At 41.6% G+C, this 72,089-nt stretch overlaps 1 protein-coding gene across 1 annotated transcript; it reads left to right on the forward strand.

Annotated features, from left to right (window-relative positions):
• The first annotated feature begins 22,161 nt into the window (after positions 1–22,161).
• On the forward strand, positions 22,162–35,680 carry slitrk6 (SLIT and NTRK-like family, member 6). Its single transcript, XM_058623297.1, has 2 exons — positions 22,162–22,627; positions 31,717–35,680. The coding sequence occupies exon 2, from the start codon at positions 31,732–31,734 to the stop codon at positions 34,255–34,257; it is 2,526 nt and encodes an 841-aa protein (XP_058479280.1). The 5' UTR covers positions 22,162–22,627; positions 31,717–31,731; the 3' UTR covers positions 34,258–35,680.
• The last annotated feature ends 36,409 nt before the right edge of the window (positions 35,681–72,089 follow it).

A 72,089-nucleotide genomic window follows, 5' to 3' on the forward strand; every position in this document is an offset into this window, starting at 1 on the left:
AAATAAAAAGTGACACTGGTTAAAAAATATACGTTTGTTTTTAGGAAATGCAGTATTAGGTCAATAAAAAGATCGGCAGTGGCACGACATAAGTAATTGACCAAGGGAGGTTTTAACCTAATCTAGTACCTACAGTGAAAACAACATGAGATCTGTCTGATTGGGATCAGCAGGTAATGGGTCGATCAAATTGAATGACTATTAATCAAAGCAGCAGGTCGCAATGCAGAAGAGCGTTTCCCTGGTTGTGAAAGTGCAATAAAACTGTCTAATCAGTCACAGTCAAGGTTCTACTGCGTAGGGACATTGCAACTGGGAAGCAGTGCAGATATTTGGGTCTGGGGGCCTCGGGAATGGCTGATCATGGCTGATCATGACAGCATGAAACAGTCTGAAACCCCCTAACAAGACCCAACACCATTAGCTTCTTGCCAAAAGTGAATTCCTTCTTTTAATAATTGATTAAATTGAGAAACGTGAAAGTTAAGTTGAATGTATTAGTAATACGATGAAGGATTTAATAACTTGGAGCCGCAGTCAAAATGGGTTGCTTGTCAATTCAGTGTGAGACTTCTTCCCAAACTATTAATGCATGAACAGCAGATATATTAGGCTGTCACTTTCAATTTGTGCTTTGATGTTATGTGTTTTGGTGGTGGTCGGGTGTCCCCTGAAGTCACTTTAAACCATAGACTTAAACGAACATAGACTCAGAATGAAGACGTAGAACAAAAGCAGCAGTTTGCCACCAGCGGACAACTCTAGTTGTGTTTCCATTCGATTTATCCACAAAATAAAAGCGATATTTCTAATCTCAATTGTCGCTATGATTGCTTTCAACAGAGGATGAAGGCAGCGGGTGGACTTCTCTGAAGTGAACTGGTCATGTGATCCAGTTTTGTATTGTGATATTTAGGTTTTGCACATTTCTAAGGGTAATAGAAACCCAACTAATATTGGTTGCAAAATTAGCCCTGTTTCAATGGAAGTTTATTGGAAAATTAGCCTTATTTTAGTCAATTTTGTAAATAATTTCCCCATTTAGTGGACAATGGATGATAGTATGGCAATAGAATAATAGCAACCTGTCCTCCAACTGAAACATACATATAGGTCGTTTTTTTCAACCCCTGAAAACGTACATATAGGTCGTTTTCTGAAAACGTGACTGTGGGTCGTTTTTTTTTTAAACCCTTGAATGCGACGTAAAGGTAGTATTTTCCAACTCGAATATGCACAGATGTTATACTGAGGGTAGGGTTAGGGCAAAAGACAGGGTTAGGTAGTAAAAATAAAAAAAATATTAAAAAGGTGGTATAGTTAGGGACCGAACCATTGTCGACCGTGCTCCGGCGCAGCGCTCTCGCTATTGAGCCGACTGCCGGTGCCGACATCGGCGAAGCCACTAGATACGGCGTCTAAGGCGGAAGTGGTTGCTGTTATGTATACAACCGCTATGGGCGCATGTTTTGAAAACGTAAACATAGGTCGTAATTCCTGCATACGACCTATATGTACGTTTTATTGGAGGACAGTCTCAATAATAGCGTTGTCTAAGAGGCTCCCATTTGCAGGTGATGTCTAACTAACATGGTGCTAGCACGAATATTTGACCAACTGCAATTGAGATATGCATTTTTATATACAGTGCTTGAAACATGCATAATACACTCATCGAATTGTGCATCTGTGTGCATCTGTACATGCTGTGTGTCCCAATGAGAGTTCTGAACAGATGTGCGTTACAGGCTGGATCGCACAAGAAAACAAATGGTTCGTGTGACATGTGTTGGAAATCAAAAGTGATTCAAACTTATCAGCGGCCCCACAGAGGGAGCCAGACATGTGATATAATGACACACGTCCCCCGACAGTCTCTCCAGGATGACGTCCATTGTGTAATGCTGCTTGTTAGCATGAGAAGTGACACGGAAGGCGTCGTGTGAAAAATGAACGAGGGAAAATCCTCACTTGTTTTCATATTTCCACAAAGCTAGTGTGGAATGACAGTCAGTCAAGGATGATAGTCCGTCCCAATCTGTTGTGGAGTTTTATTTCATGATAAAGCACAAATGGTTTGTTGATAAAATCACCAAACATGACAGACGATGCATCAGACAAATCAAGGCACTGACACAGAAACTCTCAGAAATCGTGGTTCATGTATGTCCTCGCCCTGTATATTATAATTTATTTTTTATTAAGTATTCATCATGTCCACGGTGCACTGCTAATAAATCCTGGACTGTCTGTCCTTCTAGTTTGCTGATTTGTGATACACACCAGACTTGTCCACTGGTTGAGAAATATTTAATGTCCTCCTCAGGACACCAAGGCATGGGTGGAAAGTTGAAACCCATATGAAGACAAGGAGATATAAATAACCTTGTTCGTCAAAGGGAGTGATTACAATTTCACTCGTTAAACCCTCACCCCAAGGGGTCTTAATCAAGAGGATGAAATACCCTTGCACCTTTTGGTGATTTATAGTTCCTCTCCTCCTCACAATCGATTGAGATCCTGCAGTTTTGTGCTTCTGATTGAACAACAACTTGTCTTTCTTAACTTTACCTTCCACTATTGATACAGCATCTATTTGCCCCCCATGGCTTTAACAAAATAATCACCAATTTTTTTTTTTTTTTCAGTTTGCTTTTCCAAAAAGTTTGATCTCATCATGTTTGAGGGTAGCCTGCAACCCAGTTGTAGTAGATGTGTAATATAATGACGCAAATGTATAACCACAAGAAACGACGGAAATATAATGAAGACTTACAGCCAAATCTAACCATCCATTCTTCCATCCATCCATTTTTTTACCGCTTTATCTTCCACAGGAGGGTCGCGGGGGGGGGGGGGCTGTACCAATCTCAGCTGACATAGGGCGATAGGCAGGTACACTCTGGACAACCATTCACTCTCACACCTACGGTCAATTTAGAGTGTCCAATTTATCTAATCCCCACAGTGCATGTTTTTGTACTGTGGAAGGAAACCGAAGAAAACCCACGCACACATGGGGAGAACATGCAAACTCCTTGCAGAGAGGCCCCTCGTTCCAACCGGGGCTTGGTCTTCTTAGTAGGTGATTCCTGCCATGATCACTTCTCACACCCGGCTTTTTGCGGCATACGCCAGGCTGCTCTCAATGACAGTGGCGTAAATACTGTGGTGCAGGAGGAGGACTGCATGAGTGGTTTGTAGGCAGAAAATGGGACACTCGCATAAACCCTAGAGAGATCAGGCCATTGTTTCTCCCTCTAAAACATACAGAATTCAGCTTCCTGTGGATGAGCAGACACACACGCAAGAGAGAGGAAGGGAGAGAGAAAGAGAGAGGGAGAATAACATTAACCAGCCTTAAGAAAAGGGATATTTTTCTTGCAAGCTTGTAATGCCCTCTTGCTGTCAGTCCGTACACTGCTTTTCATTCTCCTGACTGTGCTTGTGAGCACAAGGCATTTTATCATGTACATATTTTAAAGCATGAAGATGTCGTAGGTAATGGCGCTGGATGCTTCCTATCTCCCCATCATCTAAAAAAAATCCAGGTTATTTTTGTGCTGCTTCTGTGTGAATTCATGATGCATTTTCAGATGTATTGAATCTATTTCAACACAATTTTATCCAGGAAGTCTTTTTTGACATAAGCCTATGTCAAAGAATGCTTTAACCCAATATAAAACTAGCACCCTGAATTCAACAATTGAGCTTTGTTACCAGCCACGGTGGGTTTCCATCAGCATCAGAGTTTCCATTATCCAACATCTGAATGTGAGTTGGAACATGTCATTGATAAATATAAGGTAAATGCAATTGATTGCAATGGAAATAGATCTAGATCTGATTTTAATTAGTCTGATAGTCGGGTTTTTGTGTTGTCAATCGTGGCTGGTACTCGTGTTGGCGAAGATTGTGCTTTTTTTGCAGCAACAATATCAAAGACTGTATGTAAGTGGCAGTTAAACAGGCAGGTTTCCGTGTTAGAACAGACCCACAAATGGAGAGATAATGAGCTGTAGAGGCTCTTGCAGTGCTTTCAGGAATATATGACACATAAAAGGGAGGATTCCTTGATGCTACCACTGTACTGTATATGACCAGTGATTTAAAAATAACTTTTGCTGCCCAAACACATGTTTCTTCAGGCTGAGGGTTTTAATGAGCCGCCCAAGACGAGGAGCAACTGATAAAAGTTTGTTTTTTTCTTCTATCACCAAAGCATAGGATCATTTACTCCATATTGCAGGGAGGGGTGAAGATGATTTATTTTTATTTTTTTTTAATTTTCATGTTCCTCCTGGGTTTTTCTGAAACATATTGAGACTCCTGCCCCAAGTAATGGCTTTCTGTGACTGTAGAGGCAGCTTCTGGGCACAATTAACATTCTCTGCTATGTCTGCAGAAGGCACTGTAGAAAATACAAGTGTCAATAGCTGTGTCAAAATGACCACAGGGATGTTCAGGGATGTATAACGTTGTTCAGCTTCGATTCATGATGTTTTAAAAGGAAATAATCTTCTGGTGTATGCTCTCCTTCACTCTTGTTTTAAAACAGAAGATCTCCACACAAAGCCCCCTTACCAAAACCTTGTTCTATGATCCCGCACAGCTGTTGGCTTCAATAATATTTTACTGTATAATTTCCTACATAAATGACCTGCGGCGCTCCAGGTGTCATTAGAAACATACTTTTGTGGTATGTGTTTTACTGCCACTGTTAATTTTATTGGGGCCGTTAAGTTAAGTGGAGGTGTATGCTGCCAGCAATCATGCTGCTTGAATCAGCGCTTTATTAGCTGCCCCCCCCCCCCCCCCCCCCCCACACACACACACACACACACACACACACACAAACTCCCAAAAAAGAAGGGAAAGAAGATGGAGTTTGGGTTGCTGCACTCCCCGAGGCCTAAGAACGCCGCCTGTGCCGATCGAGACTTTAAAATGATAAATCTAGCGGTGGAATTGAAATGCGGCATTTGTAGCGTGTATCGATGTTTCACACTAAACTCCCTTCACTGACTCCATTTTAAACGGGCAATGAGTGAGATTTATACTGCCACATAAAACAAAATGACCACACCACATCATCTGTGGAGTTATTGATCAGTCCTGTGACCCAAAAATACTTGGGCAGGTGTTTCAAAATTGTCTGGCTTTCAAATTTCTCCTGTCCAACAAACTGTTGGCAATTTAAACAGCTTCACATTGGAGGACAGTGACAGGACTGTGGTTAATCTGATCACTTGTCGAGCAAAAAGTTGGAGAAAAGAGCCGAACTCTGTGTAAAAGGACAGAGGTTCTATAGTATTGTAGCAATCCTGTTATTGTTTTGTCATGAAGTTGCCCATAGAAGTTTTTCACAATTCCTCAGGTTGCTAATGAACGGCCACCAGTTTAAATTATGTAATCGGTGTGTAAGTAGTATTATATATATATATATATATATATATAGTTAAGTAGTATTTTTCACATATCTGTACTGTACTGCATTATTTATATTTCTGACAACTTTTACTTTTACTCCACTACATTTCCTACATAAAATGTGTACTTTTACTCCGATGCATTTCCCTTTACCATCTTCGTTAGTCGTTACTACAAAATAAAAGTTGTTAGCCACAGATTTTGGCTCCAAGTGGACTTAAAACACACCAGCGGCTCGCTGTTTAAAGTATCCGACACCAAGGCTCTGGTCTCCGGGTTTCTGGTCTCCTGTTGTACACTCCGGACACCGGGTTTCAGCTATCAGCTGAGCGGCCAACCTGTGAGCTAGCGTTGAATAAAACACAGTGTGTCTAGAAGCTCCACAGACTCCAAAAGTTGTTTGCCTGTACCTATTATGCTTTTATTGTTAAGAAGCCACAATAAATGTCATATTTAAAATTGTAATTGCTCAATTTGTTTAAATACATAATAATACTAATACTTAAGTACATTTTATATCAGAAAATTACTTTTAATACTTAAGTACAGTAACTATCAGGTACTTTAAGACTCAAATAATATTCTAAAAGGTGTTTTCTACCAAAGTAATTTTCTGCTAAGATACTTGTACTTTTGCTCAAGTATCGCTTTCAAGTACTGTATACAAGACTGTGCACTATTGCAAGACCTCCGGTTCATTTAAATTGTCTGTCCCAGACGGGACGTCGTAATATACACACAATGCATCACCTGCGCCTGCCGCTATTTCTGCTAAAAGATGTCACTTTTTTCTAATGTACAGGAGAAAACTCCAAACTTAACACGTTTTTTTTGTTGTTTTTTTTTTTATGGAAGTTTTACCTCACGTGTGAAATGATTCACAATTTAACCACGCTGTTGTTTTCTGTGTGGCAGAGCGACCAAAACTGGGTCACAGTTCACTCTTTTCATCAGGAGTCATTGGAGGCACCTGTGAGGGGTTATCTCAGCTGTGAGCTGATTGGAATCAGCAGGGCTATAAAGAGAGGAGGTTTGTGGTCGGTCAGCGCTGTGGGTCGGGTGCCACAGCAGGGACAACACCATGGGTTACTGTTTGTTTTTTTGTAAATATGTTTTAATGATTTTGACATCTTCTTATTTCAGGTCTTAATTTTCATTTGTCTTCATTTCTGGTAGATTTAGTGGGTGGAAATAATAAAAAAAAATCCGCTGCCAACTTTTAGAAAACTAAGACCGGTTTCTTTTTTTACTCTTTTTTTTTTGTTCAAATGTGTATTTCTTTTTTTTCTTTTTTAATTCAAACTATGATAAACTTCCCTCTTCAATGATCCAACATTTATCATGACAACTACCAATTTAATATAGTATTAAAAATGGTTCTAACTTGAATACACTGGAGTGTTTTTTTGTTTTGTTTTTTTGCTTATTTTTCCTTTTAAGCATTTAAAGACCTTTCCCATCCCTCTATGACACTGATTGTTTTAAACATGCCTTACTGATTTGCCATGTTTAAATAGATAACACAAAAAGGCAATCAATCAATGAGAGCAGCATGGAGGCACTTAACAGCAGAACGGATGTGTCTAATGCAATGTTGTTGTTGTTTTGCTAATCATATATTCCAATTAACTGTTCTATAAATGTTTTCTACTCCGTTTGGTTTGATGTTTAGCTGCCTCTCAACACTGATGCACCCACAGTCCCTCTACGAGTCCTCCGTCTTCTAGAGTCCCTTTTTTAGATGAAGGTGACATGCAACATTTAACCCCTCCCTCTTGATTTAAGGATTAAACACGGCGATCCCTCGCCAGTGGCACTTTTTCATGGAGCAACTCTGGCCCTGAGCACTTGAAATTGCCAAGCATTAACCCATGCCCCTGGCACATGATCAATAAGGCTTTGGAGACACGCACACGCCCTGCGGCCACACGCGCACGCACAACCAGGGAACCATTCCTTTCATCACTGAAACTATTAACACCATGCCAATATCGATCAGTCACCCTCGGCTCTCCTCCTCCACCCCCTCGCCCATCAACGGTATGCGTGCATGTGAGGGGGTGCAGGATGCATTTATGCACGTGTGTGTGTGTGTGTGAGCAAAAATGCACACTCACTAAATGTCTGCACACCATGCATCTCATTTGTGTGTATACTTTTGTGCCTCGCTTGACAGCTAACATCATTTCCTTTTTTGAATAGAAAAATAAAAAAAAATGTGCCGCAGTTGAAAGAAAAATGTCCCCGCATCTGAATAGTTGACCTTTCGCAGGGAGGAGGGGGCTCCCGCAGTGCTCTGATGGCAAGAATTCAACTGCAGGTTCACAGCGTATGCGCTCAGCGACTATCTCCTCCCCAGCAGTGTCATTAATAACGGGAGACAATCTGCCTCACTGAGACGTGGGGAATGTAGTCATCTGTAGCACAGTGGTGTGACCAGATAAATGCTGCTAATTGATATGGACAGCAGGAGCGCCTTGGTGTGTGGGATTAGAAGGTGGAAGGGTGGAGAGAGTCTGATGTTCTTTCGGGCTGTGATGAGACCAATAAAATGTGGAGTAAATTCATTTATTTTTTTCTACTTTTCCTTTACTCTTATACTTCCATTTACTTCAGTCTGAACAGACTGCGTTCAGATTTGCAGGAGACATATGTGTGTGTGTTTTTTTGTTTAACCACCCCTGTCCAATGATTGATGTATCCATTCAGCATGTACAGTCTTGCTCTCCACAGGGATGAATAAACCACAGACGAGCAGCAATCTGCAGGGAGTACACACACACACGCACGCAGCTCAAGAGTTTAGAGTGGAAGTGAAGTACACACATGCGCTGAGAAATGCGTACATACTACATACAATACCAAGAGTACAGGCAAAATACTCCTTTTTAAATTCTTCCCCCATGACCAGTCGCTCACTCTGTTGCATATGTCACAGATAGCACTCATGTGTGAGTGTGTGTGTGTGTGTGTGATATTTTGAAGAGCCCACTCAGCTCTCCTCTCCTCTCCCTGTGACTTAGTACAGCCCCATGTTCACTCATCCATCGTGCTTTGTGAAAACACATATGAAAGACAACCATGACCGCTGCGATGCAAGTTGTCAGTCCGGCACGCTTAATGAACAAATAGAGGCAGTTTATTCATGATAGAGTGTGAGTTATGGAGCTGAGGGTGACCTCCTTTTTTGTTGTAGTGTAAAGACAAAAACAGTAGTGGGGGGGGGGGGGAAACAAACATGGTGGCAAACGCTGTGTGAATGCAGCCTGTCCATCTCTTTCGGTCTCAATGACGGAGCTAATTGTGAGCCCTTTTACTCACAGACGGGCCATTTGTGGGATATTCACCTTGGCAAGGCTATTTATATATGAACAAGCACCAGAGAATTGGCTACTTCACAGGGCAATGCAGCATGATTGACTTGCATGGATGCTTTGCAGTTGAGTGTTGTTGAAAACCACCAGTGCCCTCTTGTGTCTGAAAGCAATCCCGCATGCTTCTTGGGGAATATAAACATATTTATTTGTGGCGACACTCAACAGAGGAGAGTAAATTAGACGAGTAAATTAGGTGAGCCTTTTGAAGCAAATCTATAAAATCTATAAAATCGCAATATTGGATAGATGCATTGAAATCCCTAGATGCACTGAAGTGGTCTCTCGAACCGAGGGAATCATTCTGCAAATCTGCAGTGAGGACTCTTCAGACTGTGTGTGGCATTATTGCAGAGTGGGCTTTCACAGGAGGTGGAGAGAGTTCAAGCTGTGTTAAAAGGCACATTATGGACCAAATGCTCACAGTGATTCAGCGAGGCAAAAGTCCACTGCATGCTCAAAAATTCATGGGCTCAAACCAGAATCTCTTTTCGTAAGTCATCCATTTATTCTATTAAATAACTTCACATAATCACATCTTCTGTCACCTTTTTTTTTTTTTTTTAAGCTTCGACATCTTTGTTTACTCACAGCTTTCCTTTAATGCAGAGTGATAATGGTGTCGGTGTCACACCGTGTTGCTGTTTCCTGTTCACGCTGTGAAAACACATTTTAATGTCTGTGGCGTCATGTTAAGGAAACGCAAAATAAGATTCCACTGAATCTCATAAGTCATAAGAGACAAAAGCTTTATTCCGGATTGGCTCAAACAAATTAGTTCCGGGGCTTATAGAATTTTAGTGTTATGACCAAAGCTGTTCATAATAAAGTCGTGTTATTGCTTTGACAGATGGTGATTTTTAACAAAAAGGTTTAAAAAAAATTGCAGTGTACAGTCACAACAATATGCTAATTAGAACTCAACGGCTGCAGACTAAAGTTACAGGATGTAGCTGAGAGTTTTCTTTATTTTATTTTCTATTTTATTGTCTTTTCAATGGAAATTTAAGCAATGGTCTTCTTTACTGTCACATCGCTATGCCACAGTTGCCACATTAGCTCAAGGAAAATGTCTGAAACCAATGGCAGGGCTGTATATTGCATCACCTCCTTCTTTGTGTGCGCGCGGCACAAAGAAAACAGGGACATACTCATAAATAAAGTGTGCTGCAGTGCTACGAGACGTCACTCACACACACACACACACACACACTGATTATATGTATAGCCTCGACTTCATCGCTAACTTGCATCCATAATGTCTTTGAAAGTCTTTCAAAGTAAATATGTACTGAAAGTTTTTGTGTGTGGCGAAATTAGTGACGGTATCAAGATCGATGTCATGAAATAACTGAGTGTGGCATTAATTCCTCCATAGAAGCTGTTCGATTTTAAAAAAACGCAAGAACTCCACCCCTTCCCTGCCAATTAACTCGCCTCGCCCTGTTCTGTGCCGGCGCCATCCGGAGTCGAACTGCATCTGGTATTAACGTTGACAGTCACGGACTTCATCGCAGCATAATTAGCTTTGAGGTGGTGGCTGAGAGTAAACAGATAAACTAGTGCAAAGATACAGAGCAGCCATAAAGAGCTCCTCCTGCACTGATCCTGACAGTGGAGGAGGAAAAGCTGGCGACTCCAACGCGCTCCACAAACACAGGTTGTACATTATGTTTTGCTTGCTGGGTAATTAGATTGCTGTGTGTGTGTGGGGGTAACTGTGGGTAGCCTGTTTCACGTGTGTGTTTGTGCATGTATTAAGGTCTTTGCTCTGTGTGTACCTGTGTGAGTGTATTGTTCTTTTTTTTTTTGGACAAATCACCTTCGTTATGAATGTGTCTCATTACAGTAATGAGACGATTTCATTATCACTTAAACGACCTTGTCCCTGATGCTAAACAAGGCTGGCTGTTACCAAACCCAGCAAGATACTTCAGTCGAATCACAGCGGGGGGGATCAGGCAGCCGGGCGGGTCGACACCTGTAATGTGAAAGGAGACGTCTAAGTGAAGTGCATGACAGGATGTACATGTAAATATGGGCATGTCTGCTTGTGGGGTTAACATCATTAATATTAACTGGCCATAGAAAGATGCAAGTAATGTCACCTTTATGCCACAGCTTGATATTCCCAACTGTGGATAATACATATTCAATGAGTCCATTCTACAAATGGTCTTAAGTCTCTTGGTCACATGGCATGGAAAGCGACTAAAAATACACAAATCAAAACTACTAAAATTGAGGTTAAAGAAGTCGGTGGGTCACATGACATAGAACCTATTCAAAGAAGAGCTATGAAGAAAGTGATGGATTGATGCTTTGGATGTCTGAATTTAGGTTCTGTGCACTGGCCTGGGTGCATGCCAGTTCTAGGTGCGTCCCCTCCATGAACATAGTGCAGATAAGTAATTGGAAATGATAATAAATGAAGAGGCACAAATAAGGTGAGTTGGTTGAAGTTAGGGTGAGAGAGGGGTCGGAATGGCGGGGTTTTGGGTAAGGAAGAGGCTCATAGAGGTCAAGGTCAGACATAGGAACCTTAGGTTGAAGAAGGGGAAGGTGAATGGGGGGTGGGATTAAAGGAGTTAAGGGAAATCATGTCAGCTGAGATTGGCACAGCACCCCCCCGCGACCCACTGGTGGAGGATAAAGCGGTAGATGATGGATGGATTATACAGATGGTCCTGATGGTCATAAAGGAGCACTAATTTGAATCATTGCACTTCTTTGTAATATGACAAAACGCTCACTCAGGCTAACTTCATCAGCGAACTGCACTACACATATATAGTAACCAGATTACTGTTGAGGGAATTTAAACAATTGTGTCTTTTTTTTTCTCAATGTGTCACAAACAAAATGCACTTTTTTGAATTTCAAATCCTGGAAAAGCATGAAACGGTCAACTTTTAACTATCAATGCAAAGAATATACGTCACATGAGATGAACACCTTCTCTCTCCTGAGCTCCAAATGGCTGCTACGATCTCCTCTCATCCTTGCTAAGCACTCAATCTGTTTGTTGAGCAACCTTTAGTAGAGCTTATCTCCTGCTTGTGAAGCACCCTGCACCCCACAAACTAATCCCTGCAGCCAAACACGTCTGCCCTTATCCTCACTCTACCTAAAATCTCATTTGCTGTTGGCTTTCAGTCTGATTGTTTTCACGGCATTTTTTGTGCTAATGGGGCGATGCATATATTATTAACTTGTTCATGTACAGCTGTTGGGTCACTAAGCGATGGGTCTCAGTGTGTGTGTGTGTGAGAGAGAGAGGTGATCCAATCATTTCCTGAAACGCAGACTGTGTGTGGAACAATCACTGATCTGTAATGTTTATTCATATAAGTAAAAATGGTATCGGTAAAAATGTTTTGTTTTCCCATTCTCTCTAGACCTTTTTCTCCCTTGTGTGTGTGTGTGTGTGTGAAATCGCTAAACACAGGACGTGTTCTAGTGATATCTAGTTTCTTTTCACGCTGACTATACTTTTCATTGACAGGAGAAACACTGTCAAATAATATCCAAACACAAGACAATCCTTTTTTTTCACTAATCAGCACCCTTAAGTGAATTTATTTTTAGTTTGCAACACAATATTAGCCCTGACATTTTCTAATGGTTTCCAATATTTCATGGTGCAACAGCGCGAGTTGATGCAGGAGTGTCACTTTCGCTCGACTCTCTCTTTCACACACACACACACACACAATGTTGGCGTGTGTTTTTGAATATAGGGCATGTGATCAAAGGACATGCATCCAGGACGTGTGAACAGTAGCACTTAGTGCCATCCTCATATGATTGGTATTCTATGAACAGATGTAACACCTTTTTTCTGGAAGAGACCTCTGAGTTTTACCGGCATGGTCAGGCAGCGACCAATGACCGTGCAACTCTCAGGGTGCATTTTAGAGGATTTCCACACCGGTGTCAGAATCAACGCTTAGTGGGCCATGGCCCGGAATTAGCATAGAGCAGGTTAGCGATGTGAGTGTGCATGCCGACCCCAAGGGTTCCTGGTCACAGTCTGTAGATAATTGCCAGTGGAGGGCAACCTGCAGCTGAGGCCCAGTGTGTGTGTGTGTGTGAAGTTCAGGGCCACTGCTTTTGTCCAATGATCCAATCCTCTACATCATGTTCTGCTTAGACTAATGCACAAATATTTAAATGAGTCTCATAACAAGTAACCCTGTATATGTTCCACATGTGTACAGATTCACATCAGTGTACAGCTCACTCTTTTCACTGCATTGCAATAATGAGGCCGGCCCACGCCATCCATTTAAAATATCAAATCTTTTCACGATATAAAGATTGTAAGATAAATGGTTAAGTAGCTTTAATTGTGTGATAAAGATAATAGATAGCCTTGTCACTGTATGCTCAAATCAAGCATAGAACCTAGCAATAAAGGCAACACTAAAAATTACCAGAGATATAAATATATGTGGGCTATAGATCATTGATCTCAAAATAAGTTAAGTAGAAAATATAGATCCCCGTGTTTCAGCTGCTGCATATCAAACCGTGCATGTTTTGGGACACTTCCATCACTGGATCCTGTATCCATCGGCCATTTTTTTTTGCACTGACTGAAATGAGCTGTAATTTCTAGGGCTCTTTGGTCCAACACATCCTCATGTATCATTAATACATCATATAGGCCATAAAATAACATTTTAATGGTGTTGGTGCGACTCAGTGGCATTGATCTATTTGTATGTGCAGTGTTTCCATTGTCTTCCCTTGCAAACTACATGTGTTGTTATGCTGTTGCAGTGCATTTGCAGTGGTGGACTCAGTGTCAGGTCACGTGCCTAAGGATGATTTAAAGTGTAGTTGTGTCGGATCACCAGCAGAGGGCCACAAAAACTAACAGTTAACAATATGCAGCACATGACTGCAGTGGTTTGATGACATTGAATGTGTAGTGTGAGAGTTTAAATCTCTTGATCAGATCGAGTTCTCCCGTCACCATTGCAGGCTCATTTGTGTTGATTAAGTGATTAAGTATCACTTGATACCATGTTAAAATAAAGTGGGAATCCATCTGCATGAAAACTCTGTGTAAAGGACACTGTCAAAATGGCCACCAAGTGGAATAGTATAGTTTTAAATATCTGTTAAATCAAGGCAAGCGTGGAGTAGAGGAGAAATGGTGAGAATAACGGAACACATGGACAGTGACAGACCCTGTGAATGACATGCAACACAAACCAGAGAGGAATAGACCGAGGAGCCATGTCCTTTCTGATTCCTCTCGAAGCAACTTTATCAGTGGAAACGAGCTGCCTCGCGTCATCAGAATTTACGTCATGTGTGCTCACAGGTCAGGATCTTGACATCATTTACAGTGTTACCCGAAAGTGGCCCTTACCCCCACGGTCAATACAAGTGAAATATACCGAGCACAAGAGCAGAGGTGGCTCCCAGCCTGACGACAGCAGCCCCATTTGCTTTGTTTGAAAACACAAAAGCGGAGTGAGGATTTAATTAAAACGACGTCCCAGGTGAACAGTAAACACAGCATAGTCATCTGTGGGGAGGGTGTGGTGTCCAATACGGTGGTCTCACCCGACGATGACTGGCTCGGTGTCAAATTAACATCTCTGAGGAGCAGACAGGTGTTTCAGGATTTGTAATATTCCACCTACTGTGTATGACTCATGGCCGCACAGGTGAAAGACACATGATGCTGAGGGGAAGGGCACTTTATGACAAATGGCACTAGATTGCTAATAAGATTTTGGCTTAATAATAGATCAATAGGTTTCCAGCAGCATGAGTAATGCATGTGCAAGAAGGGTTGGCTGAGCTCCAACTCAAGGACAAGGAGATAATACTCAAGGATGCACGGAAGTGATCAGTCCACACCAAAAAAAAAAAACATTTGAGTCATTTCCCTTTGCTGTGTCTCTTTGAGGGGAAGTCATTTTGTACCCTGCCACTTTAATTCAAAAGCTCCACTAATTCTTTCTGCAAATAGATTTTGATTTGTTGTCATGGCAGCAGATCCTGTAAAACTGGAGCTCCGGGACCGCACACTTTCATTTAGGGAAGTTGCAGCCACGTTAAATGAATATGATGTTAGTTTTTATACATTTATACACTCTTTCTTTCCTTTTTTTTCCTTATTTAAAACCGTTACAGTCATTCTACTGTCGAATGACCTCGACACACAACTCTCTCTGTGTTTCTCAGCCCATTGCTGCACTGCCACTGTATACGAAACCAACAGTGTCAAGTCTGAGACTATTGCTTTGTCTACAAAATATGTCTCAATGTTTTTTGTCAATAAACACTTCGGTGGGCAGCCCGTGGCCAAGTGGAAAGGGAACTTGACTTGTAACCGGAATATTGCCAGTTCAAATCCCCACCCGCCCAAAAAGGGCTGGGGTACCCCTGAGCAAGGTACCCAACCCCCAATGCTCCCCTGGTGCTACTCAGTGTGGCAGCCCACTGCTCCTAATTCTAGGATGGGTCAAATGCAGAGGAATACTTTTCCTAAGGGGATTAATAAAACAAATTATTCTTAAAGACTAAAAAGAGGCAGAATAATACAACCCCTAGACATGACATGGGAAAAAAAAAAAATATTGGTGGCCATGGAATACTAATTAGTTCCCAAACAACCATTCACTCTTATATTGTGACCAATTGACCAAACTCCACGCAGAAAGGCTCTTGTTCCCGGGTCTTCTTGCAAAGGCAAGAGCATTAACCACTACACCAACCGTGTGGCCTGCAAATTAGTATTTCATGGCCCCAAATTATTATTATTTTCATGTCATGTCTGGGGCTCCATAGAATAATAACATCAGCAACAACAAAAATGGACCATAAGTTCCATATTGGAGCTTCATGTGTGCTCAATTTTTCCGAAATTTACAAGGTGCCATGAGGCAAACTTTTACTTGAGTGTTTGCATGGGTGCAGAATTGGTTTAATGAAACCAGTATAAAAAGCCCTTTGGGACAATGGAAGCATTATATGTTCATATGCTGACAATACAGGAGGTTATTGCGGCACATATGCTTTTTTATTTGTCCCTTTCTGTCACATTTTTGTTCTTGCCTGTGTCACTACTGGCACCTGTGTCGTTGCACCGGGATCAAATCAGACACCTGCCATGTTCCCCGCTGTGCCTTTGCATCTGGCCGCTGTGCATTTTCGCCTTTGCCCTCTTGTCACAATAACGGTGTTACAGTGGAATTGAATATAAAAAGCATTGGCCAAACTCTTAAAAATACCAAAGCCCTGCAAGGATAAATGTCAACTGTGCTGTGCTTATAACCCAGCAGGGATATTAAAGAGTGTTCAGTGCAGCAGGAGTGTAAATAAAAGTGTGAATGAAAAAGGTGTAAAAATTAAAGTCATTCCCATGAAACCAGTTGAGGTTCAGTGACCTGCAGCACGGCATTTTATCTTGAGTGTTTCTTTTGGTAATTACTCAATCAACCACAGCAAAAATATCACAACATCATTACAAACCAATAAATTATTTCTAAGAAAAGGGAAGGCAATAAAAAAGAAACTGTCAGTGAAGGTGTAAGAATGATTAAGTATGAAGGAATGAATCAAGATGAAGGACACTTAATATATATAAACATGCGCCTTCCTCAGTGCATAACACTGTAAGGACGGGTTAAACAGCGAGAGCCCGGCAATCAAATATCCTACAAGCCTGGACCTGAGTCAGCGAGGGAAACTGGCGTGCTCCTCTCACATTTTTTCAACAGGCAGGGTTTAAAAATCTACTCGAGCAAGGCCCTGTTTTTGTGCCATGACGCTGCAAAGTTCAAGTCAAAAGTTGTTCACCCTGTGCTGCAACACACTTGATGAAGTGGCTGTCAGCGGGTGATTTAAGAGTTTGCTTAAGTAAGTAAATATCAACCAAGCAACATGTGTGTTTGCTTTAACTTTTTTTTTTTTTTTTTTCAGGCATTTATTTATACTGACAGCCAATGTCACACCGAATGTAAATGTCAGCCAAGTTGTTTACGTGTAAATGGAGGTGATGTCTTTTCAAATGCAATAATCCTATCTTCGATTTACCCTCCTCACCCCTAAGGTTCTGTCTCAGCTCATCCAACTAGTCCTTGTGTGAAAAAACCCCAAAAAATCAAATAAAAAAACCTTAAAATTCATTATTAGTAATCTTTCCTAAGCTACAGTGTTTGTGTACAGTTTCCATGGCGACTGCAGGCTGACTCAGCTCAGTGTTCCCAAACCCGCTCTCTTGAACCTTGTGTAGTCTCATCGAGCGCGCTTGCTCCCGCTCACCTAGAAAGCAGAGCACGCTTCCGGTGCTGTTCACTGCAGATCACCGAGCCATTCGGAAGCTGCATTAACTCACCTGCTCACTGACGCTGTTCAAAATCTGGGTTTCTATTTGGAGAAGAGACACGTTCTAATAAACGTACTCCTTCTGATATCAACGCTGAAAATAGCCAAATTGAGAAATAACAACGCTATTTCTGTTGTCGGTTTTTTTTGCCACTTCTTGTCTACTTGTTTGTAGATTGTACATTTATTTTCATCATTCTATCATTGTAGGCAGTTTTTCTCCCACATAATGATAATGCAACAAAGCGAGAGGCTCGGGAGCCTGAATAAATGTCCTTTGCCACTGCTGTCTTTGAAAAATGAGCACAACGGAGCAGTTATTAATCATAATTAAATTCCATCCATCCATCCATCCATTTTCTACCGCAGGGGATGCAGATTAAAGGGAAAAACTTCACTTTTAAAAGGACAAGAGCACCAATTTGACACATGTGCCAAAACAAAGTCTGTTTTCAGGTATTCATATTTCATGGGAGCACCATGAAATATGACACCGGAGTGTGTTGCTCTAGTTCTGACCTGAGTCAAGGTCTGTTTAATACACATAACTGCGTTATATTTACAGAATGAACTCACTGTTTAAAGGGGGTATAAGGTAGTTTAATAATTGTAGTGAACACGATATTATTCAAGTTGGAAAATGTGTGTTTCTTATGTTGCTGTGGTCTCAGTTACAGTGCATGAAAGCATAAGTGAGCAAACACGCGGCAGTTTCACGTGACTCACAGATCAGAGGAGGTCGCGCCTCACCACAGAAACTCGGCGTACGACACTGAAACCTGGGCATTGTGTACGTCCACACAACTTACACGAGTAGAGTCGATTTGAGTTTTTTTGAAAGTAAGTTCACAAAGATGGATAAAAAAAAAAACCCCATTGAAACAAACAAATCGGATACTTTCATGTTGGATTGAATGGAAATAAAAAGTCAACGTTTCTGAGCGTAAACATCCTAGAGAGTTCATGAAAAGTTGGAACATGACGATGCAGAATTTCATACCGTCGAACTAAAAATATAAAATAACTTTGTGGAGGGAAAAAGAGGAAATGATAAAAAAAAAATGCATTAATGCAAAAGAATGAAATCTTTACCATTCGTTTGACTCATTTTTTTTTTAATATGGATTATTTGAGCTCCAACAGCATTCAGTGTTTGTTGACCCTAATCCCACACAGTGCCGTCTGTGGGCTTTTTTATTTATTTTTTTTACGATAGAGAGCTTGAGGTGAAAAGCGGAAAGGACTCAATAGGATTCTGAAGTTTGGCTTGGAACGCTTGTGTGTGTGATGGCTCTTCTTTTGACAGGAGAAAATAGGAGAAATACATTTACCCAGTTTGGGGCCTGGCAAGAGAAGAATATGTGACGCAGAGCATGTGAGACATCTCAGACTGCAGCACACAAACTGTGCTGCATAAGTCTGTGGGTGGGCCGGCTCCTTAGGCCAAAAAGAAAACACACATGGATGCAAACAGATCATCCATTATTTGGGAAGAGATTCTCATCGCGGATGAGCAGAAGTCGCCCCGTCTTCCGGTTCTCATCACGCAGAAGTTCTTGTGGCTTCATGTGTATTGTGCCGCTTCCGTAAAGAAGACGGGGTTGTGGCATCATATGTACTAAAAGTAGTTGCAGAGAGAATGTGGCTCTGAATAAGCTGCATTGTGTGTGTGCCTTTGGGTATAAAGGACAAAGAGAATTTTACAAGAAAGAAGAGAATTTTTTTTTTTTATTATCATCTTCGACGATGACAATTTGACCTTGATAGACACAAACAGCTGTGGAGTGCACTGATGATAATTGCGCATATTGTTCCAAAGCCGTTATGCAAACTATTATGTAAAAATCTGAAGGTTCTCTCAGAAAACTCTCAACTTTCAGAAAATAGGGTTAGACTTGCCCTGTAAGAAAGCTGCGACTTGAACATTTAATGATGCATAAGGACAGTTTTTAACAAGCAAAACGGATATTCAACTAATGACTGAATCTTTATAGAGATGCCGTAGACTCAATATCATCCTATTACAAGATCATTTCAAATATAGCCTTATATATTCACTCCACATCTAATGTGAGAATAGCTGGATTGCAGTTAGCTTTATGTTGTACTTCCCCTTAAATGTCTCCAGGCTCTAATACTGTACTTCATCAGACATATGGGAGACATTTGCATCACTACTGTTGACACAATAGCTGCTGTGTCCGACTCCTTTTCAGTATAAAGAGGTAAAGAAGCATCTTATGTATTGCTGATGGAGTGTTAGTAGGAGGTGTAGATGTGGGATTGAGTTTTCTTTTTTTTTTTAATTAAATGATGAAAATAGGACAGGTGTGTTGGAAGAGTAGCCAACGAACAGCTTCTTTGTGATTGCTGCCCTGTCTCGCAGTTTGCTTTTAGTTTTAATGATGTTGCTCAATCAGCGAAATGCTAAATCAGAATATTGCAGCCGAGTTGCAGCTTGGCTCCGTATCGTAAAGCCTACAAATTACAGAAGGGAAATCTTGGGGGATCCCATGGTGAAAAACAAACAGAAATAATAATAATTAAAAAGAAAAAATGAATCCAGCGCCAGCGTCAGTGTTTATAAATGCAGCTACAACTGTACATTGGAATTACAAGCAGGGTGTTTTGTGTAGAACACCTGCAAAGTGCAGCTTCAGTAAACTCCACCAGGTCGAATCATCACCATCTCTACAGAGGAAGTCAAACACTGTAAACTTCCCCGTGATGTTGTTTGTTTTACTGCACGGGGCCTGTACTGTTCTCTTTCCGTGCCCGCGCACCGCTTGTGACCTCAGTGAATTGCACCGGCTGTCCGAGTCGTTCCTATGAAAAGCGTCACGTGAAACAACATGCGTTTTGAATAACAGATTTGAATAAAGCCAGAATTTGTGTTCTCGTCTTCACCTTTTGTGCAACTTCCGCCGAAGCTGACAAAGAGCCATTCTTTTGGCCCGGCAGAGCCGCAGTTTCTGTGGCTAGGGTTAATATTTGTGTTTGATCAGGAACAAAAAAAAAAACCCACCTCATCCTGTCATCAAACAACAGAGCAATAAAAAAGGAAATAAATAATTAAAGGTGCCGTGCCCTCGTTGCGATGACGGCTATATCAACACCTGCTTTGAAGCTGGTCTCAATCTACAAACGCAAACACAGACAGAAAACGGATATCGCTGTCTTTTATTGGCATAAGTCAACACCAGTGTGATAAAGAATCTACACCATGGGACAACTGCACATACATAATGTGTTTAATGGCTGCAAAAATAAAGAAAATAAAAGCTAAAGCACATTTTACCACTACAAAGAATGTAAAAACAAATGGGATATTAGGTTAGGACCACATTCAAAGAGGAGACACAAGAGGTTTATTGTCATATGCACATGATGGTTTAGATTACGCAATAAAAGTCCTACTTTGACCATCGCCCTCTACTTATAGCAATAAATATGTGCATTAATAATGCAATTAAGAATAAAAATATGACTGCAGTTTGACTTTTTGTGTCTAAAGCTTGAGTATATTGACATAATGTCTTCGTGGTAAAGGATGTCAGCGAGCCTTTTCCATTCTGCCATCAGACTCCATTATATGTATTTCCAAGGTTGTCATTTTTCACTTTACCTTGATCTCCTCAATTGGGGGACAATCTCTTACTGACGCGTCAGAAGTGGGTCATTACCACGCGTGGCCGAGTGGAGATGTAGACGGCGCTGTGATGTTCCAGGCGAGAGATGTTCCAGAGTTAAATTTCCACTAATCCTGTGACAAACTGACTTGGCAGACGCAGAAAACCACAGTGTGAGGGTGACATTCCTGACCCATCTGAAAGTGATCAAGCACAAAGCTGGGGCTGATTATTTTTCGGAGGACACAGATGAATCGGGTCAGCATTCAGGGGTTACGCGTAGCAGTTTGTCAAATCCATCTGTTTTTAAACTGATCACACAGAAGCATGCGTTGGAATAATACCATATCAGTTTCTTTGGGGTTTTTGCAGGTCAAGCTAAGAGACAACTGGAGACCACCCTGAGCAAAACACTGCACTTATGTTTGCTCTCATAATAATTGAGTCTATTTCTCTACAACCTATGTAAATGAAGGAGGGGAAAAAAAAGGTGTACTGGCCCAGTTTCTTAGGGATATACTTTTATTTTTTAATGAGCAGTATCTGTCAATTAAAAAGCAATGTATTCATATTCACCCTCTTGGCTTTATATGAATATATCCTCAGTTTAAGTAACGTGTTGGGACAGACCTGACCAGTCAATAATAATACTAAAAAAAAAAGCACAACGTTAAAAACACATTTTTTAACAATTCCCCCAAAGTCATCAATTGTCCTTTTTCGAAAATGATTTTCTTCCCAAGTTATTTCACATTTGAGTGAAGTGATTCTAGTAATACACATTCTACACATATACAGATGCATATGCTGTGTGCAGGTTTTTTTTATTATTATTGTTTTAATACATGGAACAAGATGTTTCATGTTCTTTTGAGGGTTCTTGCAGGTTACAAACCATGAGTGTGACAATTATTTGCCCTTGTGTGCGTATTGTATTAATCGGAAGATGACTGTAAATGCAAGTTTTGTTTTTCTTGGTGTTTTGACAACCTCCAAGAGGAGGAGCTCTGTGTAACTGTACAGAGCAGCTGTATGAGAAAAGTTACCGAACACACACAGGGGAGTGGCGGATGTTGAGCGATTCTCTCATCCTCAGTGCGTTTCGGTGTTTCATTGTTCGATTAAAATGTTGCAGGATAGATGATTCGCTTACAATATTTTTTTTTTACATACGCAGGAGGTTAAACATCTATTTGGATGTTGCTGTGGGCATGTTGACGCTCAGGGGTGGAACTTGCCCATGAATCACTCCTTTATTCTGAAAGGCATCACCGGAAGTGTGGCCGTATACTTTGTTTGAGCTTGACACTGCTCCCCTTCCCTGCTGTCCACCTCAACAGCATGCAAATTAGACAGCAACTCCAACACATTGCGCACTGGTGAACTACAGAGCGCACGGCGCAGCGCTTGGGGATAACACGGGCGCGCAGTTTTGGCTCTCTTACATGGACTTTAACAGGTGAAATATTGAAAGATAAACTCATGTAACTACGCTGCTGTTTTTATTCTGGTGGCTCGAACCCGCAACTCACTCAGAATTAATTGTGGCCGCGGGAGGAGTGCGACGCTCTTCATCCCGGGACCGCAAGCTCCCTGCGCTCAACGGAATAATTAGTACCCGACGCGTGCCAGCTGTCCAGGACAGTGGACCCCGAAGAGGACACGCTGGAGACTGACGGACACTGACAAGTTTCACAGCGTGTGTAATCTCCGTTTGCCAGGACTGGAGAGAAAGTGTTGTTGACGCTGATCTCCCTCTAATGCGTCTTCTCCCCAGCATCTATTGATGGACTGACATTTGGAATAACCTTCCTCCTTCCGTTTCTCAGCCGGTTTTAGTCGGTAAGTGAGGCAGATTGGTCTTCAAAAGATTATGTCGTCCCTTGATGACTTTAATTCTGCATCTATAATGACGCGGGGTGTTTTTTTTCCTTCTGTATTTTTTTTTTTTTCGGTTGCAAAGAATCCAGGTGTCCATTATGGGCAGGTTCCAACTAGCTAAAGTATGTAATGGAGCACTTACCTCCTTCATATTTGACAGTTAAAAATATTCCCCGAGCTCAAAGGACAGTGTAGAGAGTGACTTGTCAGAATAGTTGTTTCTCAGCAGTGAAATGGTGGAGCCTGTGAAGTCCTGTGAAAGATGCCTGGACTTGACAGAGAGCAGACCAGTGAGTTTTCCTGAGGGGGCTCCATTACCTCGAGCACACCTGGCTGCCTTCCACGCGCATGCAGTTAGTGTAACTCACGGCTCTGACGTCTGCCGACCGATACTGTGCCCTTTATTAGCTATACTAACCTAAAAGCCCTTCAAATATCACTGTGCTTCATTTTTTTCTTGTATTCATTCAAAAGAAAAAGGTATACATTTGTTGTCACAGGTGTATTTTTATTTTAACCACTTCTCCCCCAAATTATTCCAGAATTGGGTTTGGTTCTGTTTAGGTACGAGTTAATGAATGTCTAATTAACTTAAATGGTGAACTGCATAATTGAGTTTGAATACCAATTTTGTGCTTGGATGAATGAAAAGGTCTATAATCGCGAAGTGCCCCATAACATGAATGTATGGGCCGTTGAAGCCTAATGGGCCTCAACGACTTGGGATTAATTATCGATTGATGTTTTTTTTTTTGTGAATGAAACAAACAAAAACAAAAAAAAAATGGAGCAATTTAACAAATTGGGCTAAGCCAATCTGGGGTAAGCGGAGTGTTGATGCTGGTTTTCCACAATAATCTCGTTAAAAAGGTCTCCGCTTTAAAGGCTTAATAGAAGAAAGGCAGGGTTTACATGTTAGGAAATGGGATGGTGCAGTGTTGCTTACATCTCTGTTGCAGTGAGCATCTATTTGCGTAGATGTTGTCACGTGGGAAATGATCCGAGGGTATCGGTATGATCAGTGTGAGCAGTGTGCACTTGGACGAGGTTCAAACATCTTGAGGTATAGGAACAAGAAAGGGAGCACTGTGAAAGTTTATTAAAGCACAATACTTTGGGACAGGGAAAAAGCCTGCAGATACTGTATATTGGAGAGCTGCTGCTTCTGTAAGACACAGAAAGTGGGCAGCACACGTCACAAAAAAAAGAAAATGCTGGAACAAGGGGCAAGGGAGTTGAACTATCTCTTGGCTCGAGTGTGGGCGGATGTCATAATTATCATTTGTCCAAGATCGCCTTGGAGGGCCACGGGGCTCGCAGAATCTCCACAGATATGTGTGTATAATGATGTTGGTGTCGACCCTTTAGGACAGGCCACATCATTTCCAATACAGAGGGGAGGGGGAACACTGCAGGGCGTTCCAGGAAGTTGATAGATGGTCAACGTGCACGCACGTGCTTAAACAAGGGCTCAGGGCGCGTGCACAAAGGACGAAAGCGCACGTTCGCACACATGCACTCCCGGAGCAAGAGAGAACAGGGAGCTCTAATCTAGCTATCGTGTTTCAGGATGAAATGATACAAACCCCCTTGCTGGACTCAACAAGTCTCGCCCTCTTAGATTCTCCTCCATCATAGTCCTCCTTCTCGTTCTCCGTTTCAGGCCCCAAGCAAAATCTGACTTTAAGGACTAGTGGACACATGCAACTTTAGCTCAGTGACCTCCTGAAATGAATGGGGGAGGAAAAGGGAGATTATTTAAAAGACTCCCCCCCCCCCCCCCCGCTATTGGTTCAGGATTGTGTGCTTCTCGTTCGGCAGTATGTGTCGGTGGTGTAAATTGGAATAAATGACGAGATAAGGAGACTCCACACTCTCTGTTAAATGCCAGCACATTGTCAGACAAGACCTTGCGTTGCTGTTGTCTAAAAGTGTGTGTGTGTGTGTATGTGTGAGGGGAAAATAGCCCTATCACTATGTCAGGAGACGTACAGTATAGGAGGTGGTAGCTTCAGGCCAGTGGATCTGTTATTGGAGTCTGGCAGGTCGATAGACCTCTCAAGGGACTCCGGACTCCTCTCCAAAGAAATTAGGATCCTCAATCCAAATGTGTAAGACACTTAGAAACACGTTTCTGAACACAACACAGTTACAGTTTCTTTAATCGTAGTGTTGCATCACTCTTGAAAAACCTGCTGTTCTGATTAAAAGGCTCAGTGAACAGATTATTAAGGATAACAAGAGAAAAAGGAACTCTCTGCCTTTGTTTGAAATGCATCAATGTCACATGAGATTGATGTGCACGTCTGACGTACTGGGCATGCTTTGTTGTCTGTAAATGTATTTAATCCTCAGTTTCTGTTATGGTTTTAAGCATGTTCATGTTCCCGGATGTTATCTTTCCGAAAAAAAAAGAAAAATAAGCTTGATTCTGTAGAGCAGGAGCTTTAAATTTCTGTCCAGCCTCTGAAACTGCCCGCTGTGGCATTCCTATTTAATTGGTCTTGAAAGGTCTTGTTCGGTTGGCCAGTGCAGGTCAGCTCGAGTCTCTGTAGTTGTGAAGTCATCAGGCGCTCAATTTACTCAGCCGTAGTCGAAGACTGTAGAGGCAGAAAAAAACAAACCAGAACTAAACCTGTTTTTGCACTAATCTAACACATGTATGAATATTTTATATCAAAAAAAACAAATCTGAACAGTAATTCACAGCTATTGAAGTGATGTTTGCTCATCTTTTCCATCATGCATGTTTTTTTTGAATCCCTCACCTCTCAAACCACGAGGAAAAATAAAAAGAATTTGGCTGTATGAGTTTATTATTGACATTAATCTCTTAGTTTTTCCAACTTCAAACCAGTTTAACCTGTAACAGCTTGTGTGGTACGTTCCCATTTCAGTCCTCCCATCAATCCAGAAATTTGTGATGAAGTCAGATCTGTCTAAATGCTGGCAGCTTCGATGAGTTCTGTTATTTCTATTGATCACAGGCTGGATTTCTCTCAAGGGCAATTTGTCTGCTCCGGGTGTCAAGATGAGTGAAGTTTGGCTTTCCTCTTATGGATCCTGCATCATAATGCAACTTCTACTGATGCCAGTATGATGCAAGAATGCATTATGGTTTGTCTAGTGGGAAAACGGGGAGAAGGCGGAGCTCAGAAAGAGTCAGAATATGGCGTGTATGTGATTCTTCAGTGTCGGAGGTGAAACCTGCTGGTGCATGTCACCTAAACAATATGAGATAACATTATGTAAGATAATTGTACTAAACATGCACAATTTTTCAGAAAATGTACTTTATAGTAACTGTCACTTCATCAGGTACCAGTCAGCTGTTACAAATGACTACACCCACAAGCAGATGTGATCATAAAACCCGTTTATGACTTTATTTCTCTTTGTCCAATTAGTGAACTCAGCACACGGTGTGGCACAGTTCAATCGAATTATGATTCCACCCAGGTACAACATGCACACGCGGTACTTCCAGGTACATGAGCAAACATGTTATGTTTATTTTTCCAAGTTTGTGGCTCACTTTTTTTTTTTTTTTTTTTTACAAAGCATTCAATCTGATTTATAAGAGCAATTACAAATGTTAAGAAAATATTGAGGGAATTATAGCCAAAAACGAACCCGAACCCAACGTCAATCTACGCCTATTAATCGACCGAATCATGAGACTTTCACTACCCTGTGCTCCTTTTTTTTTACCGTAGGTGGACTCCCTTAGTCGAGAACAGTTAATTACGACGAAGATAATTAGCACGTTCTAATTCAGCTTTAAATCATAATTATTATTATCACCAAAGTGACATTGCAGCAGTGACATATTTGTTATTCACAATGCTAGTGATGTGCCACACTTACTGTCGTGAGTATTGTGTATCTGCAATAAACCAGCTTTTCTGAGTGAGTCTTTAGAGAATAGAACATCTTTTCTTCTTATTTCTGCAGAAACAATGCTGTACCCAGGAAAAAAAAATCATCATTTCTATGGTGCAGATGTTTTTTTCCGAACCAAATGCACCTTGATGCCACGATACACCAGTGTAATCTGCCTGCTCATTTCTGGAAAACTAATTACTGCGCATTAGTTAAACAGACCATTTGAAATGCAAGCCAGCTAAAACACACTTGCCAGGGGAGCCGAGCCGAGCTGAGACACCTCCTCCCTCCACACACCGTCTTTGTGCGTCTATTATTAGTTCTATCATGCATATGTTCTCCATCAGAAAGTAGCTGGCCCACCAGCAGAGAATGGTGAGGAGGCTATGAAGCACACAAGGCTGGTACAGCAAAACTGCTCTCTACTTGTATTTGTAGACTACTTGTATATATTGAAAAAGAAATGGACACAGTTTGGACAAACTGCTGTTTGAAAGTCCCACGTTTTGTGATTTAACTGCCGCTATATCAGTTTTTGAAAGAGGAACGTCACCTGCAGCCAGTCACCTATTGCAAAGTACACGTTCTCAATCGCACAGTGTCCACTCTGGCTGTTACCAAAGTTAACGCTCAAACCCTACATTTTGTGCACTTCTAGGCAGTATGATTTGAAGGAGTTACTGTGTGGTCCAGGAGAAGCCAGTGCGAGTGCAGCTTGGTTTTTTGATCCACTTTGAATCCATCAGAAAACTCAAATGTGCCATGCTTTAACACCTATTTTCCCGTAGTGTGAACATAATTTACCCAATATACATTATGTGCTATTGAAGACCTTAAAATTGGCGATTTATACTATAATCTCCTCAGAGAAATGAATAAATCAAGTGAAAAGTAGGCTAATTTTGCTATAAACTTACATTCAAACTGAGTTCTCTTGGTGGCTATTTAGTATTGTTACACCCTGGTTAGACTTTCTATCAGGGCCTATTTCAGGCCCTATCGCGTATGATCAGCTGTCAGCTGTTTAAACGGCTAAATCACATGAGAAAGGACAAAGCTTATACATCCTTTTTACAGGCCACTTATGACAGTTCTCAAGATGCTGCCCTTGTAACAGCCAGCAGAGCATGGCACATAATCCTCACTCCCCTGCTTCACCAAGGCTGTCTGCTTACAGCACAGCCAACATAGTATACATTTGTGCGTAGGTGAAGGAATGTCGGGGTTGCAAAACCCTCAATCCTTTCCAGGTTCATGTGAGGTTAATTTAATGGTTAAGTTTGATTAATTTGACGTTTCCTAGACGCTTCCTGTTCATATATTGTTGTGGATATTGCTAAGTGAAGCAGATGAAAAGAAAGAAGAGTCAATTAATGAACTCGGTAAGGTTTGCACTTTCCCTCTGACACCAAAAGCTGTAGACTTTGAGCTGAAGGCCAGCCACTGTGGTAAAAGCACATATTCTTAGCACCTACACTTAGCTATAATAGGACATGAACTCAAAGGCTAACACAAGCTTCCAGTAATGAGTCTTTAGAAAAATACCCAGAGTGAGAACAGTTTATAACTGCGAGTCCTGGATGATTGTGTTTGATCCGTGTACAGATAACATCCAGCTTTTTGGTTTTAGACTTGAATGACGACGCTCGAGTGTATAAAACGCCATTCACAGGATTCTGACTGGGAGTAAATTAAAATGTACTTCAACCTTGCGACTGTCAGGATCCATAAATTGCCTTGACTGTAGGTGGCGGAGCAATGGGCGGCGACAAAGGTCATAAAATGTTAAGAACCAAGGTGACTGCAGGGGCTTTTTTTAAAACAGTTATAAAACCAAGAGCATTTTTGGAGTATCCACAAGATATCCACATGATATGTTTAAACCACAATTATGGAGTGACTGTTATCAGTCGTGACGGATTTGGTGTAAGGTGCCACAAGGGATAACAAGGCTTTTATTCTTGTACATCAACTTGCCTCACACTACATAAAAAGGAATTAGGCTTTTGCCTTATGGGCTATTTGTGGTTGCAGCATGCTTGCTTTACTTACTCTGACAGTGAAGGGGACAGAAAATGACTCCAGTCGTGTTTGTATTATCTAAAAATAATGTCCTCAACTCTCAACTGTGTGCACACTAATCGGTACAGTTCAAATCCAGTTCCGTGGCATGCTGTCACATCACATATTGTATATGTATTGTGTGTGTGTGTGTGTGTATTCACTGCAAACTATGACAAATGTACAAAGGACAAAAGTAAGTGGTAATGCAGTTCTCTGGGCATTTGGTGCATGAAGCGGACACAATCGACAGAAAGCGAAAGCACATGCGCTCAGTGCTTTTCAGCAAAGTTAATTTAATCAGGAAGGGGGGGGGGGACCATTGTCTTATTTGTTGAAGTCAGAATCAGTCCATTCATATTAATATTGGAAACTTTACAGCACTGAAAATGATATATTTGACTGTAATTACGCATTTTTAATGAAGCAAGTCATGCAGTGCGTCTGTAAAAACCAAAGCCAGGTGAGAAAGGTCATACTAAACTCTAATGACAGCCATTTCATGAGGTTTTCTCCTGCTAATAGCATTGAATCCGATCAACAGCAGTTTCTTAGTGTGCGTGCAGCCATATGAACACGGGCATTCACGACTTATCTGTGTCAAAGTGTTTGCCAGAGTTCCATGGCAGGAAGCTCGTCACTGACATGACACCACGCTAATCAGGTGGCGCTGTGACACGTGATAATATTAGGAAGCACTTTGCTGCACAGGAACAGCACAGTACATACAGTAGCATGTCCAAATAAAGTAAAACTTCCAATTTAGGGCTAAGTGGCTAAAGCGGATCGTGTAAGGTCCAGTGCCAGTGTCTCCCTCTCCACTTTGCCTCTGCTGTCTTTTCGAGCATTTCATTTGATGTTGGACAATGAGTCGGTGTCACTCGCATGAGGGCCAACCTCATAAGGCTTCAGCAGGGCTCTAATTGAATTTTCTGAACGAGCGAGAGATGCACATTTGAGTCTGGAATCGAGTGCGCCGCGGAAGAGTATTTCATCTCCCGTGCCCGTCGTGCCGAGTTCCGCGCAACATTGATTGCCCGAAGAATGGATCAGTTGGACGAGTCTGTTTGAAATACAGGACGACGAGTGCATGGAGCTAATGCCTTTTCCATATCTGCCCTCCGTGGTGTGTCATCATGCAGTGTGCGATAACATCTGTTAATAGCTGTTGTTTCATTTCGCGTTGTCTTACGAGCCATCGGGGGTCACAGAGGTGAGCGCCTTGGGTGCCGTGACCGTGGCCAGACTCCTGCAAAAGCGAATGCAGATAAGTGAATAAAAAGACCAATGATATTTTGGCACCAGGTTTTAGAGTGGCTTTCGGTTGCTGCTGTCAATACAATGCATTATAGAACAGGTTTGATAAATTAATCTCATAAACCTTCACTTGATAAACATGTAATTGGACCGCACAGACCTCGGAGCTCCATATTTTCTGCCTATTACTGGTTGACAGAGGACATTTCCTCGGTGCCGTGTGGTTCCATAGGCTTTGTGTGATGTACAATTATTTATTTTTACTCATTTATGTATTAACAGTGAACACAACTTACTAATTGTAATTAGCTGCCTCTTTTTTGAAGGAATTTGAATGCTGTGGCTCCCTATGGTTGCTGTCAATGCTGTGCAGGGCGAGTCTGAGCACTCAATGTCCCTGGAGGCAAGAACATGGGAAATAATTATTATTGCACAATTATTCTCAATAAACATGAGTATAATAGTGAAAAAAAAGTATATGGAAAGTGGAGTTTGTATGTTAATTTCCTAAAACTCACATGATATTGGGCATCTTTACACTTCCTACAGTAGGTTTATCTGTTGTGGTTGGAAATAGTGACCTCGGGGTATGGCATCAAACATGTTGTTGAAAGTGTTAACTTTTCTAAACAGTACAAAAACAAAGTTGAGCAGGCAAAAAAAAAGGGGAAAATAGTTCATTTTCTCGGTTTGTAATCAGATATGGAATATTCCACTTGAAGCATAATTAGATGTGTAACCACGAAGAGCTTGTCACTGTCTTTATATTATTTTTCATATCTTTTTTTGTTTCTTTGAAGACACTCGGATTTCCTGTTATCCTTGATCATGTGAAGTGGCATCGCATGACATTCATTAGTCCCCTGAGAGCCATGTAGCCTTTGATCCATTGGGATTTTAGTCAAATAAATGTAATAGATTTTGATAAAGTGCTGAGGGCATGCGTCATTAAAATCACATTTCCAGTGTTTCCTTTGTTTTTCAACCTATATCGCAGCTTATCGCGTTTGCGTTTGGCCCACTGCTTGAAGGAGAGTTCGAAACGTAGTGCAATAACAATCACGAGTTGATGTAGAATAAATCTGATTGATGAAAGGCTTGGTTTTGCGATCAATTCACTTTCAGCGTGAGTTTATTGGTTGAACACTAAAGACACGGCAATTAATTTTTAGTCCTTTCGAGCCGAATTCCTGCTTATAACCGTGACGCGGACTTGAAATGGCCTGAGCTGACTTCTGCATTTGTATGACTAACACCGAGTAAGTCGTTGGGCTGAGTCGACGTATAAAGGGCATTAAATCAGTCAAATGAAAACGCTGTTGTTGTTTTTTTAAATGTACCATTATCACGCGGTGAGTCACTGGAAGGAACAGTTGTCGTTTTGTCATTGCTTGCCCTGGAAAATGTGTTTGCCCGTTGATAAAACACAACGGCTACAAAGACCCCTTTTACATATATCATTACGAGTCACGACTGGACACAGTGTTGTATAAAGGTCACGTTCAGACAGCAAACATCACATAATACTCATAATTGAATGACGCATTTAGCACCGTGTTTGGAAGGAACGCAGTGTCGTAGACGTGCGATCATGGATAGCTTGGCTTATGTTTTTTTTATAGTGGTGTGAGTACAATTCGGCACAACACAATCACTTCCATCTTAACATGAGTGTGGCCTCACTTCATGCATATGATGTGCCCGCAAGTGTAATTTTACGCCAAAGGTCATGTACTGTAACAATACATTTATGTATGTACAAATATGTATGTAAACCTTTGAATGACTTGTTCAACAGTGTTGCTTAATGTTCTTCTTTCTCACACCCCCCCCCCCTTGTGTTGCAGATATCTCAGCCCGAAATGGTGCCGTGTATCATTTTCATCGCCTTGTTTGTCACTGTGGTTCAATCCCAAGAAATCCAGCCCTTACAGGCATCATCCTCTATTAGCGAGTCTTGTGACTCCCTGTGCTCCTGCGAGGTGAAAGATGGCGTCCTTCATCTTAACTGTGAGGAGAGAAACATCAGCAAGATCTCCCAAATCAAAATCCCGTCAGGTGTGCCCTTCCACCTGAACCTTTACAAAAATGACTTGGTCGAGCTCCGTGCGGAGGAAATGGAAGGGCTTAACAACGCACTGTCACTGCATATTGGGGGCAACAGCATACAAGAGCTGGAACCAGGGGTCTTCAGCACGCTCGGTTCACTGAAAAAACTGCACATAAATAGCAATTTCCTCGTTACGCTGAAAGAGGATACTTTTCAAGGCCTGGTGAATTTAGAGTTTCTACAGGCCGACACAAATTTCATTCGGGTCATTGAGCCGGGGGCCTTCAACAAACTAATCCGCCTCAAGGTTCTGATCCTGAATGACAATACCATCGAGTTTTTGCCCAACAATATTTTCCGGTTCGTGCCCCTCACACACCTGGACTTGCGAGGGAACAAGCTCCAAACGCTGCCTTATGTGGGATTTTTGGAGCACATCGGCAGGATAATGGAGCTCCTGCTGGAGGACAACGACTGGGTCTGTGACTGTGATATTTTACATCTAAAAATCTGGATGGAGAACATGAGGGCCCAGTCAGCAATCGGGGATGTGGTCTGCAGCACCCCACATCAACTCAAGGGTATCATTCTGGCTAAAGTGAAGCGGGACGTTCTGTGCTCACACACAGACATTAACCTGGAGGAGCCATCGAAGTCGCTGGATATGGTTGTCACTCCCTCATCCAAAGTGTCTCAGATTCCCAAGTTGATCAATGCCAAAGATGACGCCAAGGTGCCGACACCTTCTCATTTTCCTGGTAGTCCTTGTGTGGAACACTGCTCCTGTCACAATCACCCTGTGGCTGGCTTTCTGATGCATTGTCAGGACAGAGGGATTCAAAAGGTGTCTGATATCGGAATACTTCAGCAGAGCCCCACTAAACTGGTCATGACAGGAAACATGATTCAGAAACTTTTGAAATATGATTTTGTCACATATGACAGTTTAGAGATGCTCAACTTGGCGAACAACAGAATTGATTACATCGATAATGAAACGTTCCTGAGTCTGAGCAGCTTGAAAAAGCTCTACCTTAATGGCAATAGGATTGAAAAACTGTTCTCTACAATGTTCGTGGGTCTCCACAACCTTGAATACCTGTATCTGGAATATAACCTCATCAAAGAGATATCTCCCGGCACATTTAATCCCCTGCCAAACCTGAAGCTGTTGTCATTAAATAACAACCTACTCAGCTCTCTACCCGTGCAGATATTCCGCAATGTTCCCCTCACCAAATTAAACTTGAGGAAAAATCTACTTATGCACCTGCCAGTGAGCAACGTGCTGGATCAACTTGATGCCCTGGAGCAAATCTATTTAGAGGACAACCCCTGGGACTGCAGTTGTGACTTGCTCAGCCTCAAACAATGGGTGGAGAAACTCAGAAAGGACACAGTGGTGGGCTCCATCTTGTGTCACACCCCAAAGAATGTGATGCAGGCTGAGCTGCGAAGTCTACGTCATGAGACACTCTGTGCCGGTTTAGGAACGTACTACCCAAGTGAGGAGGAGAGTGTGACGGCTACTTTGGGGCCTGACAGCGGTGGCAAGGGTCTGTTTAGCGCACTCACAGACACCATCCCTCTCTCTGTGCTCATCTTGAGCCTTCTGGTTTTCGTCCTCATGATTATATTCTGCTCCGCGGGGTTGGTGGTGTTTGTGGTTCACCGGCGGAGGAGAAGGGCAAAGAGAAAATCAGCGGAGGAGCAGCCCAGAGAGAACTCCAACAGTAGCCCCATCCACTTACATTACAGCATGTATGGTCAGAAGACCACACACCACACTCTGACCCAGAGAACGGGCTCTTCCGCTCTGTACGAAGAGAGATCGCACAGTCCTATCGTCCAGATCTGTCGCAACCCCACCTACTGCTCCCAGCACAAGGAGCACGATGCAGAGTTGGATTATAGCCTCGACGACTCCAGCACCAAGCACCACGTCTGCAGGAGTATCATGGAGAAAGAGAACACGTCTCCTCTCACGGGGAACCCCGGCGTTAAGTTCCGACCTGTGACCGGGGAGTGTCCCGCAGAGTTTGTCACACTCGGGAATCCCAACTCCTTGTACCGGAACATTCTGGAGCGGGAGAAGGAGCTGCAGCAGCTCGGAATAACAGAGTACCTTCGGAAAAACATGCCCCAGCTCCAATCTGCTGTAGACATGCAAGTCCCGGGGCAACAGAAGGAGTTAAAGCTAATGGAGACCATTATGTACACAAGACCACGCAAGGTCATGCTTGAGCAAACTAAAAACGAATACTTTGAACTAAAGGCTAACCTGCATACTGAGCCGGACTACTTAGAGGTTCTGGAGCATCAAACTGCATTTAACTGAGCTTAAGCAGAGAGAGAGAGAAAAAAAAACTGTATATCTTATGTTTGAACCAAGTGCCTTTTCCTGTTTGCCCTGTTATACGTTCCACAGTGTGAAATATGTATCATGGGCACATCACATTAAGTTAAACTGTAGCACAGAATGTAACTGGTTTATTATTTTGTTACTATCTTCTGACAGCCATGTTATGTAGCTGGTAAAAAGGTGTCATTTATTTTTTTTTATTTTTTTTGGCCAAATGTAACTTAAGGAAAGCTGTCATTGTCTGTTGATCAGGCCTGGGTTTATAAAAAAAAAAAAAAAAAAAAAAGCCTTGTTGAAATCCACTCAATAAGCTTTTAAAGATGGACTAAATTTCCACGGCATTACAGCAGCCAAATGAAGGGTTCCACAGCTCAAACACACACACACACACACATGCTCACACATGAGGATAAAGCAGATGTTTAGAAAGAAGTGAGTGTATTTCAATCACTGCTTGACCCAGAATTGCTATTTAATCAGTCTATCCTGAATGGGTATGACCTGATTAAACCCACTGTCAACAGAAGCCAGATGGAAAGCTGTAACCAGAATGCTCATTGTGCCGTAGAGTCAGCGAAATGCCAACTTGTACACTGGAAAACACTGAGAGACTGTGGTGCCACTGCTGTTTCTTTTCGTCAACCTATTTAACCGCAGTCATGGGATGTTTATTTATTTTTGTACAAGCCGTCGACCTTCACAGAAACTATTTTTTTCCTTTGGTTTTCTATCAATCATTAAATATAGCACTTAAAAAGTACAGTATATAATTCACCACTGTAATCTTGTAAAAACGACATTGCACTAATCGAATGCCATTGGATAGTGCATGACAATCAAGAGAGTCCTGCTGAAACAGTTTGGTTTATTATTTCTATTATTATTATTATTATTATTTTACTTTCGTTTTTTTTTCAGTGTGTACTTGTGTTTGTGCGTGAGAGAGGTTGTGTTTCATGTCACAAGTTCATGTGTGATTTCACATGGAACCGCAGTCGGGAGCATTGCCCGCAGCCACAGATCTGGAACAGTTTATTTTGGATTGATTAGAGATGGGGCGTATAAACCCATTAGCACATGAATGGTTATTGACGAGCAGCATTACTCAGATATCCACAGACAAGCAGTGGACTGCTGGTGACTGACATTTTCCAGTGTGGACATTGTCACTGTTCAGGATTTAAACTGCACACTCCACTCACTGAAAACAGTTCATGTAAGCACACACCCTGTAGCTTCTTCTTTTTTTTTTATTTTAGATCGAATTATTTATTCTGTATATTTTGTATATACTTGTGTTCCATTATATCCCTGTTTTATTTGTGTGCCTTCAGTGCTGTACAGAATATACACAGAAGTTGTAACCGATAAAGAGGAAAATAAAGAATTGCAATATGACATAAAAGTTGGAAATTAATTTGCAATCAAGTCTGGGACAAAGTCCAGAAAGACTTTAATGTCTCTCTGCAGTGCACAGTCTGTCTCTTTTAGTCAGTGTGACTGATGTGTCAATTAGGGGACATTATCAGTACTACACACTGCATATGTATATGTGCATGTGTGTACTTGTGTAAACACCATTTAGTTGTGTTCCTGCTGCGTGAATAATTTAGCCCCCCCGTGATGCCTCAAACCTGGTCCTTAATCACACAACAATGGCTGCAGGGTTTCACACCAGCCCCACTTTCATTTTCTACCCCAGAGAGACGCTGGACTCGCTCTAATTTCTCTATTTCCTATCGTAATTGATATATGTGAAGCTTCTCGGGCAAGAACACAGGCATGTGACCTCACAGCTTGATATGCCTGGCACACAAGCGGCACTCGCATACAAATGCGGAAAAACCCATAACACCAAACCATGAGTTAAATAAATGATGATAGATTCGTATTGAGACATGCATCATTTTAAGTATACAAACACACTGGGGCAAATAGAGCTGCGCACACACGCACAGCAGGGAAGACAAATTATCCTCTGCAGCTCGAGCCTGTGAGACTCATAAGTAACATTCACCTCTAAAGGTGAGACATTCGTTAAGAGCAGAACTGTGTTGTGGGAGATCCTTTACTTTAGTGGCTGACTTTGAATACATGATACAAAGCTCTCTAAGGTGGGCACTTAAAAAAATCCGAATAGACACATTTAATCAGAGAAGGAAGTTACCACCGCCCAAAAAGTAGATGAACTTTGTCCTTGTACTCTATGCCAGTGGAATGCTGCTAATAAAGTTGCATACAAAGTGGATTCAAGCAAAAAAGGATGTTGACCGCTGCTCTGTGCCATGGCACAGGTCAAATCTCAAAGCAAATTTAAAGCAGGATTAAGATTTGGGAAGCGGAAAGCTTCTTTCACACATTTGATGTTTGTCAGACACTTATGATGACCTAGAGTTGATAAGCGCTGGACTGTTTGTTTGCCTTTATTTGCCTTTAGCACTTATTTATACTAGGTACTACGTCGTTATCACCCCATAGTAGCTCGGCAATGACAATGACAATGTGCGTGGGAGTTAAAGGAGGATGGATTTAAACTTAATTATATGGTAATTATCAATTCTGATTGACAAAACACTTCATAAGAAGGTATGAGTCTGATGGTAATCTTTAGTAATTCTATTTGCAAAGTTAAGACCTGGATATTACTCTTGAAAAGTAACTACTTACCTATTACCCTACAATGTTAAGTGTTACCTCCTTGGTTGTTGACACTCAGCATTCCTTTTATTTATCATGAAAACCTTCATTGTCTCATTGTGCGTGATTCATACGAGGAGACGAGACCCAGCTCATGTGTTACACAGAGGCACAAAAACAAAAAGTCTATTTTTGTGTACTCGTTTTAACATCACAGGAGTGGCAGATGCGTTGACGTTTTTGCCGCACTTTGCTGCATACATTTGCACAGTAATGATGAGAAATGGTGGCACATTAGAGTTAAGTACCTCTTGTTCCGTACATGCCGCGGAAACCTTGCTCTAATGACCACGGATGCTTACGTTTCGGAGGCAGCTGCTTGCGCTGCCACGCCGCTTTTCACACGCCGATGTTCCTACGGTCCTTACATGTGATGTAATTACATGGAGACATGAGCAGCGGTTGCTAATTGTGGAAATATGAACAATGAGCTTGGGAAGGGGTGAGGAGTGCACATGAGGTGTAATGTTTAAAGCACACACAAAACACACCGACTGGATTCTCAGAGGCAAACAAACTTACAGACCTGAACTCAAACAGTACGCCGACTTGTGACTATTTACCATTCATTTAAAGAACTGCCTATATTTGCTTTGCTGCGCCGCCAGAAAAAAAAAGAATCATGTGTTATATAAGGCCTTTGTACATGCAACACACACAAACAGGAGAAAACACATCAATAAAAAAGCACATGACATGGAATGTTATTGCAAATAATAATCCACATTATATACACTCTATAAAAAACACATGACATGCAATATTATTGCAAATAATAAAAGTGTCCAGTGGCAAAATGTTGAAATATTAGTGAAATACTTTCAAAAAAAATGTACATCTCGCCCAGTTGTGATTTTATTGGATGTTTAGTTGGACTATGTTGTTGCACAACCACACGGCATTTATATTCTTATCTTCGAGCACAACAGGGCGTCTCTGCTGGGTAACATTATTGACTGTTGGTTTGCCTCTTTACTTTCACCAGGTTCTGTATAGTAAGCAACTTTACAGTATTCAGGCTGCACCTCCTTCTCGCCTTCAACTCCGCCGGCTATTTATTGAACAGTGAGCGGCAAATGTGTGAACAAGCGCACCTTGCGGTACAATTCCTGAGGAAGCAAAAGACGGTAATTACACTCAGAGGGTACAAATACTTAGCTCTACAGCTGAATGTGTTAACCGTGTAATGGAACACTAATGATCTTAATCTGTCTGGCATCCAGTAGTTCTAAATCTAGATTAAAAACTATTTAAAGGATAGTGTCTGCTTAAGGGTCCATTCCTTTTTCTACAATAGTTCAACGGCCTTTTTCACAGCAGACATTTGGACTGAGGTTATAGTGGGAAACAAATGATAAAGCCTGAGGTTGTTAAACTGTGGAGCATGCGTAGAGCACTTAAACCGGTTCGCGTCTGATTGAACGCATACGTGCAACAGTTATTCAACTCACGTCTGTATAATCTGGGTGTTAGTCAGACTTTGAGAAATGTGTCTCGTTCTAGTCCGACTAACGCACAATACGGATTAGTTTGTTCCGTTCATACTGACCGGTGTGCAACTTCAAAAAACGCTTACGATGACTTATACTTAAGGTGTGGACTGCACTGGAATCTAAACCGGTGTTTTTGTATTCAGCACCCTCTGCCGTGAAGTTGATTTGAGCTGCTTTAGAATTCGGTTTATCGCTGGAGTCCAACTGTGGCCACTTAAATTGTCAGTGAATAATTTAGAACGAGATGCACATTCAGTGAGCTAACCATCTATTTCTTACACCTTCTTCCCACTCTTCAGGCTCACATGATTAAGGGGGGGAGGGGTGTGTGACCGGGTGCATTCGGGGATTGGGCGGCAGACGTGCAGTAAATGCACGTTGATGTAAAGTGATATGGAAGACTGAGCATGTAAGAGCAGAGGAAATTTGCATCCAGGCTATTAGAATGTCAGTGGACACTGTTATCACTGCCAAAAGTGTTTTCCAGAGACACAAATGGCACAGGTAAAATATCCGCTTTTATTTGACAGTGCGTGCTCATTTGAAATGCATCTCTCCTGCACGTCCTCTTGTTGTGTGCTGTGCTGTGTTGTGTCTGCCTGAGCCCCAACAATGAATAAGGAGGCATTATATGGGATGATTTGTCTGTCACTATACACACCCCGATACTTCCATTCTGAACTGTAGTGTGTTACACAGCTTTACCCTGGGGGAGATCCTATGATGCTGGCTGCCAAGCGGAGCAGTTTGCCACGAAGCCGTGGACATTGAAACCCTTTTCCTGTTGCTCGCTTGGCACACGCCAACTTCTGTGACCCAGTTTCGCATCTGAACCTCACAAGTATTTGAGGGTGGGATGTACTGTATTGAATCTTTTGTTATAAGAGCAGCCTCACTGGTTTAGGGGATAAACTCTATTGTATGAAAGTCAGAAAAAAAAAAACGTAATCTGGTCTCCGACACACAAAAAAAGACACATTTCTGACAGTGGCGTCACTTTCTTTCCAACGCTGCCATTTTAGAGGAGTTTCAGCCTCAACACACCCAAATGCAATGCAGTCCTGATAAGCATTGATTGCCGAGTTTTTAATTTCTCCCACAAATCTTCTCTGAATGATATTGATGTTACGTCTACATGCATATGCCTCGGCAGGAAGTTTTAAACATTATCCATGGCATTCTGGGAAACGCAGGAAGTCATAACTTGGAATACAAATCTCCGAAGGGATAGTGAGATAAAATAGGTGCCCAACAAAAGTAAATTACAACACTTCATCATTTAAAGCTCCTGGAATGTGTTGGGGTTGGGAAAAAAAGGATAAAAGAGTCTATGGAAGAATTTCTTCTTTTAATGGAGTGTGCGATACCACATACCGTATAGAACACTAGAGGCAAATGATAATAGATCGTGAGTTATCGGGACCCGTTGATGGATTAAATGGTGGGTAACATAGGGACACATAGATATATGGAGTGTGTTTTATGGATAGTATGGATTTTTCTCCCACAGTTCCCTTGAAAATATTTGTTCCCCTCTTGAATCCATGGGCAGTCGCGCTTCAATGAATTGCATTTGTAGAAAAAGCTCACATCAGTTCACATTATTGCATGTTTTCTCAACATAAAGAGGGTGGTTTGACGAAGAGAATTGTTTTTATTTAAACCTTTCACACACTAACTCATGAAGCAGTCGACCCATCCTCTCATCCATTTTTATATAACAGTAAATCAATATATATAGTATATATCGTTTGAATAGTTTTGTCATGTGATTATAAAGTATCAATATCAATTCATCGTATCGCATTAAGATAGTCACAAAGCTTCCTGTGGTGTCGGTTCAGCTTTTAATGAATTATTATTGGGACGTGACAGCAGATCACATGGCGTGTCATTAATAGGGACGAGTTGAGCGCAGATGGAACAGAAAACAGAAATGATGAGAAGTGGAAAAACCTTTGCCAAGAAGTATTCTTGGCAAATCAAGGCAAGATGTGCTACGCAATCAAAATCAATCATTTCTACGCTCCTGGCGACTTTATGTGTTATTTATTATGTTCAGGTGAAATGATACATAAGGTTTGCTCACCACTTCAGGACTTAGACTGTTCTTTCTGCTCTGTTTGCAATTTCCCCTGGAGCAGAGCATTCATAAGAGGCAGCCGACGACACAGATGTAACACACGTGAGGGTCCACAGATGAATCCGCCTTTGTTATCATAGATATAGAAATATTTTCTATACAGTGCAGAAAAAAAACTCATTGAACTGAAATCCAGAAGTGCCTCTCTATGGATTCAATGAAAGACATTTTACAGTCGAGAAGAAGGCTATTCATGCACACATAACATGTAAGTAACATGTATGCTCGTCCCATGAGAGGATACTCTCCGCTATGTCTTGGAAGAAAAAAAAAACGCAGCATGAGCTCCTCAAGCATGAAGTGAGGTCGGGTCTGACACGACCGTCTGTTGTAAGGAGAGAGGGGGAAACTGCAACCTCACCGTCACAAGTCCCACTTGTGCTTCCCTGCATTTAGAACAAATGTCCTCATGTGTTGACACCGCAGAAGTATGAAACGGGGGAGCCTAAAGTGTTTCTAATAATATTACAAGCTAATGACCCATTTGTGGAGAGCGCGGGCAAGCCGGCCCACGGAACACTGGGCAGCATCAGTCGAGCCTCCGTGGCTCGAGTAGTGGAGCAGCACGAGCCGTCCGCTCCTTACTCCGCTGAATGATGCCGCAATTAAACATTAGTCATCGTGTGCCATCGTCGTTGCTACCCCTGCAGTGGCTTCCAGCTATTTTTTTCCTTCTTCCTCAAAGAGCTGTCATACAAAGCACAAAGAGATGTAAGTCTCTTTCTTATTTCTCTCTTTGCCTCCTTTTTACTTTCTCTAACACTCCCCTTCTTTGTAGCTGCACCCCAAGTCATATCTTTTATAGAGGTAGATTTTTTTTTTTTTTTCTTTAACTTTCACTGCAAAATGATTTCTATTGTGTATGCTCGGCACAATGCACATACATCCTTCGCTTTGCTTGTTGTTCTCCTTTGTGTATTCTATAAAGGCGTGGACCAAGAGAACTGGGCAACAGCCTCAATAATCACAGTATATTCATTATACCGTCGATCGTCACTCGAGCAGCGCCATCATTTATCATTTTTTACTTCTTTATTCCTTTGAATTCTGACAAACGGAGCATTCACAGAGACAGCTGATGGTGTGGTGAAGACTGTTGAATCTTGAAATCTGCAAAAGTGTTGGCGAACAAGCGGCCACACAGCTGTGTAACTACAGGAAACAATGCTTTATGATGAAAATGCATCCATCAACTTTTTGGGAAAATGCAATAAACATTGTGTACATGGTTTATACAAACATCAATGTTCCTTCTTTACACCCTCAACCTCTCTGCAGCTCTGAAGAGTGAAGCATGTTGACACGAGTGTGACGGATGCTAAATGTTCTTTATGATAAGACGCCTGAAGGGCAGGGGAGTGATTTCCTCTAATCTGTCACACTCGTGTACCATGTCATTATTAACACATAATGACACGTCAAAACCCCACTTTTGACATTTAGCAAAGGCATTCATAAAAATGGGTTTGGTTTAACCCGCAGTGGTGAACAATTAAAACTCGTATGAATGTGATAACGCTTTAGAAATGGCGGGGGGAAAAAGTGTAGAGCAGTGTAAGTGTGACATACGTCTGATTCTCTCCCCTCCCCAGCATGTAGTCACTGTAAGCCTAACGTAAAGTACACTTCATATGGCCCTGTTGAGTCTTTACTTTGAAGTGCAGCCCAACAGATAAACAAACTAAGGCTGCTTTGGGCCACAAAGCCTCTTGAGTATTCCCAGATGATCAAATTAAAACATCTATCACTTCATCTGTCCCCATTTGGTTGCGGTTAGTGATTGCATTATAGTCCACAGCAATAAATTTGTCAGAACCTCTCATGAGACTGCAGCGGAAACCACATAGTGAGGCCCAATGTAGGGCAGAGAGCCCCTGTTTATGTGACCTCAGTATACCCAGAATTTAGAAATTTGACATTACAAACTGTTCTACCACGTTATCCTGCAGAGGAGTGTTGCGTGGGGACGCTGGTGTCAATCCCAGTTGACATAGGGTGAAAGGCAGGGTACACCCTGGATAGTTTGCCTGTCCTTCACAAGTCCACATCTACTTACAGTCAATTTAGAGTGTCCAATTTGCCTAATTTCAAATCTGCATGTTTTTGGACTGCGAGAGAACATGCAAACTCCATGCATAAAGGCCCTTGTTCCAACTGTGTGGCCATTAAATAGCATGAAATACAAAATATTACTATATTACTGTCTAAAATTGGCATGTACACTAGCTGTAAACAATTTATGTGACGGATTTTAAACCAGCAAATCCGTCCCATACGTCACTAGATGCATGAATCCGATGTGACTCATAGGTCATGTCCCCAACTGTCTGGAGTTCCCCCATTGACCCTGTCCTAGACACACGCTTCGCACTGTGTGTGTGTGTGTGTGTGAGAGAGAGAAAGAGGCTTAGGAATATCCCCTAGTGAAATCACTAAGTCTCTTATGGTGGTTTTTGAAGCCTCTTATTTGGAATTATAGGTTGTCCTTAATCTGGTGGATTTAAGGGGCGCAGATAGCTATAGACAAAACTGAAAATATTGTCCCTAACAGGAAAACAAAACACTGACTACTGTAAAAACTGAGAATTAAACTGTTTTACGAGCTATAGCGCTAAAATATGATGTGAATGTTTTTGTCCGTATCGACACAAACTTTACAGTATCTGCTATTACAGCTCATATTTCAGACACAGACAACGTCCATCGCTCACTTGCCATCTTTGAACTTGAACCACTTTCATCCTTTGACGCACCGCAAATGCAGCAATCCTGCATTTGTGGTGACTTTGCAGAAGTTGCCTCTGCGTGTGTGTGTGTGTGTGTGCGTGCGTGTTCCCCCGGAGTTCAGCAAACTTTAAATTCACACGAGTATATCCGAGCAATCGCTGGCTCTGGGCTTCACTGCTCTCCTCCTTTTGTTTTCTTGACGTTAGAAGTCAAAACAATTAAGTCATTCCTCACCCATGGGCCTGTGTTGTACAGAGGTTGCAAGAGCTGAGAGAGAAAGTTAAACGCACACTGAGAGAGCGAGAGTATTCCCTCACTTGGGCATTTTTAAGCTTTTGTGTTTGTCAGTAATCTGGGACATATTAATTATTTATTCCTACAGTGGTTCAAAACCCCACTTATTAAAAAATCCCAATTAGCAGGAGTTTTAAGTAGAGCTACACATACTGCACAAGTTGTTCCATTTAAACAGTTTATTTTAAAAGAAACGCATAGATTCCTCTTATGTTTTTTTTTATTTTGAACACTCTCCAGGGCCTCGGTATGTAATCAAAGAAAGTTTTGTATAACTTGAGAGTTGTACCTACGCCTGTAATTAATGTCAGCATTTTCAGGAGAACACAGTAAATACTGGTGGCCGACGATGGGGGAACACGCACGTAACAACTCACCCTTGTACTTCAAGTATGTGATCTTATTACGTCCCAGTCTACGGATTTGGAAACAAAATATAACAATGTAAAAGGAGAGTGGGTGTGAGCAGTTTATGTATTTTAAATGAAATTTAATTTACATTTTCAAGACAGGAAAACCTACATACGGTATGTGCTTGCTGAAAAGTTAGATTATTATTCTAAGGCTACGTCAACCATGTGATACACATATACTTGAGTGTAGTAGTTTCAGTTTCTGCCAATAAACCCTCCAAAATGTTACAAATTAAATATTTAGTAAAAAGCCATAGTGCTCTGTACTTGCAAAGATATTACACGATCAATCAACACATCACAGCTCATCAAACACACACATTTTCTGGGTGTTCTGAGTGCCAGCACATTCAAACCAACCTCCATGTCCTCCAGACAGCTGGAAGAGACTATGGACATTCCCCCTGTCCATGTAGGAACCTTAGCTGTCCGCTTTTATAGGTTGTTTAGGAAATCTGGACACACTCTCAGACACACATTAAACGCCTAAATACTAATTGTAAAACCAAGTCTGAACCCTCAAACAAGCCCAAATCACCTCACTCTGTATTTATAAAAATGGTGTAAGTGCACACACACACACACACGCATGCACAATCAGGAGCACCAGGTGGGTCATTGGTCAGGTTTACGTTGTTGTTGTTGTTGTTGTTGTATTTGAGCTGAAACTGAGACTGTAGGTCTCACCGTGGGTTTGCTATATACCACATAATGTGCATAATATACACGCACACACACACAGACATATGCACACTCCCAGCTTGTTTAGGAGTGATTGCTAGGACGAGATGCTCCACGGTACAGTGCACATGGCTGCATACAGTGGGATGCAGTGTGTGTGTGTGTGTGTGTTGCATGCTTATTAAACCCAGCATGTGCTGTTGAATACCACCCACTGCTATTCTCACAGCCCGGGCTAATTTGTTCGCGATGATAACATCACACACTCCTACACGCGCGCATTGATAAACACACACACACACACACACACACACACGTATACCTCGCCCAGCCACGTTAGCGCTCCAGTGATCCAATCACCATTATGTACTTTTTGCATTTGTGCATATTTCCAGTTTAATTTTAGTGAGCGCAGATCAATATCCGGTGCGCATTTAAAACTCCTGCCTCCACAGATGATGTGTGAGACACGTGAACACATTGCACGCAGACGCTCGCCCTCCCAGACAACGCACACAGGAAAATGTAAGTGAATCATGCCCAGATCCCCGAGAGCATCTTTCCCTTATCTTTCTATCTATCTATCTATCTTCCTTCTCTTTTTTTTTACCTTTTTTTTTTGGCAGGATGTATGATGTGTTCAAGGGGGGGAAGAGGACATTGCTCATGCTTCTGACACCGCATTGTCATCCACCCTGTTGCTAGTGAGCTCCAGGTCCAGTCATATCCACTGTGAGCTAGGTCACACGCTTCAACAGGAGTCCCCCACCCACGGCGCACAGAAATACACACACACATCTAAAAAGTGCACAAGCATATGGGGATTTGTGTAACAGGATACACACACTTCTCCTCAGCATGAGCTTGAGCCTGCTGTCAGTTTGGTGAAAAGAGGTTGCAAGCCCCTGGAGTTTGGCCTCTTCTTTTCCTCCTCTGCCTGATTCTCCTCACCTCTCTGCCAGACTCTAAACCCTGCTCTCTCCATCACCATTTCCCATCTTTCTCTCCACTCCCACACAATCTCACTCCTTTGCCCCTCTCCATTCCCAAAAAATAAAAAATAAAAATGCTGTGACATGCCACTATCTGTCCTGCGCTTCTTCAACTCACAAGCCCTCTCACATGCAGCCTCTTTTGTGCCATCACCCTCCGGGCTATTTTTAGACCCCCTTTTTTTTCCCGCACCTACAGAAACGAGCCAGAGCCTCCCTAAGCTTAACCGGAAACCTGATTATGCATCACCTCCGAAAGTGAGACGAGACCGGTAAATCTTCTAAAAGATTGTATCTGCTTTATACACCGAGTTGGTGTCGCAGAACAGCTCCACAAATCGTGAAGGCGATGATACGAACGTGACTGCAGTGGCTCTTTGTTCTCCAGGTCTCCTCTTTTTGGTTCCAGCTTGTTTTTCTTTTTGTGTGTCAGGACACTGAAATCACTCAGGCATTTAAACTATGTCCTCTTAGCTCTTTGCTGTCAGCCAGTGTTAGAGAGTTTACCTCGAAACCCAGAGGGCAAGCACTTCTTCTTTCTTCTTACTAAAACTTTTTCCCTTTTTATTACAAATTATACCAAGGTGTTTGCTTGTTTTCAACACGGATCACCAGGGTGCCAACAACTGCTGACATAAATAAGCAGATGACCTTTTGTTGCTGTCTCACTTTTACTTAAATGCTCTTCTGGCTCCTTAGAATTATGTCTCTTTTGTGTGTGTGTGTGTGTGTTTACTCACCTCATTTGCCCTTCATTCAAGAAAGACTTTAAACAGATGAAAGTAGTGACCTCGAATCACAAACATCATGAAAAATACTGGGTGAAATATCTAATATTATATCACAACACACTGTTTGCACTCTGGAAGCTAAAAGGGCGTTTTGATTTAACAGGGTTCTTTTGCAAAAAGGTGTCAGCTGTATTGTTGGTGTAATTTTCCACAGGTGTGACTCCAATGACAATAGCAGCTGCCATTTAGGAGCAAATCAAAGAGAGTTAGCCTGAAGGGAGACCTCATACAGTACAAAAGCTTTTTCTTTTTTTTTTTTTTTGCATCCCGCAAAATGCTGCAGTTGAAGATGGTTTTGTCACAGCGGCGAGACCAAGCGGTCCGGTTTTTCGAAAGGCTCTTTCAAAACCCGCTCGACAAATGTGTTTGTCCATTCTCAAGCTGTGGAGGATCTAACAGGTGGATCCCTCATGGGACAGCTTCTCCTGCAGGATTCAGAGAATCGGAGACGGAGTTAACGAGGTAAACTCTGCTGTTTGTCCAAGGACATTGTCGTAGTTTTTGGGGGAGTATAAAAGTCGTTTTTTTTTATTCTTTTGTGGTCTGTTTTTTTTACAAAAAACTTACAAAGTTAAACTCAACATAAGACAATTATCTTTCAGAGATAAATCTGATATAAAAAATGCATGGAAATATCAAGGGACACGCAGACCTAAACACTGCCAGTATTCAAAAAAGCTTCACTTCAGTGATTAATTCTGCACTTGTAAAAATGGAAATGCAGCCATCTTACCCATTTAACTCAACCAAAACATCAGCGCTAAATCCAGAGTAAAGAAACAATTAGAGGTTTTGAACTTGCCTCATCAAGAACCTAATGAATTTGCTTTTTATGCAGTTCCATTGTGGCCAAAGTCATGAAAAAAAAAACATTTTTGTTCAAAAACAAGTTGTTTCTTTCCCCTGCCCTTTTCCACTCAAGGGCTTCTCAGATGAAGTTTAAAGGCACACCGAGGATAACACAAACTTAAAGTTTATAATACATAACACAGGCTGCAGTTGGGGAGCGGCCACTGTGACTTCAGGGCAGCTTTGCGCTAAATCATGGCTAAAATATGGAGAATACAGTGACAAGCCTCATTCCCCTTTGTGTCAAGATAATGAGCCACTGCAAGTTTATGCATAGGATCAGAAATCGCCGTATATGGCATTTTTTTTTTTTTAAAGTGATGCTCCGGTGTGTCATTCAAGGGCGATGAAACCGTTTGCGTGAACATGTCAGCTGTCAATTAGAGGCAAATGAATGAAATACTGGTGTTAGCGAAATTTCCGCACCGCGCACTCGGTTAGAAAGTGAGACGAGCAGAGAGGAGACGCCAGATGCTCTGTAATTTACAATTAAGAGCTTTGCTGTTCATTGCCAAAATATGAAATGAAATATTTAATGCGATGTCGTGAAGTGTGTGAGGCATGGCATCCTGAGCGGGGGGACTATAATGCTCAGCCTCTTATTTCATGACTCAGCCGCTCTTTGTAGCCGTCACCTGTTCGAACAGAAGTTCTGCTATTTTAATCAACAAATGTATCTAAATTGGCATACGCTTCTGTCACAGATGCTGCTGTCTATTGCTTTGTGTTTTTTTTTTTTTTTTTTAAATGTGTGAAAATAGGAAATAGGTCCAATGTTTTTTTTTTTTTTTATTTTAGAATCCACATTATTTCAATCCATCCATTCATCCTCCCTTTACCCACACAAATAAAAGCTGCCTTTTGCATTGAACACACTCTTTCGAATATCACGACGGCACATCAAGCGTTAAATTGTGTGGAAACAAAAGTTTGCACATAGACGACCGCAGGACACCCTCCGAGGTAGCAAGCTTAAGTAAATAATTGAATATGTAAATAAATAATAAAAGGAGAAATAAAATATCTTGCTTCATACTAGTGGTTTCATTTGACTTGAAGTGGGTTTTATGTGTGAGGTGTTAATGCCACGACAGTCCACAGCTGCTGCTGCAAATGCCAGCGCAGTGTTACCTCAACCATCTTCAAATGTCAGCTTCATAAATGACAAATTGTGCCAGACAGGGTTGTCCTGCAATCTGATTGGTAATAATGATTCCAATGTATTTTTTACCACGTTCAATTAGCATCTTACATAATTCATTGTCAAACTTTATTGAAATGAAACGCCTCAAAGGAGAGTTGGAAGAAGAGGAGAATAACAATGTGACAGAGTTGCCTAGGTGACACGTTCTGTGGGATTATCCCTTTACACAGATAACAGGGTCTCGGGTGATTGGCAGTAAATAGAGCGTAGCCTGGTTAGAAGACACTCCGCTGTGGCTCAAAAAAAGGCAACAATTAAACAAAGGGACAAAATCCAAATGAATGGTCCCTGTGTTTACTGTGATGGATTACCTCACTCGAGAGCCACGGCAATTTTTCAAGTTGTTTCAAGTAAAAGAATTGAGTGGCGGCAAATCGCTGCTCCTGAGGGAATGAAAACAAGCTTTCGTATCTGAAGCAAAAATCCGTTAGACCTGCAAAGTCAGGCATTGATTTGTGTTTTTTTGTTTTCCCTGTTAACACCCTGCGTTAGAGTCAGACTCCATCCCCCAGTCACGGGCTATAATGATTTAGATTCAGTCACATTTTCTCAAGCTTAAAAGAAAAATAAGTCCATGTGTATTGATGGAAGCCATTATGAAGTGCTCAACTAAGTACGAGGGGGATAAAAGGGAAAAAGGAGACACTTCAGTACAAAAACCATCACCATTTCAATGAAGACTTCACGCAGAGGCTGATGCACCACTCCTTGACTGAAGAGGCTAGTTATCTAAGACATGAGGTGCCCTGCTATGCCACATGTGTCCAGATTACTTTAAAGGCTGGTGAAGAACTTTCTGGCGATGTAAATTCCCCTTCCACTTCTCCACGTCCATCCACTGACGGATAGTCTGCCAGGCTGTGTCACTCCCGGAGGGGAGTTCTGACAAGATCTGCTGATATACTGTGGCTCAACCGGTTCTTTTTATTCCTCCTCTGTGTTCAAACCTCAGGAATTCGTTCAGGCACAAAATGGCTCAGTATTTCATTCAAACATGTCTTTTTTTCTTTTTTTTTTGTTTTGTTTCAGGACATTAAGTATCATGTGTTTGTTTTTTCCCCCTTCTATATTTATTTATAACTACACGATTTATTAACCATGCGCCCATATTTCTGGTTCTACGCTCACTCTTCAACGAAACAAAGTCCTAAATAGAAACACAATGGTCGAGCTAAAAAATCAAAATGTACCAGAAGCCTGAAAACTCATGACGGTTCTGAAAACCTTCACTTTAAGTATCGATCGGCCCTCACACAGATCAGTGTTCAGTGATTTCCCATCTGCCAGAATGACTAAAGGCCAGTTACCAGCTGCCTTAGCAGGTTGACAGGTTGTGATTCAGAGCCGAGCAAGGAATCAAGATGTGTTCATCTGGAAGATATTGAGACAATATAATAATGATAGAAAGAAGGAGACACACACACACACACGAGACGTGACTTTTCCAATCAAACACTATGTGTTTTGCTTTGGAGGGTAAAGTGCATTAAAAAAATAATAATAATTCCCCCGATTCCACTGAAAAGGATGAATGTTCATGTTTTCTTTGTTGAACTGAAACAGCCACAGGGCCAGTGAGCTCTGTTTGAAACCACACAAAAAAAGCCAAGGGGCCATTTCATCATACGGAGCAGAACGAGTTGACTTAATTACCCTGTGATGATGCATTCAAAAACCTGGGGAATATGTGGCGCGCGTTTTCGTCGCCGCGTGCGACTTTGCACGTCATGCTGGAAGTGTGTGTGTGTGATCCGCCACAAAGTGGCTGTAAAACCACACTCATGTTGCACTGATGTGTCACTCCCCCAGCAGAGACTCTCAAACATGCTCATCATCGGTGGGTGAAATAAAGTGTAGACTGTGTGGACTCAGGCTGGGGGCCCCATTGACATGTGATTCACACCATCTACTGTACAGAGTGGTGTTGGAGTTGAACAGCCTCAGGGGGGAAATGGATAAGGTATGTGGGCGATCATGGCTCCCACACAGTGTTCATGGCCATTAAGGATATAGAACATCTTTACAGAGATCATTTGCTCCATTCTTGGAAATATCGAGTCCTGTCTGCAACCGGATGCGCGCTGATTGCCCTGATCACGTATTCCCTGTGATCATCAGCTAAACTTCTTTCAGCGAGAGATTCTTCAATATCAGATGGAAAGGATGGAAGAGAATGTGTCCTGCCAATCACGTTAATTACCCATGCGCTGTGAAGTAGCTCAAGTACGCTGTTTAATTTGACTACTGTCCTTGTGTTGAACTGTGGAACATGTGCAGCAATCATAGACTGTACGTAAAAGATGGACGGCGTGTCCTGGTAAAAAAAAAATATACTAAATGTAAATTGAGTTTATAAATAATGTAGATAATGTATACGTTATAAATGTAGCTTTATAAAGTCAGTCATTATTTATCTTAAATGTTAGTTTCAGGTCTTCTTGACTAGAACATCCATCCATGGCAGAGCATCTACACCAGTTTGGGTCCAGTTGAAGGGTATACATGCATATACGGGTGAGGATGGATGCGTCGTTCCAACTTTGAGAGATTCCTTGTGACGTTTCAGTTTGGTTTCAAACCAACGTCTGGTTTTAGTCAGACTGACGTGTGGGCTGTCATTGTAGCACTCATCCAAAACGTCTCGAGTTTGCGTGTGTGTGTGTGTTCTCCTCCAGCTCTATTCCACAGTCCAAAAACATGCAGATTGGCATTAGAATAATTGACTCCATATTAAAAAAAAATTTTACAAATCCACATTTGTAATTATAAATATATATTTTATTTTATTTTTTATTTTATCTGTAACCCACAGTCATACACAGATTTTTTCTGAAGTTATAAAACGTGTATTTTTTCATGTAACAGCAACAACACCAACAAACACCTTTCAGTTAATGTAATGAAACAAAGAATCTGGGCCTTGGACTGCGTGAGACTTGTGTACACACTCTGCACACTCTTCTTTTTATTTCCGTGTATCTCTTTTTTTAATCTACCTTTTTTCTCCTCGCACTGAGTAGAGCACTTAATAATGGCTTCCATCGATACGTGTGGGCTAAATGTTATTTTATGCTTCATAATGGCTTCCATCAAAACACATGGACTATTTTATGCTTTAAAAATCTTATTGAGTCAGAATCATAGACTATGTAGATTAATAGCAGAATAAAATAATGCAGATTAAAAATCATGAAGGTCAGAATAACTTTGATGGATGAAACCAATACAGTTTGTTCAAACCCCAGGGTTTTCTCTCTTCCTTCTTGTCCCCTATCTCTGCCTGTGTGAGTGTTATGGGATGCAGGTGTGCATGATGTGCAGGTGTGCATGATTACCTGATAGTGTGTGTGTGTGTGTGTGTGTGTGTGTCAGCGTCAAGGGTGGATCCTGGGAGCTAATTGCTCCTGGAGAACAGGTTCTAGTTTAAGAGGCCTGTCTTTGAACAACTCAAAGCCAGACTGTATTTTTAATCTTTAACCTTTTTAACATGGTTTGTTCTATGACTTGCTGGTGGTTTATTGGGAGTTTGGAAAAAGTGAGCCTCTTCTTTTATGTTGCAAACAAATGTTTCCCTAGATCTGGTCATAACATGTAAATCAAACCTCTAATCAAATGTTTTACAATAAATTTCTTTCAAGAAAGGACACGAATTGACATAGGCTGAGTGTGCTCACCCCATGTCGATGTGAATTGGCTCCAGCGCCTTCCACAACTCTCGCAGGATAAGCGTTATAGAGGATAGATGGATGGGTTATACTTTCCTGCAAACATTTTCCAAAGCAGAGGAAAATATATATTTTCCTTTAGCGAAATCCAATCCAGAATCCAAATACAGCACAGTGTAAAACACAAATTAACACTCCTTAAAAAGAAGAATGTCCATTTTTGGGACACTGGAAAAGCTACTTTAGAGATTCATTTCTTTTTTTCTTGATTTTTCCTTTGAGCATACACAAGCATGGGAAGAAAGCGCCTGCTATTACCTTCCGTCTTTTATCTAAATCAAAATGATCAGACTGAGCTGCGCGTAATTATCGCGGAGACAACACTGCTAATGATCCAGGCTCTCTGGCTTTGCAAAAAGGAGGAAGCTGGAGTGGTGAAATAACAGTGTAAAAGAGCCCATTACTAGTCTGCAGTCCTCACTCCTCCTCCTACTGTACATCCAGCTATCATTAAGACTGCATTCTGGATTTAATGACCTTGTGTTGTTACATGGCTGTCACGGGTTATTTCAGTAATGGTCCTCAAGCCAATGTCTCTCACTGTTGCTCCAAAGTGACACAAGTTAAGGACAAAAATGCACACGCGCAACACACACTCATACACGCACGTACACAAAGTTAGTGACAGTATTTTTTTTTTATTTATTTATTTTTTTTTCAGCCTTTCCAGAAGGACCCGCGAGCCACTGGCCAAGTAGCGCTGCCTCAACACCTTGTCACAACTCCCTGTTTGAGTGGTCTGAATTGTGTGTATGTGCATGAGTGTGTGTGTGTGTGTGTGTGTGTGCGTGTGTGTGTGTGTGTGTGCGCGCCATTCCCTGTTACGTGTTCACATAGCAAAGCCATATCAATGTGACATGGCAGCATGCAACGCCAGTCGAGGGTGTGTATTGCTAACAGGATGCTTGACGGTGGCGAGCGTGATGCAAGGAATCTCATTTACATCAAGATTAATTGGGTATTAGATAACGCCAGTTACATCACAGTCTCCACAGGATATTGATGGTGTAAAAAAAAAAAAAAAGTTAAAAGGGATCAGGAAATGTGTAAGTAAAAGTGAAATAATGGTTGTGTCTTACTTGGTGGTGTCAGGGCAATACAACTCTTCTAAATGAAGATGAAATTGAAAGTGCATGACACAAAGTTCTGGGTCGTGATAGAAATCATACACTACATTATTAAGTCTGTTGGAAGCCGTATATAGAATTTATTGAAAGGGAAATCATGCAATTCTTGTTAAAACAGAAAGCAATGTCCTCATTTATTCACTTCTATTAGCTCGTATGTCGTATTGTGTTACAAATATGCACCCATTATTTCAGAAAAGAGCTATTTAATGGATAAACAAAAGGGGTTAGCGGGAATTTTTGAACGCTGGGTTCTGCTTCTTGAAATGTTTCGACATTTTTGTGGGTTTTGAATAGAATACTTACCCAGTATTTCTATGTTATTTAAAAAAACATGTAAAGTGTTTTCAAAAATGAAATATGGGGGGGACTAAAATGTAGAGTAATATTTGTCTGGTGTTTGTTTTCCTTTATTTCTGCTGACATTTGCAGAAATCTCATGGATTGTATAGGAGAGGCACTGCTAAACCCATAAGGCACCAGCCTACTGCGTCATTGTTATTGATTGTGTTAGCGTTGTGTAAATATTGTGCGGAAAAAAATGATGTCTAAATGTGTGACGACAACTGATTTGCCCAGAAAGGGGTTAAATTTCAGTCTTCATGACTTAATATTAGCACAAGTTTCACTGTCACAGCGAGTATACACAGAGTATAAAGTAGCAGCCGACAGAGGAGAGGATTTCACTATCCCCCTGTATTCCCTTTGATGTGGTCGCTTGATCATGCAAGTGAGCAGCAACCAAACTTAATGTAATAATATATTTTTCGACACACTGAGACATCCGTTTTGCCTGCTAAATGTGCCGCAGATCAAATAAAAGTACATAATTTTGTTTTTCCACTCCAACGTTAGCTGCTCCCAGGTCCACTGTGCATAATCCATTTTAAGACTTATTCACTCTGTATAGCCTTTGGCGGAGCAGCGGGTTTACAGAGTTGGGAGGGAGCATTTGCCTTCCTCTGCTGTTTCTTCCAGTTTAGTCACGACGCCACGGGAAGGCGGACTAAAGTTCCTCGTCTTTTACTGTACGTCTGACTTAAGATACTGTTAATATTTCAGCACGGTGTCTTCCCACGCAGTCTCTCAGGTGGAGGTCGGAGGGGGTGTGGTGATGGTGAAGATGCACGCATCAGCCCTGCGTCACTGACAAGTTCCGTGAATCTGAATTATTCATATTGACATGAAAATAAATAGAAAAGCTTGTTATGTTTAGATCAGTACATTGCGCCAACCACTGCTGCCGTGCAGAGAGTTGATATCTGGATGACGATCATCCTCATGCATAGTCAATATTTATCTTTAATTAAACAATTTTAAATGATGCCTGATCCAAATATTTTGACTCAATTATTGTGTCTTCTCCTTGAATTTGCCCTAGGCATTATACTGTATGTAGCCTACAATAAAACTGATATCATCTCAAGAGTTTAATATATAAAGATAAGATGGAAAGTAATTAATTTTTAAAATCCCCTTCCCTTGCTTCTGTGTGTGTTTCGTGTAAATTTCTGTGCGACTTTCTGAGGCAGGCCATTACTTTCCTTGGGGACAAAACGGCCCTACTTCACCAGCATCACAACAGCCTCTCCCTGCGGGGATTTCAAAAAGAATGTCGTTCTTCAGTGTGTGAACATGGGCCCTCGCAGCATGCAGCTATACATGCGCACGAGTGCGATGGAAGAGCAGCTGCGTGAAAACTTTGCAACCACAAAGTGCACTGACGCAAATACCTTCAAGCACGAGCAATACGTTACCATAAGAGCATCGTTGTCACCGGCTGCGGGTTTTTTGCGTGCAGACGGGGTTGACCGCAGCCAAATCGCACTCTATACTCTTCTAATCTGAGCACGGAACACACATTTTCGGTTGAATTGTTGCTTGCAATATCCAAATTGCTCTCAAAAAACCCTTGAAGTGAAAGGACGCCTCTTGAAATGTCTTTTCATGATTGATGTATTGATGAATTGGCTCGTAAAAGTTTGGGAAACACATGGGAGAGGGTCAATAACTGGGTTTGCGTCAGTATCAATCACGGCTCAGCTACTTGCAATGTGTTGATCTGATGGATGATTTCCTGTCTTTGTCAGCTACTTAAGCAGTTTTTTTTTCTTTACATTTTGGTACCGATTGCACAAAAAGAGCCCAATACTTTCTACAGCCTACTAAATCCGGGCACACATATGTCATCGCTGCAGGTCCCACTTTAGAACAGCTCATGGCTGATGACTGATAATAGCATTGGCCTGCAAAGAAAGGAAGCCAGCTAATACCAGATAACTTGATAACCTGTCCCCACAGTGCTTTTGCTTTCTGTGAGGCATATGGCAATCTTAAAGCAATATAGTGTCCCTGATTGCCTGGAAGGCTAAATTCATATCTAACGGCCTGACAGCCATACTTTCTGTCTGGCATCTAGTATCGGCTGGCAGATACTGAGTCTGGCTCCTCTTCTTGGGTGCTTTAATGTGGCATTCAGCTGCTGCTTGTATGTTTAGCAGCCTGTCGTTACTATCACTTTGTACCCGGTGCTTGTGAGGCAGTAGGTTTATAAATACAGCCTCGGAGGCAAATCCTGTTTTTTTTTTTCCTTTCTCAGTAGTGAAAACTTCTGACACGACATTGTTCTTGAGGAGGAATCTCTACACAGATCAAGTGTTTGAGAACAGCTATTCTGGGAGAAACATGAGTAACCAGTTTATTAGTTGCCAAGAACTTATCTTAAAAAAATACGAACAGGCCTAAGGTTGATATGACAACAGTTGGAGGCGGGTTGGATAATAGAATTCAACCCACCCAGAAGAAAAAAACTGTTGCATTATGCAACATCCGTGATTGGGGGATGATGCTTTTTTGGAAATCACAGAGGCAATCACTTGTGATTGGCTAATTGTAGAGCGAGTAGAAGTGTAGACATGAATATACTGCAGAGTCGGATGTGTCAGGCAGAGCCCTCAAGCACAACTGCAGTTGTTTTTTTTTTTTCTGCAGACAAACGCACCGGTTGTTGTGCTGCCGCAATGACTCAAATTGAATAATACATTATACAAACATTCAGGTGTGCTTTCAAAGGTGTTCTTGTCAGCACGGACTCAACGTCACTTCCCAAAGGCACACATGGACTGATGGAGTGGGGAAAAAGCTGCAGTCTGGCTCCTCAAGGTGGACTGTCTGCAGGCGTCAGTGCAAAAGAGAGTCCAATACAGAAAACACTGCCCACCAACCAGTGATATTTCAGTCATAACTAAAGCTGGGATTGATTAATCAGCTGCAGTTGGAGTTTCAGCTCGCCGGACATTTTTTGTTTCCGTATCATTCATACGTCGTTCATTACAGAGGCGATCAAACGGAGTCCTCTTTGTTTCTACTGAAGCGATTTAAATCAATCCAAGTTACGAGCGCACAGCAATGCAGGCAATGGGATTATGTGGAGAAAGATGAGAGTATGTGTTTGTGTGAAGGAATAGTGAGCTTTCAGCAACCAGATGTCTGCAGAGCAATCCCTTTGCACAATTACCTCCAGACATCTGGGACCTCTCAACACAGCCAGTGAGCTCCAGCTCCGTCTCCTCTTCTTTATCTTTTATTGCCTCTTCATCCTCACCCTCTGTCTTTTGTCTATTTCTTTGTCTGTTTTCTCTTCATCTGTATTGTTTTGTAATTCCTGTCTTGTCTACACGTACTGTACATTGTTTATCTGTCTATTCTCACCACTCTCTGCATGTCTGCATGCACAGTATTCCTTTGTTCTTTTCAAGGCAATCACTTTTTACCCAAAATTCAGATATCCATTTGAACTTAGAGGGAGAAAGATCAAAAACACCCATTCAAGTTCAAAATACACAGCCTAGAAGCATATCAGACCGTCTGAAGTAGTGCAGCTTTACCTTTGATCCATTTTTAATGTCCTCTTGGCCTGTCATAAAATTTAGACAGTAACATTAAAGTGTTTTACTGTGAAGACTGTCCGGAGCGGACAACAATGCACCAAAACTGAAAAGTGTTATGTGGAAATATATTTGGTTCACACATATTAGCTTAGCTATTAGCTCCACCTGGATGAGGCAGAATAATAGTAATTATAAATATAAACTAATAAATATTTTTCATCTTTGTTTAGTTTATAGGTTCAGGAAATGGTGGGCGGGATCCAAATAAGTAACTAACGTAAAAATGTGTTAAAGCTTAATTTAACTTACGTGTGTTTTAGTTAGTTTTAGTTTAGTTTTTGTATTTGGTAACATACCTATATAATGTGATTCATAGTCCGATTACTCCTGCATGTATACGCTTAGTCAGACTATAGTAGAAGGAGACAAACTGCAGTGCTGATGCCGGAAAAGAACAGACAACCCGATGGCATCGGTGTGAACGAAAGCTATGACGAAGAGATGAGATTGATGTTTAAAACCACAGTGTGATCCATCTCATGTCCATCTTGCCGTTGCCTGGTTTTCATTCCGTGACATAAAGGTCAACAGGAAACTAATTCATTCATCGCCACCTATGGATGCCGATTCAGAGGTACACGTCCAATCAATCAATTTTCTCCTCCTCATGTATACTCCTGCAAGTTGTCTGACTTGGACTGCGGCCTAAGGTCAATTAAACTGTGCATGTAAATGTGCTGACTTACTTTGAACTCGTCATACATCTGAACACACGTCAAGAAAGAGGCCATGCTCTCTTTTCTCTCACTCTGCTTTCTCTTTCCCTTGTCATTGTCAGAACATCACCACCTTTGTGGGCGTCAGCCACAGCAGAAGCAATTTGCAAATCAAATTGTGTTGGTGTGCGTGCGTGCGTGTAAGACCTGCTGTGCACCAGCCTAAATCACGTTAATGCAAATGATTGTGTTCCTGCTCAGAAAGGACATACTTTAACTGTAATAGTTGTAGATGGAGAAGTTCTTTTTTTTGTGTCTGTTACTGTTACAGTAGAAGAAATTAGCATCTGTTACTCCGCCAAGTCTGCAAGCTGCTGCACCCACACATCACATCGTGTAAATGTCAACAGCTTACTTCCTTTCACACACTTCTCAAACTTGAAGATACGTCTTACTCATGAGATGCAAATGTAGATTTTTCCATCTTTAGGTTTTTTTACTTTTTATGGGAAGCGTTGTGGCAGAAAGGTGTGAAAGAGTCCATTCTGAATCTAAAACAACCTGGAACTGAAACTTACTTAATATAGTGTTTGCTGTGTTATTAGTATTATTATTATTTTCCATAAATAAAAAAGAAAAAAATGTCAACTCTGAGTCTTCTGTATATAAATGTTGTGTTTGATCCTTTTATCCACCATGGCTTCTTCTCCGCGCTATTCTTTCTGCATGGCTTCCTAAATCCTCTGTGCTGGAAAGTGGTGCTCAGGTGTGAAATGGTTCAATGCAAGAACTTCTGTCATTGTGTACTCCACTTTTATTTATTTTTTGCAATGAAAACATGCTTGGTGTGACCATTCTCACCAGGGTTTTTATGTTTGCATGTCTTTCTCCAAGTCAGATATGGGTTATTTGCTTGGGCATTCTCACACGGAGACATTGAGGGCCAGTTGAATAAATCCAAGATTCAGAAGAAGGGGTAACACGATTTTGAGGTAAAGCTGTGTGAACTTTTTCTCCATCCGTTACAGAGGATTTTCAAATTTGAATTCCCAGAGCAACTGCTCATAGAAAACGTAAGAATCACATTACTATAACACCCTTGCCCAGCTTTAACAATAAAACACACACGCCACCACATGTCAAAATAATTCTTATCTGGGATTTGATTAGTGGAAAAGCACCTTAATTGTCTTTCCACAGCTTTGAACATGTGTCCAAACAGACGATCTCAGCGTCAGGAAAATGTGTTTACCTCTGCAAATATCATGGAGCGATCATGCGACAAACAATATTGTGTATGTGTGTGATCGTAGAGATTGTGCTTTTGTTTGTAATGCCTGGAATGTGAGAGGGAGCAGCGTGTCCTGTTTGTACCGAAGCTGAAGCATGGGTAAATAATTTCCCTGCAGCAGCATCTTGTGATGATTACTGTTGCCAGAGGAGTAAGCGGGGGCCCCATGAAAGTTTACCATGGCCCAGATACTCCAGGTATTCGCTGTCAAAGCTCTGTAAATATGACCCTTGAGGAAAAAGCTGGCGTGAGGTAACTGGTTTTGTCCAGAGGATAAACAGAGGTATAGCACAGGAGGGTGATTTAATGGGAAAGTAGGTGGCTGGCTGAACAAAAATCCTTGCCCTTCAGTATTGTACTGAGGAATTAGTCTCTTCCGGTTTCAGTTTGCTTTTGTTTTTAAATGCAGCAGCCAAAAAAACAATTGTAAATGCTCATATCTGAAGCTCTTGAGGGCAATAATGATACCTAACCTCGAATCCACGATTGGAACAGGATAACATTTCTTACTTTAAAGAGAACGCCTCCCTTTGAAAACTCCACCCTGCAGCATGTTTAGTAGTAAGAACACAGGCTTTGAAATGTTCGTCTCTCCTCTCTGTGTTTATGGCTCACTTTCAGCATAATGTATGGAGGTGCAAAGGCCATCTGAGGACCAGGAGATGACAAACAATGTCATCACAAGAGCATAAAAGAAGCATGGCACGAGTCAATGGTGCTTATCATTTTTCAGCATAACATAAAATAGCACTTTCTTTCCCTCTTCAACTGCACCCTGCTGTTTTCCCCCCTCGATATTATTGACCCTCTGCCAATCCCCGATGGCTTTCTGAATATGGGACGGCTTTTTCATTTATTCTCAGGCGCCACCGGGAAGTCCTTGAACTACTTGTCCCTGTCATCGGCGGTTTCAGATGGAATTGTTGACCTTGTGAAACGACTTGAAAGAGACTCGTGCTGTACACACCACCCAGGGCCCTTGTGCCACACAGCAGCTCCCATGTAGGGACAATGATCCAGGATCCCTGGCCGTAAACTTGAAAAGTTCCAGGTCACGGATGGGGGATTAAACACCACTTCCTCTTTTTTTTTTTTACTGGCCTGACAAAGTTTCCCAAGCAATAGTTTTTTAAAATAATAAATTTAAGGTTTTATGTTCCAGTTGATTTATCTTCTCTACACCCATAGTTTCCATGGCAATAGCAAGTGTGGTTTGACTGCTGCCTGAGATGCATGTTTACAGCCTGGCCACACTATTATATAAGTTCAGAGGAAGCTTTTTCAAGCCGGTTTATCTTTACTGACATTTGACTGATGTGATTCGCATTGTTACTCGAAATAACGACCATTGTTTACAGTAATGAAGTGATAAATTACTCCATCACAGTGTTTCTGTTACTAATTAAACTTTTGGCTCGTGTCAGCATTTAAACAACCATTTCCTTCGCTGAATTCATATTTCCTCAAAAATAAACTTTGTCCAACTTCAGACGCGAGCAAATGGCCATGATGATGATGATGATGATGATCTTTCGCTAGTGTCTTGACTGAGAAGTGCGGGGGCTTAATGGTAGAGTATATTCAAGGGTGACCACAGGGACGGGGCCCAGGTATCTCATTCCTGAAACAGGAGAGTGAAGCTGTCAAGGTGTGACATCTGAGCTAATGACCTTTGGCCTTGGCAATGCATTAGATTGTGAGTGCGGAGAGACAAAGCTTTCATACTTGGTTCCAGTGGCAAATGCTTCCTTGGGAATAGGTTACGAAACATTAAATCACAACCAGAACTTTTACATTTGTAACGTTCTTTCAAAAAAGTGCACTCTCACGTAACAATATAACACTCACATCCTCCTATCAATATTTTCATTTCCTAGTCCTGTTTATGATATTTGCCTTTTTCTATTCATATAATCCTGCAGGGCAGTGAAGATTTGAGGCTTTAAGAAGACAATTGTTTGTGATATACTTTCACATAATCCCATGACCCACTTTGGGTCTTTGCAGAGAAACCTCACTGAATTCCTTTATCAGAGGCAACTTGCAAGAATAAATTTCCATCACTTAATTCGAATAAGAAGTCCTGCAAGCCTGATCTTTTATATATTTATATATATATATGTATATATATATATATATATATATATATATATATATATTAAAGAGATGATTCCTAAACAGCCACTCAGCACAATGATGACTCGCCTGATGGGTGAGCAAAGCACGAAGCAGACCTAACCCTGTTTATTTTAACAACTGTAAATGCAGGCGTCCTTTTGACGCAATGGGTTGTTCGTGGAGTTCAATGCCTCTACATCTTTCATAAATAATAAAGTGTTGATAGTGCTGGTGTTGTGCAAGAGGCGGGCATTTGGATTGGATTACCAACAAGTTCTCCATGTGAAAGGTGATGTAAGGGAGGTGATGTGGGGAGGCACCATGCCCGGGGACATTTTTTTAATGTGACACAAGTGACGAGAACAACACGGGTCCAGTTTCAAAAACGATTCACTAATGAAATGCTGTGCAAAAGAGGATCTGAATGCACAAGATGGCAAGGAGCTTCAAAACCAGCCCCTATCTCAAGTGATACTTAGTTAGAAAAATGTGGTTGTTTAGCCTGACCCGGTCAGTTTAGAGTAAAGAGTTTATTTTCACCTCAAGAGCACACATATTGTAAGTCTTAAGTCATCACCCATTAAAAGTGCAGTTTTTGAGGGAAACAAGCAAAGGAACAGGACGGACAGAAATTAAACAGGAACCAAGGAAATGGTGAACCTCTCCCTCATGTAAACCACCAGTCAAAGCCATTTGTTATGTTTTGGGAAAGGAAACCAAAGCAGTTTAGACAGAAGTCAAATGTTTCCGAGATAACAAAGAATTACTGTTGGTCATTGGGCCTAAATATAAATAAATGATGACTTCAGTTTCTGCTGTGTTACATATCAGACCAAAACTAGGTCATGGTTCATCAGGAGCCATTGGAGGCACCTGTGAGGGGTTTACTCAGCTGTGAGATGATGATAATCAGCTGGGCTATATAGGGAGGAGGTTTCTGTTGGCTAGTTCAGTGAGTGGGGTAGCAGAGAAGGGTCAACACCATCAGTTGCCTTTCTAATTTATGTGGGAATAAAAAACAGACATATTTTCTACCACAACCTCTTGCAAGTGATCCTCGCTTCTTCTTATTTCTGTTCCTAATTTTGGTTACTCTTTCAGAAGGGTTAGTGGGTGGCAGAAAGAGTAAATAATCCCCTGTTACCTTTTTGAAAAGCAATGCCTGTTTTATTTAGACTCCCTTCTGTTTCAATTTTTGTTAGTTTCCCAATTTGTGAGCCAATTCAAGAAATTTGTTGTCTGGGGAAACATAACAGCTGTTGCACGTTATTTTAAGAGGACACTTAAAAATGTCACACATACTCCACCTAAAAATATAAATGAGGTTGAGGTCGACGCTTTTGAAGCGAACTGCAGCCCGAGGAGTTTCATTTTTATTCTTTAGCCAGAGCCACAGCAGGTAAACGATCACCATATGGCAGGTCGTGGTGTGCACTTCCTTGATCTCAGAGTGTTGCTCACAGGGGCCATCCATCACATTTCAGGAGGCGCAAAGTGAAAGCAGATCATTCTTGTAACAGACTGACTGGAAACAGACCAGTTAGTCTGCTGTGGTGCCATAAAGAACATGGGACCTGCACTGTAAACATTTGTAGTTTGTATAACAGTTGGGAGTCGACAGTAACCAGACAGTGGCATGGCCGCCACGGAGCTGCAATGAGATAGCTCTTCTCTCAACATGGCATCAGTCAGAATTGCGTATCCCTCATCTCTTCATCTTTGTACAAATGAGTGCAAAAAAACACTGCAAATCCTTGTGTTGTGCCTGATTATATAAGAATATATGAGGTGGATTCCTCATGTGGTGGCAAATGTATTTTTCTCACAGCACATTGGGGTTAAGGAGGTTAGAGATCAAAAAAACACACTACACAAAGTACAAATGTGCAGGCTCATTCTCTTCTAATGGTTAGGAGTTTGTAGCCTGTAATCCCGAGGACAGCCTCCCAACAAATTACCCACAAGTCTGTGGTGAAATTGGTGTAATAAAGCTGCAGACAACCGGCTAACTGCTCCAGGGGAATGCTTGTTGTTTTTGCAAAAACACATTTTACACTTGCTTTTATCTCCTTTGTTTTCGAGACAATCCATTCCAAATGCTGTGATCAAATCTGCGCAACCCTTTTGATGAGTGACATCAATGGCAATTACCAGATTTTTGCAGAATCTTCACTGGAATGAATCTGCTCGGTTTGGTATTTCCTGTGGAGACTGTGCTTCCATTCATAACACAATCACTTTGATACCAGTCGCCCTCTGTAGTCGTGATGACCTCACTTGAGAGTTCCCCCAACTCAGTCCACATAAAAGAAAGTGATGTTTGATCCAGATAATAGGGCAAATCCTCCAGAACCTCAGATAAGACACACGCTTTGTATCCAACTTGCCTCATCCTCCTTTATTTTGGCTGTTCTGCACGTTGCCACCCAAAATGAAAAGGATTTTTTGAAAAGTTTGACAGGAACGCTCAAAAAGTCAAAGAGGGGTGAGCACTTGGTGATGTAATGATGTCATTTAGCATCGCCATCCTCTCGTGTGACCTAGATAGAGAGTGACACGAGCAGACTGCGGTGACTGGGATCGCAGTCGGTTTGCTCCACACTGCAGCACCGCCGATCCATTTCTGCTGCAAGAGAGGACGTCTCTGTCAAGCACAATATGCAAATTTCAGCATTTGTCACAAACGCCATCTGACGTTTTGCATCAAATTTGAGAATGCGCTTTGGCGACAGGGGAAAAGTTTTGGGGAGTCAAAAAAAAAAAAAAAGTCACATAGTTTTCTTGTTACAGCATATTTTTTTTAGCAGGATTCCCTCCTGGTTTTTTATGAGATGTAACACAGTCTACATGTTGTTTTATACTGTATATTTAGACACATTTCAGTCAATGAGTCCTCTGTCAGCAGGAAGACAAAACTATCACATGGTAAGACATGCACATTGTCCATCTTAGGGGACACATTCAAGGGCATCCTTTGGCCCCATGACGCTCCTGACTCCTGACAAATCTGCCACTCTCTGCACTTTCTGCCTAATTCCCTCCACTACCGGTTTAAATGACCCTTGTGATTTCCATGAATATCAATGCCAAGTGTGTGAGGCTGCACCAATTCAGTTTGGTCTCATGCAATTCGCCTGCTCGTACCTTTAGAATACTCCACTGGGCAGGAGGGGGAGGAGAAGGAGGAGGGTGAAGAGGATGTACAAGCAGGACATTCCCTGCTGAGGCATTGAAAAAAGAAATGTATGCATCACTCTAAGGAATGAGACAAAGAATGAGAAGCTTTTATAACATTTCTAACAAGTTTGTCACTGTAGCATACAGGGACAAAAAAATCATTCATTTGGCCTCTTGAATGATGCTCCAGTACGTTCCCAAAATATTAAAGCATTCATTATTTCAAAAGCATTCAAGGACATTTATCAGCATTTATCTCCGGCATAACTGGCAGAACTTTTTTGATGACTTTTATAGCATTATTCAATCTACTGGTGAACTGAATCATATTGTATTAGTGAATAAAATTAGTAAAACACCACAGCTTTTAAAATGAATAATTTAGATTTAGTTGACGGCAGATCGTGTGGTTAGTGGACGCTTTTTGTCACCGTGTCAAATGTTCTTGATATTACACAGGCCATAACTGGTACTCAGCCAGGATAAGTGCCCTTCAAAAAAAAACCATATCCCTCTTGCCAGATCTCAACAGGCAGAGACATCAGGTTCATCGGCTGCAGCGTCTAACCTCTTAAACTGGCTGCTCTCCACTACACGTGATTACGATTGTATAACGAGGCTGGACGAGAAAACCAGAGTGAAGGTTTCCGAAAGGTCAGCGTGAAGAATATTTTGCATATAAATGCGGGAGCAACCTTTTTTTTCTTAATTAAATTTATTAATTAGTTAATTATTTTAGTGTTCAGTTAACAGGAATTAGAGTATCTGCCAAAAACCATCCTCATCTGGCAGAAAGCCAAGAACAAACGTGTCATTTTTAGTGCAAAAAACCAATGTATTCACTTCTGCAATGAGTGAATTTAACAATGTGGAGGCCAACTGACACTGAACACGGACAATTTGCATGTCCCTGCTTTCGACCCGGGGCTATTCTGTGTCATTCAAGGACTTTCAGAAGTGTCCCTCACCGACTCCTGTGCCGTCTTGACCGTGTGCATACAGTCGGGTCATTGTCCTGTTGCGGAGTGACTCCTTTTTCATTTAGGATACCTCTATAAATAACTCTATTCAGCTTTCCCCTCATCAGTCTGCCTGTCACTGCTGGTGAAAAACACCCACGCAGCATGACACTGCCACCGCCGCGCTTCATGATTGGGACGGCGTTGAGCGGCAGATGAGTGGCGCCTGGTTTCCTCCAGACATGACACTTTTATTGAATCGTGTTTCTCAGGGTCTGGGAGTCCTTTAACGTGCTTTTTATGTGACTTTTCAGTGAGGAGGTTGTTGCTTCTGGCTACTCTCCCACATACAGCACACATTGATAAAGTGCTGGCGTGATAGTTGTTGTCCTTCCACACAGGATCTAAGCAGCTCAGCGAGAGTGACCGTGTGACAACATCTCTGCTTCTTCCTTAATTTGGCCAAGCAGCCAACTATAGAAATGTCTTCCATATAAGAATACAGGAGGCCAATGTGGCTCTTAGAAACCATAAATGAAGCAGAATATTTCAGAAGTCCTCTCCAGGTTTTGTGATCAGAACACAGTTTTGTCGCTGAGCTCTGCAGGCAGCTCCTTTTGACATTGCTTTCACTCTCTCTGATATGCTACGCATCCAAGTCATGTATAGTCATTAAACCCTTCAATCGAGGTGTAGAGAGACCTCCGTTTCTTTTTCTCGTTAGTTACATTTGAATTAAGATTCTGCAATTGCTTGTCACACCATCTTAAGGGAGAATTTAAATACAGGAAGAAGTGCAACATAACCAAAAACTCAGGTTTCCCAAGACGCTGTAGACAAAGCTACGTAAGAAGCCTCATGATGTACCACATTCATATGACACATGATTTGTTTAATTTAATTTAATTTTTATTTAACGACTATAAATGACATCAAATGAAAGAGCTGATATTATCTATTTGTCTGTTCAAAGTGATCCTTGTAAATCCAGACCAGCAGAGGCAGTCGGGTGTGCAGTGCCACCGTGATATACAAATAATTGCATGCACAATAAGCAGACAATGATTTTTATATATTTTACTGTTGTCCATAATCCATACAGTTTTTAAACTGTGGTTTAAACAACCACAGGGGGGCTGAAGTTTCCTCCTTGCATAGCTCAGAGCAGTTCAACTATTTTGAAGTAGGACAGAAGTGCATACTGTGAGATAATCTGCAACACGTTTGAAGTGATAGGAAGAATATGCTGTGAACTAGTGGGTCTCGCTCTGTGCTGTGAGTTTCCAAACTTAAACTTCTCAGGCGCACCTTGATCAAACATTTCCCCGTAACATTGAGCTATCAATAATTGATTCAGCGGAACAAAAATGTGTGTTCTTTCAGAGGTGGCTGGTGTTTGCAGTTATTTATTTTTTTTTATTATTCTTATTAGGCATCTGGAGACCAAAAAGAAAAATAGAAAAGAAACCACTTTGAAACTCCGACACTGTCTTTTTCTTTGAAGTAGATAAGAAATAATAATTTGAATTGAATTGACAAGTCTAAGCACGCCATTTTCTTTCACTCGCAAAAAAAACTGCTGTGAAATTGACAATATAACCTCCTATCAAAATAAAAAAGCTGCATTTAGGGGTGTATATAGAGATTGTTTGAAGTCAATGTTTGTACATTTAAACAATGACGTGGAGACTAGTTCATATGGAAAGCACATGCAGAGTTCAGTGGGTGGATGGACATCATCATCATGCTCATGGGAGACGTGTTCTATAAAATGTCCTGTGACTCTAGGAGTCGGAATGGATTCCCCTCCGAGAGGAGCACAAATGCATTTTACATGATTCATGTATGTTGTAAGTGGGCTCGGTAGGAAATGAGACACGGCACTGAGTGGATGACACACAAGGAACCACGACGATGATGCAAACAGGAAGGGGGTGGTTTTAAAATAAGGACAAAGTTTTAAAAAAAGCCCTGGCGTCCTGTTCTATTACTAGATGAGATTATTGTGTCTGAGGGATTGAAGGCAAGGTCCCTGCTCATCACTGTAAAATTAGATGACAACACAATAACTGTCCATATTTGATCCTGTTTTATTAACTCAGTCATTAGCCAGGAGACGCCCGTCCTCTCTGTGGACACCCGACGAGCTTGTTATTCTACGAGTGAAATGAAGCGCACTTGAAAAGGCTCGAGATCACTCCGTGGTTGCCGGAAGCAGACCCAGCGGGGGGACGGTTCTCCGCGAAGAGGGGGAGGGAGGAGAGACGGAGACGTGTTAAATATATTCATAAGAACAATTAAAATGTGAGATTACAAAGGTTAATGATGCACCCAGGCGACACATCACGTTTAATGTCACCGTAGGAAGTTCTTAGATAGCAGAAAGGCATGAATAAAAAGAAATGTTGTTGAAGTTTTGATTGTGATCAAATAATATGTCTTATATTATGAAGGGGGTCAAATTGATGCATGCATAATAAGAGCACAATCCCAGCAGCTGCACTAATTAAAGTGGACTGATGAAGCTCATTGTTCTCTGAGGACTTCCCCGTGGCTCAATTACCTCAGCACATAACCTGAATAAAATGCAATCATATTCAATATTAACAGTCAGCGTGGAAATGGATACTTTATGAATTATTAAACAACAACAAAAAGTCACATTCTTGTCCGTACTTTGGAGGGTGGACAAAAGGAGCATCTTAGTCATCTGCAAAATTATCACTCTCTTTTCTTTCACTGGGGTCCTTTAACCTTTGCTGACTGATGAGAAATTGAATGACTTTCCTATGGGGACTTTTGTTCATTTAAATATGTTGTGCCTCAACTTTAGTTTTTTTTTTTAGCATCCAGGCTGTGAAAAGGGCATTTTTCAAGCATTGGACAATAACTTTTCCACTGTGCCCCCTAGGAACAGTAGGAACCTGCTGCTGAGCAACTATATTTTTACAACGCCAATATGTCTACATTGACATTTTAAAAACAACAAAAAGAGAAACGGCAGCAAGTTGGCAGTTTTGTGGCACTCTGGAGTGATGGTGTTAGCTCAGCTGCGAGTGAAGGAGAAGTTTGGGGCTCACAGACACGGAGGATGGACACCTGCCGGCCTTCGATGACGAGATGGACATTAATCTGCTGATGCTCCAGGGATTGATCTATTTACCAACATATCTGACCAATAATGGACTGGTATTTCTGATCACATGACTATCTTTAATTTAAAGTTTGTTTTAAGTTTGCCTTTGTGAAGCAAAGCAGCCGAAAAATGAATTTGCATCTGTTGCACCCGCCCCCGTACATAAACTGTTCAATCAAATTAGAATGCATGATTTAAATAAATAAAAAAGAAATAATAATACGAAAAAAATGATTGAATTTATGATTTAATCCGCTGGAGAATTGATTGTGTGCATGTGTTACAGCTTAATATTACACCATCAGTCACTCAGACTTCTGGCAATTTTGTGTTAACAGCAAAAAACGTGCACACGAGGAGGCAAAAAAAAGAGAGTTTCCCACGGTGAGGCTCATTCGTCACCCTGATGATAATCTATAATGGCCAGGTTGTGTGCTTGTGTGGACTGCATGCTGCTGCAGACCCCGAGACTCCACTTTGCCAAATAACATCAGATGGCGAGTAAGCAAAAAAGAGAAAGAAAAGTGACAGTTTGGATTAGACAGGATTTATACAAATGCAGAATAATTTCTGATGACGCCGCACTTACTAACACAGTTCCACATCATTATGTTTGCCTGCCTGCAGACTGCCAGTGCGGCTCCGTGCCGCAAATATTGACTGTTGGTCGTGCCTGTGGTTTGATTACTAAAATTTGTCATCTCATTTGCTTACCAGCATCTGCTGCTTGTCTCCTCAGATGGCCAAGTGATGATATTATGAAGCGTCCCGGGAGATGAGAGGCACAGAAGACGTGACATGAAAAAATGGACCTAAAAATGGATTAAGCAGTTGGTTTTCGTAGCCTACGGTTTTAATCCTGAGAATGGGTTGAAGTCTTGAACTGCAACTTCTCATGCTCCAAATGTATTTACCTTTTATTAATGTCTGTACCTTAAATTGACAGAATTATAAGGACAGTGTTAGCATATTTGTCAAGAATGTCACATTTTATCCATTACTTTGGTCTCTCTAGTGCGACTCATGTGCTCACTTGCTAACTTAGTTGCCAAGGGAGACTCTACAAGAGGCAAGATGCCCCGGACAGCATAGCTCCTAGGGTCATTAGGGCACTCAGGCTCCACATCACCACAATAAGGTGGCGGTTAAAGGAGGAGTCTGTTGTTAGTGCAGGACTAAGAAACATTTATCCCATCAAATCTGCTCATGACCTGAGCTGAGTGCATTTGTTTCTGTGTAAGAGTTACACACTAACATTTTAAGATCTGGCTTAATCGTTCTCACATTTGACTCAATTGTGATTTCTCTAATATTAAAGGCCGGAAGCTCCAATTAACGCTGTGCGTGTGTGTGTATCTGCGTCATTACCTCGTTTATGAAACCCTAAAGTTTCAGAACAACTGCTGAGAAAATAGGGTTTTATTGTTTTCCTGGGCTCTGCGAAGCAGATCGGCACTTCCGTATGCTGATGATGTCATCAGTATACCTCACCACTCCTCTCACCACTGTAGCGCCTCCCGGTGCGGGCACTAGTCCGGGCACATCCGGTTGCGTACATTCAACCGCAGAAGAAGAAGAACTACTCTCGCTGTAGCTGCTGAGATGCAGAGCATCCACCGTGCCAGAGGGGGAGCTGTGTATCTGAGAGCTGGGCTATCTATTACGTCACTTCCAGGTACCTGGCCAATCACAGGACAGTGGGAAAGCTCTCTTTGGCTGGCCAATCACAACACAGTCCACGTTCTGGGGGTGTGGTTTTGGTCTGAAACGGCGCGGCTGACGAGAGCGTCAGTGAGGGACGAGATATTTTAAACGGCTCTTTTGCAGCGACTAGGAGGTTTTTAACCATGAAAACAAATTAATATATGCAAGTAGACCTCCATAACTAACATATATGTGCTATACCAGCATTCGATGTCACTTTTAACACAACTATATTTGTAGAAGAAACCAACCGTGTGGCCCTCCACTGGAACTAATTTGTCTAAAATCCCCATCAATGAATGAAGTTTGCCAGTGTCTGCAGCGCTCACAATGCTGTGACGAACACAGCCAATAATGTAATTTGGACCACAGGGGTTGATTGGTTAGAGGTCAGTGAGCAAGTCTCAGAACAATGGCTGAGAAAGAACAGCCACAAGTTACAATTTCACCCCAGAAAACAACTTATGTAGTTTTGAGGTCAGAGGTAAGAGGATTAAAAAGCTCAGGAATCAACTTTTGCACCTGACACATTGAAGATCTTTGCTACAGGTCGTAGGAAAAAAAATAAACATTGAAGCAATATAGTTGCAGCTACCACAAATCCCTTGTCCATCAAGCAGTGTCCAGTATATACTGTATGAGTAGGAGTTGCATTGTCTTTTCTTGTGTTCCCTTTTGTCACAGCTCTGTAAACTAATTATCAGCTCAGACAAAAAAAAAAAAAACAACACATTTATGCCAGAGGATGAGGTAAATGCCAAAGGATTGTTGGCAGCTCGAGTTAAAATGTAACATCACATAGGGAAAGCAAATTACATTTAGCGCTAACATTGAGTTAGCTGATTTTTACAATAGTCCTGAAGGGTGCAGTTTTAAAAGCATTTCCAGCTTTTCATGGATTCCTGCCATTTCTCCTCTGCCTTCCTCCACACTGCGGGTCATGTGGCTTTCTGCCCGTGTTCAAGGACGCGAACGTTTGTCAGAATTTGTGGATGTAAACAACCCAAACGGCTGACGAGAACCCCGCCCTGTGTGAAGACAGTGCTCTGTTCCCCTGTGGCTCAATTCACTTTCATGTTTGTGTCTTAATAGTGTCGCTGAAAAAGACAGAATGAAAGAAACAGAAAGGAGAATTTACTTGTAATACTGGTGCCTTGAATATTCAAAGAGCCGTGAGGGGAAACTTCCCTTTGCTTCTCCATGTTGAATTTGCTTTCTGTGCCACAATCAGGCAGGCTCCATCCATCTTCACCAACTGTGGAATACATATGCATTTCTTTTGCTAATGAATGAGCTTTTCTCCGTGATTTGGCTTAAATTAGACTCACCAAAATGTCTGCAGTATCAATAACTCACAAGAAAAAAATGGGATAATGCAAATGTCAATCAGCGCTGAGATTGGAACAGAAACAATGAAAACAAGGTGAGGCAAATGACTTGATTCACAATGCCCTCGTCGCTCTGTCAGGCTCACTGCAGGTCTTCATTTGCATTTGGATTTTGTGGAAGGAAAAAACACACACGCCTTCTTCGCCGCCTGGTTTCATCTTCACCCATGCATGTCTTATAATGTCCAGAGTGAAAAGCTAACAGACATTAACAAACGTCTGTTAGCTTTAAACCATTGTCAAATACGTTAACACTATACTGTTTCAGCCTATCAGTGTTTCCCAGTATACAA

Source organism: Solea solea, chromosome 2, assembly GCF_958295425.1.
Source record: "Solea solea chromosome 2, fSolSol10.1, whole genome shotgun sequence".
NCBI classification, from domain to species: Eukaryota; Metazoa; Chordata; class Actinopteri; order Pleuronectiformes; family Soleidae; genus Solea; species Solea solea.

Coding starts and splice junctions, on each gene's coding strand:
- slitrk6 (XM_058623297.1), top strand. CDS start 31,732: ATGGTGCCGTGTATCATTTTCATCGCCTTGTTTGTCACTGTGGTTCAA.